Source organism: Rhinopithecus roxellana, chromosome 8 (genome assembly GCF_007565055.1).
Source record: "Rhinopithecus roxellana isolate Shanxi Qingling chromosome 8, ASM756505v1, whole genome shotgun sequence".
NCBI classification, from domain to species: Eukaryota; Metazoa; Chordata; class Mammalia; order Primates; family Cercopithecidae; genus Rhinopithecus; species Rhinopithecus roxellana.
Genome location: NC_044556.1, coordinates 90,193,648 through 90,265,339, shown reverse-complemented (window position 1 = coordinate 90,265,339; position 71,692 = coordinate 90,193,648). Strand labels below are relative to the sequence as shown.

The 71,692-nt window shown below is 46.2% G+C and overlaps 1 protein-coding gene across 5 annotated transcripts; it reads right to left on the bottom strand.

The window, feature by feature from the left end:
* Positions 1 to 17,150: 17,150 nt before the first annotated feature.
* Positions 17,151 to 44,426, bottom strand: PSEN2 (presenilin 2). Of its 5 annotated transcripts, XM_030936727.1 has the most exons (14): positions 44,294 to 44,425; positions 43,509 to 43,651; positions 43,155 to 43,348; positions 39,387 to 39,575; positions 32,017 to 32,177; positions 30,141 to 30,355; positions 28,368 to 28,509; positions 25,877 to 25,944; positions 24,996 to 25,216; positions 23,893 to 23,991; positions 22,600 to 22,683; positions 22,118 to 22,219; positions 19,110 to 19,228; positions 17,151 to 17,846 (listed from the first exon to the last, which is right to left on the bottom strand). In XM_030936727.1, the coding sequence occupies exons 5-14, from the start codon at positions 32,155 to 32,157 to the stop codon at positions 17,691 to 17,693; spliced, it is 1,347 nt and encodes a 448-aa protein (XP_030792587.1). In that variant the 5' UTR covers positions 32,158 to 32,177; positions 39,387 to 39,575; positions 43,155 to 43,348; positions 43,509 to 43,651; positions 44,294 to 44,425; the 3' UTR covers positions 17,151 to 17,690. The 5 variants fall into 5 exon arrangements, with proteins under 5 accessions (XP_030792587.1, XP_010380231.1, XP_010380221.1 ...); XM_010381929.2 differs by lacking the exon at positions 43,155 to 43,348 and having other exon boundaries at positions 22,118 to 22,216; positions 44,294 to 44,426; XM_010381919.2 differs by lacking the exon at positions 43,155 to 43,348.
* Positions 44,427 to 71,692: the final 27,266 nt, after the last annotated feature.

Below are 71,692 nucleotides of genomic sequence, written 5' to 3'. Positions count from 1 at the left end.
CAGAATTTCAAGACCAGCCTGGCCAACATGGCAAAACCCCATCTCTACTAAAAATACAAAAAATTGCCAGGCATGGTGGCGGGCACCTGTAATCCCAGCTACTTGGGAGGCTGAGGCAGTGAGAATTGCTGAAAACCCAGGAGGCGAGGTTGGGCGCGGTGGCTCACGTCTGTAATCCCACCACTTTGGGAGGCCGAGGCTGGCAAATCACCTGAGGTCAGGAATTCGAGACCAGCCTGACCAACATGGTGAAACCCCATCTCTACTAAAAATACACAATTATCCAGGCGTGGTGGCACATGCCTGTAATTCCAGCTACTCTGGAGGCTAAGGCAGGAGAATCACTTGAACACAGAGGCAGAGGTTGCAGTGAACTGAGATCATGCCACTGCACTCCAGCCTGGGCAACAGAGCAAAACTCCATCTCAAAAAAAAAAAAAAAAAAAAAAAAAGAGAAGACAGCTGGATTCTCATATCTGCTTTTGTAGTCAATCCCTTGTGATATCACATATCATATCATGCAGCTTCTGGACAACTCCTGTGTATACTTGTAATAGAAGGAGAATGGTAAGGTAATGTTGTAGTTTTATTACAAAACAGTTTTGACCTCATGGGCCCCCGGGACCACACTTTGAGAAGCACGGCTGCAGAGTTTAAGCTAAGAACTAACTCTGGCTCAGGGTCCTCCATCAGCTCATCTGATCCTTGGGCAGTGACAAGCCCAAGGCAGGGGGCCCCAGGCAGGGAGGCTGTACCAGACCACCAAGAGGTCAATGCCCACCTGCAACCTGGTGAAGGAAGAGTCTCTGTATTCCTGCCCTCCCACCCATCCTCACCATGTTCAGGCTGAGTGGCACTGCCGGTGGCCTTTGCTCCAGACTTGCCAGCAGAAATGGTAAAACCAAGTTTTTCTTTTTTCTTTTTTTTTTTGAGACAGAGTCTCTGTCTGTTACCCAGGCTGGAGTGCAGTGGCGTGATCTCGGCTCACTGCAACCTCCGCCCCCCAGGTTCAAGCAATTCTCCAGCCTCAGTCTCCCGAGTAGCTGGGATTACAGGCATGTACCACCACACCTGGCTAATTTTTGTATTTTTAGTAGGGACGGCGTTTCACCATGTTGGCCAGGCTGGTCTCAAACTCCTGACCTCAGGTGATCCACCTACCTTGGCCTCCTAAAGTGCTGGCTGTGAGCCACTGCATCTGGCCCAAGTTTTTCCTTTTATTTAATACATTTAAAAATTAGGCAAGAATACTGGCTGAGCCAGGGTCTCCTTGCCAGGGACAAGATGTTTAAAACTCTCTCCAGGATGGGGGAGGCATAAGTGCAAGAGGAGATCAACAGAATGAAGTGCTGGTAATGGATCTCTGGGAACAGTCCAGGGGTCTATAGTCTCCCTCTAAGGGGGTGGTAGAATCCAAGATAATAGAAGGGATTGTGCCCCCTCCTGCCTGGGACCCTGGCTGTCAGGGGTCCTTGACCTACCATGACACAGGTGCTCAAGAGTGAAGATGGCCAGGCGTGGTGGCATACGCCTGTAATCCCAGCTACTCGAGAGGCTGAGGCTGGAGAGTTGCTGGAACCCAGGAGGTGGAGGCTGCAGTGAACCAAGATTGCGCCACTGCACTCCAGCCTGGGCATCAGAGCGAGACTGTCTTTAAAAATAAAATAAAATAAAACATACAGTGTAGTACTGCCATAAAGACAGACATTGTAGATCAATGAAACAGAAGACAGACCCCAGCAACAAGTCTTGCATACATAGTCAAATGATCTTCAACAAGGGTAAGGGAATAAGAAAAGGACAGTCTCTTCAACAAACAGTGCTGGGAAAACAGGATATCCAACTGCAAAAGAATGCAATGGGACCCTAGCTTTACACTATATGCAAAAATTACCTCAAGCTGGATTAAAGACCTAAACCTAAGACCCAAAACTCTAAAACTCCTGGAAAACCTAGGAGAAAAGCTTCATGACACTGGATTTGACAATGATTTATTGGATGTGATACCAACAACACAGGCAACAGCAACAAAAATAGACAAATGGGAGTTCATTAAACTTAAAAACTTCCGTGCATCACAGGAAACAATCTACAGAGTGAAAAGGCAACCTATGGGATGGGAGAAAGTATTTGCAAATCATAGATCTGATATATGATAATATCTGATAGACGTTAATATCCAGAATATATAACAAATGCTTACAACTCAATGATAACAAGAAAATAACCCAGTTTAAAAATGGGCAAAGGACTTGAATAGACATTTCTCCAAGGAAGATATATGAATGGTCTTAAAGCATATGAAAAGATGTTCAAATTATACCTCATGAAACCACAAGGAGATACCACCTCACACCTATCAGGATTGCCACTATCAAAAAAAAAACAGAAAATAACAAATGTTGGCAAGGATGCAGGGAAACTGGAACCCTTGTGCACTGTTGGGGAGAATGTAAGATGACATAGCCACCGTAAAGAAACAGCATGGTGGTTTCTCAAAAAATTCAATTTTTTTTTTTTTTTTTTGAGACGGAGTCTCACTGTGTCGCCCAGGCTGGAGTGCAGTGGCCGGATCTCAGCTCACTGCAAGCTCCGCCTCCCAGGTTTATACCATTCTCCCGCCTCAGCCTCCCTAGTAGCTGGGACTACAGGCGCCCGCCACCTCGCCCGGCTAGTTTTTTGTATTTTTTAGTAGAGACGGGGTTTCACCGTGTTAGCCAGGATGGTCTCGATCTCCTGACCTCGTGATCTGCCCGTCTCAGCCTCCCAAAGTGCTGGGATTACAGGCTTGAGCCACCACGCCCGGCCTCAAAAAATTAAATCTTATGACCCAGCAATCCCACCTCTGGGTATGTATCTAAATTGAAAGCAGGATCTCAAAGATATTAGCTCACCCATGTTCAGAACAGCATTATCCACAATAGCCAAGAGGTACAAGCAACCCATATGTCCACTGATGGAGGATTAGATGAACAAAATATGGTATAAACATACAACGGAATATTATTTCACCTTAAAAAGGAAGGAAATCCTGTCACATGCTACAACATGCACGAAGCTTGAAGACATTATGCATTATGCTAAGTGAAATAGGGCCAGTCACAAACAGACAAACACTGTATGATTCCACTTACATGAGGTATCTAGAGTAGTCAAACTAATAGAAAGAGAAAATAGAATTGTGGTTGCCAGGGGCTTGAGGGGGTTGTGGGGGAGAATGGGAAGTTGTTCAATGGGTGTAGGATTTCATATTACAAGATGAATAAGTTCTGGAGATCTGTTTCACAACAATATGAATATACTTAACATTATTATCTGTACACTTAAAAATGGTTACAATGGTAAATTTTATGTTATGTGTTTACCACAATCAACAATTTGTAAGGGTGGGCATGGTGGCTCACACCTGTAGTCCCAGAAATTTGGGAGGCCAAGGTGGGAGGATTACTTCAGGCCAGGAGTTCAAGACTAGCCTGGGAAATACAGCAAGACCTCATCTCTACAAAAAATAAAAAATTAGCCTGGCATGGTGGTGTGCACCTGTAGTCCTAGCTACTCAGGAGGCTAAGATGGGAGGATTGCTTGAGCCTGGGAGGCCAAGGCTGCAGTGGGTCGAGATCACGCCACTGCACTCCGGCCTGGGTGAGAGAATGAGACTTCATCTGTAAAATAAAAGTTTTATTTTAAAGAAAAGAAACCACAATAGAAAGGTGGCAATCAAGGGACCACATGTGGCCCTCGCCCCCCACAACCCTACCCTCTATGTCCTGACATTACAGAGGTCACAGGCTCCCTCACCCTGGGTACCACTCCAGGGAGAAGAGGACAGTGTATACAACAGAATCTAGCAGGTATTAATTAAGATTCTATATTCCAGCAGTAGACAAAATGGACCTTAAGTTACAGAAACGTAAGAAAGTTATTGTATCAAACACTGTTAGTTGTTTGTCTGGAGCCTTCCCTGCTCCTCTCCCATTCCTTTCTTTCTAATGGAAAGTGGATGGAACTCTTCATTCTGGCATCCACCCTCCCCCTTGAGACTCAGGATTACATTCTGATGGGTCTAGGCTGGCCACAACTATCCCACACCCGTTGCCAGTGATTGGCTTAGGCATGGGGATGTGACACAATTCTGGCCAATGAGATTCAGGGAGAAATCTGCCCAGGGGCTTCTAAGAATGGTTTTCATTGACCTTAAAGAAATGACACAGGAAGATTCTCTCTCCTCTCTCTCCCACTGTACTTGGCTTTGTGCAAGTGAGAATGCCAGAGAGGAAAATGGAAAGAATGGAAAAAAAAAAATCAAAGATGGAATTGAACTGCTGGATAAATCAAACCCAGAGCCACCCTACTCCACTTTGTGTCAGTGAGAAAATAAACTCCTGACTGTTGAAGTCAGGTGGAGCTCCCATTAAGACAAAGCCTACCCTCAGTTTAACCAATATCACCCCCTAAGGCTTCAAGTCCTTGCAGCCAGAAGCGTCCTGGTTGTTTTGTGTGTTTTTGCAGCTGACACCTGTCTGCAGGCATGTCCCACTCCATCCTGCAGTGTCGCCATCTGGAGTCAGGTGCTGTCTCGGAGTTGCCACGCACGGATACCTCTGGCCAGCTCCACTCTGCCATTTGTTTTGCCAACACAGTCGTCTTGGGTCTGTCTTGTGGTTCTGGAAGCTAAAAATTATTTCAGTGAATCAGACTTCAAGCCCCTTGAGACCTGAGTCTTTTCATTTCTATATCTCCACGTTGCCTGGAATATACCAAAGTGGGTCATACATTCCCTGGCATGAAGAAGTGAATTTCCTCCTGAGCTCAGAGCATATCCCTGGAAGATTACATCTGTGGTGACTGCTGACTGAGCCCCCCAAGCCCCTCTGTCCTACCCTCAAGGCACACGGTGCTGAGCCTGGGACAGTTGGCTGAAGGTCCTACAGCTGGGGCTGAGCAGGGAGCTCAGCAGGTGCTCCAGGGCCCACCTTCCACATGCCGAGAGTTCTGTGTTCTTCGCCCACACTATGCTTCGTTCTGCTTCACTCCATTCCCTGCAGTAATCAGCCAATAGCTTGAGTGGCCTTGTCATAGCTCTTAAAAACCATTAAAAGACTATTTGGATCATCTTTACTACTCTCCAAATCCCTAGTTTGGGAATCATGAATTTGTTTTAAACTCTTCACTTTATAAATATGAGAAACAGGCCCACAGAAGTGAACTGACCAGATTGTTATGGCTATTGATAGCAGAATATAACTTAGCTTTCTAGATACCAAATTCCCATTCTATTGTATTTCTCTTTTGTTTTGCTAGGAAACTGTCACTGTAAGGGACTATCGCGCACACGCGCGTGCGCGCACACACACACACATATATACTTTAGAAAGATACATTTTCTTTTTTTTGAGACACAGTCTCAGGTTGTGTCCCGGGCCAGAGTGCGGTGGCGCCATGTCTGCTCACTGCAACCTCCACTCCCTGGGTTCAAGTGATTTTCCTGCCTCAGCTTCCCAAGTAGCTGGGATTACAAGTGCCCATCACCATGCCTAATTTTTTTTTTTTTTTTTGAGATGGAGTCTCGCTCTGTTGCTAGGAGTGCAGTGGTGTGATCTCGGCTCACTGCAACCTCTGCCTCCCAGGTTCCAGCGATTCTCCTGCCTCAGCCTCCTGAGTAGCTGGGACTACAGGTGCACGCCACCACACCTGGCTAATTTTTCTATTTTTAGTAGAGATGGGGTTTCACCATGTTGGCCGGGATGGTTCCAATCTCCTGACCTCGTGATCCACTGCCTTGGCTTCCCAAAGTGTTGGGATTACCGGCATGAGCCACCATGCCCAGCTATAGCTAATTTTTGTATTTTCAGTAGAGATGGGGTTTCACCATGTTGGCCAAGCTGGTCTCGAACTCCTGATCTCAGGTGATCCACCCGCCCCGGCCTCCCAAAGTGCTGGGATTACAGGCGTGAGCCACTGCGCCTGGCTGGAAGATACATTTTCTCAGATAAATGAGATGGTAATTAGTAAAGGGTGACATTGGCTAAACTAGAGCAGGTCCTGTTTCAATTTAGTCCCCAGCAGCAGAGGTGAACAGGAACTGAGTGCAGGCAGTTCCCGTGCACCACAGAGAACACCCCAGAGGGGCAAGAGGACATGGCCTGGGATCAGGCTTCCCTCATGCGGCCAGCAGGTGAGGGAATGAATATTTACTGGATGATACTCTAACCCACCGCCAGACTGACATCTGCCAAGGAAAGTCACTACCAACACCTGATCTAGTTCTTCATTTATAAATGTGAACAGTCAAGCAAGGATCACCAACCATTTTTGTAGAGTTATAAAACAAATGAAAGGACTTAAGATGAACAGATAAACAAAAAGGCTAAAGAAAACTGAGACAATTAAACAGAAAACCTTTCAAGAACTATTTACTCATTTCTCAGTACGAGCTGAGAAGATATTGCCTCCATCAAAAATAACAACTATGAGAGAGGAGCAAGCAAAGATCATGAATATTTGAAAATAAAAAAAAAAAAAGATTGTCAAAAAATAAAATCTCAAAAGGCTAGAAGAAAAATTCTAGCATACAGAGGGGGAAAAAGACAAAGGGATGCAGAGTAGGAGACAACACTGAAGAGAGACTAAAAAACAATTTCCGAGATCTGACACCAGTCTTGAGGGAATCCCAAAAAGAGAAAACAGAGAAAATAGATAAGGGGAGAAAATTTCCAAGATCTGAATACTCAAATACTCAGATTGCAAGGACCCAGGGAATGGTGAGCAGGATGGGTGAATGAGAATAAAATCCACATCCCTGACTCTGTGGGTTATCTGTGAATAGTCACTATTTCAGGGTTGGACTGACTTGATCAAAGGTTTTGGGAGCTCTTGGGGCAGAGGTTACTTACATCATAATGTGTGGCCACCTGCCTCCTATTGGCTTCTTTTCCTTCTACATCAAGTGGAGGCCAAATCCCTCTCCAAGTATTATTATACAGAGATATTCAGCTCCCCTTGCTTAACCAGACCCTGTACTCAGTAGAAGAAAAGTCACTAAACAGGACCCTTTTAAAAAGCAAGGGTAATAAATAGAAAAATATATATAACAGGTGTGTAGTAATCTTGTGTTTCCCTAAGGCAGTCTAAGTGGCTGTCTGTTCCTTCTAATCCAATGAAGGCAGGCAGTATTTGGTACCAGCAGTGGGGATGCACAGAACATACCCTCAGAAGGAACCTGTAAGTGACTATGGCACCATGTCCTTTTGTGGGAGGGGGCTGAGCGAGCAGCGCCCCATGCAAGGGTGAGTTGATGGTTTGTGATGATGCAGTGTCTGAGTAAACCACCTGTGACTCTGGGGGATGGAGAGGCTATTCCCACCGAGGATGAAGCTTTGGAGAACTCTGCTGACATTTCTTAAGAACCATCCCAAGATAATGAGGAATGCAGTGAGGAAGGAATGGCTGCATTGCTACAAGAGAAAAGGGATGAATTCTGCTCCCAGCCTATTTACCTGGAAACAGATGTGAAAATATTACAATATCCAGCTACAAGAAACACTTTCTTCTCCTTACATCCCCTAGCCTCAAGATCCTGTTCCAATACAATTTTCTGATACACGCCTTTAGGGCTTCACCTTTGACTTGATGCTTCTCATCAAGATGTTTTCTTAAATAAATACACCTCCTTTTTTCTTTTTTTGAGACTGAGTTTCATTCTTGTCGCCTAGGCTGGAGTGCAATGGTATGATACTGGCTCACTGCAACCTCTCCCTCCCAGGTTCAAGCGATTCTCCTGCCTCAGCTTCCCGAGTTGCTGAGATTACAGGCACCTGCCACCATGCCCGGCTAATTTTTGTATTTTTAGTAGAGACAGGATTTCACCATCTTGGCCAAGCTGGTCTTGAACTCCTGGCCTCAGGTGATCCATCCACCTCGACCTCCCAAAGTGCTGGGATTACAGGAGTGAGCCACCGTGCCCAGCATACAGCTTCCTTTCTAAGAAGAATTCTGGAGAAACTACTTAGACAAGCTTTTTTGGGGTGTTAAACACTGGAGGAGCAGATTTGGGGTATTGGTGGGAGAGAAGAACAGTGTTTTGAGAACACCTAAGTGGAAGAGATACCAAGTGAGCAGAGATGTCTGACTGAAAGGTAGGTCAGGCTTGCATAAGGCTGCATGTACTAGAAACCCAATTATAATAGTTTAACCAGATAGGGGTTTCTATTAATAACATAAAAGAAGCCCAGGCCAGGCACGGTGGCTCATGCCTGTAATCCCAGCACTTTCAGGAGGCCTAGGTGGGCGAATCACTTGAGGTCAGGAGTTCCAGACCAGCCTGGAACTGGTGAAACCCCATCTCTCTAAAAATACAAAAATTAGCAGGGCATGATGGTGTGCGCCTGTAGTCCCAGCTACTCGGAAGGCTGAGGCAGGATAATTGCTTGAACCCAGGAGGCAGAGGTTGCAGTGAGCCAAGATGGCACCACTATACTCCAGCCTGGGTGACAGAGTGAGACTCCATTTCAAAACAAACAAACAAACAAACAAATAGAAAAGAAGTCCAGGGGTGGCTTCCAGGGCAGCTACTTAAGGAAGTCATCAAGTCTCCAGCCTCTTTGTGGTTTTCTTCTCTATCATACATGCTTTGCCTGTGACTTTCATCCTGGTGGTCGCTAAGCAGCTGTGACATCTCAAAGCATCACATCTGTGTCCCATGCAAGGAAAAATGGCAGATGACGACTGAAGCGCCCCTCCCCGCCTTTAAAACCAGGGAAACAGCTTTTCTGGAAGACCCAAGCACTAGACTTTGGCAGAGCTGAGCCACATGGCCACTCGTAAGTGCCCAAGACCCTGGGAGATGAGCAATGCTAAATGTGCATGAGGACACTGTGAGCACAGCAGGCTCTGCTAGGAGGGAGAGATACTGGGGAAGGCAACCCACATGTGAAAGCCACGTGAATGGATAGGATCACACTGGGAAGAGAGGAGGAGCAAGCAGAGAAGAGGAATCAGAACTGAGTCCTGAAAATCTCCTGCATCTAGGGTAAAAGTAGAGAAGCAGGTGGAAAATGGCCAAGGAATGAGCAGGAGGAGGGAAGAAGAGTAGGAAGAAATTGCCAAACAAAATAAAATTGGAGCTAGGTGCGGTGGTTCATGCCTGAATCCCAGTGCTTTGGGAAGTTGAGGCTGGACGATCACTTGAGGCCAGGAGTTCCAGACCAGCCTGGGCTGTAACATAGCAAGACCCCGTCTTGACAAAAATTAAAAAAAAAAAAATTAGCAAGGCATGGTGGTGCATGCACGTAGCCTCAGTTGAGGCAGGAGGATTGCTTGAGCCCAGCAATTCGAGGTTGCAGTCAACTATGATCATGCTACTGCACTCCAGCCTGGGTGACAAAGCGAGACACTATCTCTAAAAAAATTAATATTTAGGAACTGGATTTAGTAAGGAGAGACTTTATTCAAAAGGATTATTGCAAGGATGGGAAGGGGCAGGAAAGGGGACCACTGCAATAGGGGCAACCCCTGACTGTTAAGATCTTCCAGAGTCTCAAGATCTAGGCAAACACGTTTTTTGGTTTTGTTTAATAGGGGAGTAAACACGACCAGAAAGAACAGATGTGGAGCAGCGGAATGGAAGGGCGGTAGGATCAGACAGATCAGAGGATGTTTGACTCTGGGGCCAACCTCTTCTCCAGAGGGGATGTCTGCTGGCTCAGGAAAGTTAGGGACCTGGGGAAAGGAAGGAAGTTTGGTTAATGAGCATTTGTTCCCATTAATCAGTGGGGAAAAGCACCTCAGCTAATCATTTAGAAAACTAAGAATGGGAATTTGGAGGGTGTGTGTGTGTGTTCTTGTCATAATTAAACAAGGGAGGCATCTAAGAGGCCTAAGTGCTCTGGGAAGATGGCTCTTTGCAGGAAGCTGTCTGCTAGAACACAAAGCATTGGGGGTTTTCTTAACCTTGGCTGTTTCCAGGAGCAAGCGCTGAGACAAAATCCAACATTTTCAGAACCAGCAGAGAGAGGGTCTCATGCAAGCCCTGGAGAAGAAAGTATTTCAAAATCGAGACCACCCATTGTTAGCGTAAGTCACGCTGGAGTAAAAAAGAAAAATCAAAAAATGAAAGAAAAAAACTCAGTGTTTTAATATGAAAACAATACAACTTAAAAAAATTATTTTGATAATTTCAAGCCTATAGAAAGGTTGCAGGAATAGTACAAATAATTCTTCCCGATTCCCCAAATATTTTACTGTATTTGTTTCCCCGTGTGTGTGTGTTCAGCCTCTCAGGTTTCTGTTCCCCTCCAAGTAGGCTCTGGAATACTGGAGGGTGGGGTAGGCAGAGGAAGGTGGCTCTGGGTGGCCAATTGGGGTCTCCTAGCTGTCCATCTCTGCTGGCACCTGTAGGCCCTGCTGGCAGACATTGGAGCCTGATTTCTTGGTTTGGTTAGAGGTGCTTGCAAGCCAGCCCAGCCTCCCCAGCTCTGACAGACCCTTGGCTCAGCGGACACCTCAAACCACTCCATTGCAGTCCAGAGAGGGACTGCTGGCTCTCCACTTGGGGACCTACCACCTGCCCCCTCAGGAATGGTGGGAAACTTCTGTCTTGTGCCGTGGCTAAGAGAAGATAACCCCTGCCTACCTTCCAACCCCACTGACTTCCCTTTGGAAGATCGTGCAGGATCAGGTGCTGTTGAGCCTGAGACCTGACTTTCTCCCCGAATCCCAAATGGGGAGCAAGGGGAGGTCTTCCCTACCTCCTCTCTTCTCTCCATCCTTCCTATTCCCAGAACACCCCAGGGCCCAGGGTAAGCCATGCTTTTACTTCCTCTAAAGCAGGGGTCCCCAACCCCCAGGCCATGGACCAGTACCAGTCTGTAGCCTATTAGGAACCAGGCTGCACCGCAGGTGGTAAGTGGTGGAGATGAGCATCACCACCTGAGCATCACCACCTGAGCTCTGCCTCCTGTCAAATCAGTGGCATTAGATTCTCACAGGAGCTCGAACCCCATTGTGAACTGCACATGCCAGGGATCTAGATGGCACACTCCACATGAGAATCTAATGCCTGATGACCTGAGGTGGAGCAGTTTCAGCCCCAAATCATCCCCCCAACCCCTATCTGTGGAAAAATTGTCTACCATGACACCAGTCCCTGGTCCCTAAAGATTGGTGACCGCTGCCGTAAGTCACATCCTCCTCTCTCCAAGGATGGGGCCCCTTCCCTGCCTCCTGGGAGAACCTCTAAGGAGTCTTCCAGGTTTGAGTGTTCAAACCTACCACTCTTATGAAATAACCCAAGTCCCTATGTCTCCTGCCCTGAGGTGACAAGGCTCTTCCTGGGCCTTCTTTAGAGGAAAATTAAAATGCATGGGTCATTTGCAAAGTAGTAGCTTGCTACAACTGTATTTTTCTTAGAGGCCTTCTCTCCAAGAATTAATGTTATCTTCCCCCTTTTTGGTCATTTTAAAAGTCATTCTCATGGGGAAATCTTTGACTTTAAAGTTTAAAACTTAATAAAATGTAACAAAAGAAAGATATCTGACCAGTCAGCACATGAACAGGTGCCCAACATCATTAGTCAGCATTAGGGAAATGCAAATCAAAGCCACAAAGAGACACCACTTCACACACACATGAATAGCTAAAATTAGACTATGTTTTTTAGTTTTAGCCGAGATGGGGTCTTGCCATGTTGCCTAGATTGGTCTGAAACTCCTGGGCTTAAGTCATTCTCAGGACTCAGCCTCCCAAAGTGCTGGGATTATAAGATTATACTATTTTTTTTTTTTTTTTTTTGAGACAGAGTTTCACTTTTGTCACACGGGCTGGAGTGCAATGGTGTGATCCTGTCTCACTGTAACCTCTGCTTCCCTGGTTCAAGTGATTCTTCTGTCTCAGCCTCCTGAGTAGCTGGGATTACAGGCACCTGCCACCACACCCAGCTAATTTTTGTACTGTTAGTAGAGACAGGGTTTCACTATATTGGTTAGGCTGGTCTTGAACTCCTGACCTCAGATGATCCGCCCACCTCGGCCTCCCAAAGTGCTGGGATTACAGGTGTGAGCCACCATGCCTAGCCTCTGTTGGGTGTTTTGAGTGGCCTTGACAGAAGGATGGCAGCCCATGCTTGCTATCCATTACACACTGCACAGAGGACCTATTTCTACTAGTCAAGAGCACCTATTCTACAAACCACATACCATGGGTTAGTATACCAACTACTCCCTGCTTGATTTTGGGCAAGCCAGTGATCTCTGTGCCTTAGTTTCCTCATCTGTAAAATGGAAATTAGAATAGTAGTTACCTCCTATTGTTACAAGAATTGAAGGTAAACTCATTTAGTGCAAGCCTAGCACAAGGTTGGCCCTGGGTAAGGGTTTGCTACTGTCACTGTTACTCTCTAGAGAGTCCACAACCACTGTCTCAAGGTCCTTCCTAAGGTGTCCAATGTTGCACACAGCAACACAGCACTTCTGCTTATATCCAACTGGCCATTAGTCAGATGTACTGACAAGTATCTCGTGGCTGCCTCCAGGGAGCTCTTGTCCAGTGTCCTCAAAGCTTCCCCACAACTTTCTGGCCATTCACTCAGACTGGACCCTTCCTCCCTACCACCATTCAAAGCTGTCCCAAAATCCACTGTCCCTCACACCACCTTTCCCAAGTAGCTGAAAGAAAGGTGGTGATTACAGGGCCCTACCTTATCAATGGGTGACCCCAGGTCCCTGCCTCCCCATTCAATTCACATAAGCATAAAACACATCACCGAATCACAAACCACAGGCATGCTTCTACTTTGGATAGTTTGATTGACTTGCAATCCACATACACTGTGCTGTCAGGCAGAAAAATGTCCACAGAGGGGGCAGGGAGGTGCACATGGATCTGCACCTCATCCTTGGCCACTCTAAGCCACTCACAGGTGTTCTGTACAGAGCTGATGGTGGCAGCCGTGGGGGGCCACAGGGTCTCCTTAACCACTGACTGCTCTGAGTGCTGGTCCAGCTCCATCACCCTCCCCTCATTTTAACCCCAGGATGGAGGTCTACCTTAATCCCCACTGCTCTCATCTGCTGCCTCTCAGGGCCCATTTCCGCCGTCTTTGAAGACATCAGCTTATGGTTCACATGATCCCTCACGACCCCATTTTCTCGTTTTTTGGATAACTTCATCATCTATGTTGTGAACCAAAAGACACGCCATAACCACGTATCCCTTATCTTGTTTAGGTGGATATATGGTCACTTGAAATAAAGACATTTCCCCAGTCTCTCAGTCTCAGACAGGTATGGCCATGGGACTAATGGCCAACTGAATATAGGCAAAAGTGCTGTGTGCAACTTTGAGACGTGTTTTTAAGAATAGGAAATGCATCATTTTCTAACCTCCTTTCATGCTAGATGGAGTGTGACTTGACGGCCAGTGTGCAGCAGTCAGCCTAGGTCATGAGGTGAAAGCCACTTACTGACCTTGAAAGAAAAAGAGGCGTCTGGCCCCTGATACCATGCACTATTGCACCCTCTCCAAGCTGCCTGTGCCTGTGAGAGGATTCTAGCCCATCTTGTTTAAACCACAGCAGTGACCTAACCCTTATTGACTCCCACCACCATTCCACACTATTATACTTCTGTAGCTTTATACTATTTTAGGAGATCTGGTGTAGCTTCAGATTTACATACCCTCTGCCTCTAGAATCTCAGGAACAGATTTATTTAGGAGAGGCACCATCTTCTCTTTTCACCACCTAAGTTTCTCTGCTTCAATCACCTGGTGAGGCATTGGCCTGCGAGAGAGCAAGCTCTATTAACAGTAGAGAGCTTAGGAACCCATCCACCCACTTATGGAAACTTGGTATATGTTAGGAGAGTTCTACAGACCAGCGAGAAAGGAGAGATGTTGAGTAAACAGTGCTGGGACAACTGGTTACAAACACAGAAAAACAGAATTAGGTCCCTACTACATACAATCATAAAAATACATTCCAGATGAACTTACGAAAAATCTTATTATGAGACTAAAAATTCAGAAAACTTTGAGGGTAGGGAAGGATCTCTTAAAACAAGATTCAATGGCATAAGCCATATAGGCAAAACACTGATAGATTTAACAACATTAACATTTAAAAATTACTTGGGTCCAGCAAAACACTCTTAAAGGCAGGGAGGAGAGACAAGCCACAATGTACCAGATATTTGCAATGCATATAATTAATCAAAGATTAGCATCTCTCCAGAATATGTATTTTAAGAGGCTTAAATACCCATAAGCCAAAAAATTCCAAGTGAAAAATGGGCAGAGGATATGAACTAACTAACAGAAGGAACCTTGGGCTGGGTGTGGTGGCTCACGCCTGTAATCCCAGCACCTTGGGAGGCCAAGGTGGGCGGATCATGAGGTCAGGAGATCGAGACCCTCCTGGCTAACACGGTGAAACCCTGTCTCTACTAAAAATACAAAAAAACTAGCCGAGCGTGGTGGCGGGCACCTGTAGTCCCAGCTAAACTACTCGGGAGGCTGAGGCAGGAGAATGGCGTGAACCCGGGAAGTGGAGCTTGCAGTGAGCCAAGATCGCACCACTGCACTCCAGCCTGGGCGATAGAGTAAGACTCTGTCTCAAAAAAATAATAATAAAATAAAAAACAGTGAAGGAAACTTGTACAGTCAATACACATATGAAAAGATACTTATAAAACCTAAAGGAAATGACACCCATTCAATCAGATAAGATGAAAAGTCTGATGACGCCAAGTATTGCAGAGTTAGGGAACTCTCAGGTTGCTGATGGGAGGATAAACAGACACATGCTTAGAGGGCAATTGGGAATGTCCAATTAGGGGAATTCCAATACCTCCTCAAATCTACACAATGTGATGGGATGCTCACTGCAGCACAGCTATAATACACAAACACTGTAAAACCCCTACAGGTCCATCAATAGCATATAAACAGTAGAACTCATACAATGGAACACTACACAATAGTTAAAATAACTGGGCTGGGCACAGTGGCTCACGCCTGTAATCCCAGCACTTTGGGAGGCCGAGGTGGGTGGATCATCTGCGGTCAGGAGTTTGAGACCAGCATGGCTAACATGGTGAAACCCCGTCTCTAATAAAAATACAAAATTAGCCAGGCATGGTGGCGGGCACCTCTAATCCCAGCTACTCAGGAGACTGAGACACGAGAATAATGTGAACCCAGGAGGTGGAGATTGCAGTGAGCCGAGATCATGCCATTGCACTCCAGCCTGGATGACAAGAGCAAAACTCCATCTCAAAAAAAAAATAAATAAATAAATAAAAATAACTGAACTGGAGCTATATTTATACATGCCTCCGGAATGCAATATTTAAAAAAATTATCAAATATGTACAATATAACATTTCTGTAAAGTTAAGAAAACATGCCAACATACAAAACAAAACTAAAACCAACCATAGATGGGAAGGACAGAAATCGACTTCAGGACAGGAGGCACAGGCAACAGGACTGGTGCCACATATGAACAGGACTTCAGAACGTGCATTTTATTTCTAAAGACAAATCTGGAGCAAATATGGAAAGATACTAGTTGACTGGTTACATGGGGGAGATACAGGTGTTTGAACACCAGTGCCCTGCTCGTTTGGCATGTTCAAATGCTCTCTCTTACAAATTATCTCATTTTTCTTCTTTGTTGCTTGTGTTCTGGGTTCCCTCGTCTCCCAGCTCTCTGGGGACCGCCAAGTAGCATCTCCTCTAGTGTCTTTGCTCTCTCCAATGCTCTTCCCTCGTCTTCTCACATGTCCTTGTTTTCTCAGTCTTAACACTTCACCCTAACCATCACTGGGCCCCTTCATTTCTTCCTCCCTCGCTGTCTACTTAAGGGCCCCCCACTTCTGCCTTTACCTCTCAATGTGGTCTCCACCCAGCACCCTCTGGCCAGGCCTTTGAAAGACCTCATCAAGCTTAATGATTCAAAACAACATCCAATCCCATCTTTGGAAACCCCACCCCAAAACTGCTCTTCTGAAGATAAACACTGCCATAATTGCCAAATTGAATGGGCTTTTCAGTTTTTCTTTCCCCATAACCTCTTGGGAGCTGTCACCATCAGGGACCATCCCTGTCTGCTTTACCTGCTCCCTGCTGTGGCTTCCGTGATGGCAATGCCCCCCGTCCCGGGTCTCTGACCTGCACTACTAATCGGTGGGATTCCACCTGCCAGTGTTCGGCCTCCTCCGTCCTCCCTTCTTAGGACACCACATTTTCCTCTGCCCTTCCTCAAACAGCCTGGGGGAAAGCAAGCTCCTGTCAAATGTCAAGATATACAATTCTCATTCCTCTCATAATAAAGACACATTGCCCTGGCACTCATGCTATTCCTGGAACAGGGAGACGGGGCTACCAGTTTGAACCCGAGGGCACACTTGTGTCTTCTCAGCTGTCTGATATATATAACACCTGCTTGATCTCAGCTCACTGCAGCCTCAGCCTCCTGGGCTTAAGTGATCCTCCCACCTTAGCCTCCAGAGTAGCTGAGACTATAAGCGCACACCACTATGATTGGCTGATTTTTAAATTTTGTTTCGTACAAAGTCTTGATATGTTGCCCAGGCTGGTCTCAAACTCCTGGGCTCAAGTGATCCTTCCGCCTCGACCTCCTGAAGTATTGGGATTACAGGTGTGAGCCACTGTGCTCAGGAAGAGGCACTTCTGAGATTCTCTTTACAACCCATGATTGATGCACGGAGAAGGCAAAGCCCACCTGTCCACTCTCCTGCCACAGCGCCCAGGGCCACAGCCAGAGAAGGAAAGGAGAGTGGTTTCTGAGCTCAGGCCCTCACAGGCTTCTACAGAGGGTGAACACTTGCTGAAGGAACCACTGGATGTTTTGGCAACCACCTGGCAGTGTTCGTGCTGTTGTGCACAACTGAGTCCAGGGACTCAGCTGCAGCCTTACAGCCCAGGGCTGGCAGATATCAGGCCTCCCCGCTCTCCTAACACCTCTGCTTAGGAAACTTTCTAGTTAAAGAAATGTGTGCAGAGAGGTGAGATCATTAAAAGCTCCTTTGAACGGGGCAAACTGCCTCCCTCCTGAGCTCACAGCACAGGTTATCCCAGGGGAGCCCAAGATGCAGGGAGAGGGGTCAATATTTACAATGGACCAAACTCCAAGATTCCAACAGGACTCATCTATTTATTGATATTACTATTAAGCCACTTCCCAGCAGTGTGACTGCCGTAACAAGAACAGGACTCGGTTTCTAAAGGCAATAAAATAACAAGGACATCACGGACAAAGCATTGGAACACTCCTCGTAGGGAACTGGCTTTTCCTCTCCAGCCAGAGGACCCAGGTGCCAGGGGCCACTCCCAAGCACGCAGTCCTGGTCCCAAACAGAGGCACATCTTTATGTATCTCGGCCCTCATGCCAGATGCTTTCCCCCCTGATCTGATCTTCTCAGTTCATCTGGATAAACCTGCTGTGCTTCCTGTCCATGAAGTGAGGCGCTCCCCAAAGAGGGAACCAAAGTCTGGTGATGAAACAGCTGGCCCCAAAGAGCTGGTTCTGCTTCCTCCTCACCAAGTAAGTACGCACTTTATTTTTTTTAAGGAAAGAAAAGTCTTAAAAATATATGGCACTAGAGTGTAAAACTATACAACCGCATCCAATGAAAATTCCAGGCAGATTGCGGCCTGTGGCGCACCACGTCCCTCAGATGTAGAGCTGATGGGAGGCCAGGGTGTCCATGAATGGTCGCACCAGGTTGTCCGTGGAGAAGTAAAAGATGAGCCCAAACGTGATGGAGATGGGGAGGGCGGGCAACGCCTTCTTGAAGACAGCAAGCAGCAGAAGGGTCAGACACAAGCCCTGCAGGATACAGAGGGGAGGGTAAGCGTGGTGATCCCTGGCGTGGACGGGAGCTGTGAGTCATGGTCTAGTCCCTAGGCGCAGGAGCTTGTTCGAGGACCAGTCGGACAACGGCGCTAGACACCCCATTATCCTTCCTGGTCCTCCAACAGCTCTTGAGGTGTTGAGGGCAGAAGTTCTCACCCCCAGTGGATCACCCCACCCGTTAGTGAGTGAACCAGAAGGCAGGCCTTCCGACTCCTGGAGCAGTGCTGTGCCCCCAGGTCGTGCTGCCTCCCCTGTCTGGCTGGAGTGGTCACATGGGATGGTAAGATGCCCTCAGGGAACATGTATTTCAACTGAAATGGCAGTAAGGTTCTCAGCAGCTGGCACCAAGGGAATCAGAGCTGCCAGCCAACCTGCCTCTGGGAAGCAGGTGTGGGGGCTGCCCATCCTCCCCTGACCCGGCTGATGCAGGCAGTGGTCCAGGTGAGTACAGGGAACCAGGGTGCCTTCTCTATCCTTGAGGGCAGCAGGGCTCCGGTCAGGCAGTCTGGTGGTGGAGCAGCCTAGGTCGATCATCCTATCCCTGATGTACTTGTGGGCAAAAACAAAATCTTCTGGACACTAGAGCATCAACTTTAACCATGCCATGCCCAGGGTTTTCACCAAGGGACAGACACCAAGTGCACAACTCAGACACTGCACCTCCTCTAACGTGACAGGGAAATCTCTGAGATGAAGTCACAGCAGGACATCTCCCCATTATGTGTATCTGGCCAGGTTAACTGACTATGGGGCCTGCACATTTCATTGCTGCAGTTCACAGTAACAGGGCCAGCCTTAGTGCCCCAGATTCAGACCCTGTAGTGTCTCAGTGGCATGGAGGAGGGGAAAACACGGTCCTCACTAGCTTTGTGCCCATAGGCAAGACCCTTAAGCAATTTTCTTTTCCGCAAACCTGATGTCATCACAACCACCTCAAGGGTATCATCACTGCACAAAGCTGTCAGCTGGGTCCCCGGCCTGGAGGCTGTGTGCTCAGGCACGCTGGGGCCAGCGCTCTCCTCACCCTCCCCTGCACTGTCCTCCGCAGGCTGGAGCACACCTCCTGTGAGCCTCGGTCTCAAGCCGACCCTTCCAGCCCCACTCCCTGGTCTCGTCCCTCAGAGGGAAGAGAAGAAATGAAAAATCCCCAGGGATCCTGGGACCCGCCCCCACCACAATGAGGACTCTGGGGGCCCCACCACCAGGGGGCAGTCAGACACAGCCCCAGCCACTCACAATGAGGATGGCGACGAAGCAGGCCAGCGTGGTATTCCAGTCCCCGCTGCCCGTGGCCGCCGCCTTGCCCACCAGCACACTGTAGAAGATGAAGTCCCCGAGGCCAAGCTTCACACCCCCTGTGTGAGGACAGACAGTGAACCCATGCTGAGGAGGTGTGCACGGAATGGAAAAAGAAGAGAAACCCTGGTCCAGAAGGCCCAGCCAGTCTGCCCAGCCCAGCCCACCTGGCCTCTAGAAGCTGCCATGTGGACTGGGGACAAGGACAGCTGCCTCCCCAAATCAGTGGCCAGTGGGAAAGCAGGGGACACTTGTGAACTGGGTGACTTACAACCTGGGCAGAGAAAAGTGGGCAGTTCTGAAACTCAGGTAAAACCGGTGTTGGGCACTCAGTGAGTAAAGAAGAAATAGGAATGCATGGCCTGGGGCTGGGCACTGCTGTACAATGTAGTATGAAGTCTGAATTACAGATTTTTAGGGAATTTAATTTCAGTGCATTCAAAAGCACATATAACACCAAGACAGAGGTCCTCTGAAGACCCTTTCACCTTACAATAGGTAAACATAACTGGGAATTAGTCTACCCATTACTGATCAGGAAATTAGAGCTTCCAAAATGCTCTCAGGTTAGTTTTCTTCAGTGCAATGGTCCCTGACACTTATTTATAGGATAACTTTGCTCACTGTAGACAATAAAAATGGTTATGCAATAAACACAAACCATGGAGGCCCACGTCCCCTGCCCTTCCAGCCCTGCAGGTGTCCCTCCTGCTCCTGGCCCGTGTCCATCCTTCCCTCACCAGGTCCAATCCATCAGCATCACTTCCTCTTGGATCCCAACTCCTCCCCTTTAGCTGGCTCCTTCTCAGAGCCTGACAAACAGGTTCCAGTCTTGCCCATCCTAGAAAGACAGCTCTTCCTGTCCTGGGCCCTTGCTCCTGCTGTCATGTGCTGGCTCCCCTTTCTTATCACTCCTTCTTCCATCAGGACTCTGAAAAAAAAACCCTGCACTCATCTCCCAGTCACCTTGGAAACCTAGAGGCACCAGGTCTCATGTCCAGACCAATGCTCTCTGGTCCCCAGGGGACACCTGCAGTCCTCACACCACCTGCGGCACCCATCTGCCTCTGGCTACTCCTCAGGGTCCTCCAATGCACCTTCCCTTCCTCTGTAAGGGCTGCACCCTGACCCTGCACCCTCCCTGGCTACTCTTCTCAGGCCTCATTTTGACAACATGTACATGCTGATGGCTCCAACGTGTCAAACCCTGAGCTCTTCCCCGGCTCTGCTGCCTGCTGGTATGTCCCTCCAGATGTCCGGCAGCCCCCACCCCTCTCCCACATGGATGCTCTCCTGAATAAGTGTGGTAAGCCACACCACCTTCCCGGTGGGCCCCTCCACATCGTCCTTGGCCTAGTCCTGACAGTCATCCCCATCTCAGCCCATGGTGCTGCCTTGTTTCTCTCCCCTCGGACAACAAGAGGGGGTAACGTGTCCTGCCCCTGAAGAGAGGACACAGGAAACACGTGCTGGGGGCCCTTTCACGTGCTCTGTGTTTCTTCATTTGGCTGGTCCTGAGTTGCATCTCTTATAATAAAACTAATTTTGGCTGAGTGCTGTGGCTCAGACCTATAATGCCAGTACTCTGGGAGGCCAAGGCAGATGGATGGCTTGAGCCCAGGAGTTCGAGACCAGCCTGGGCAACAAGTCAAAACCTTGTCTCTATTAAAAATATAAAAATGAACCAGGTGTGGTAGCATGTGCCTGTAATCCCAGCTACTCAGGAGGCTGAGGTAGGAGGATCACTTGAGCCCAGAAAGTAAAAGTTGCAGTGAGCCACGATCGTGCTACTGCACTCCAGCCTGGGCGACAGAGCGAGAACTTGTCTCCAAAACAAAACGACAACAACGACAAAAAAAAAACAAAAAACAAACAAACAAAAAAAACACTGCAATTTTAAGTGTAGTGCTTTCCTGAGTTCTGTGAGTCATTCTAGCAAGTTATTGAACCTAAGGGGATCATGCAGCCCTAAATTTGCAGCCAGTCAGAAGCACACGTGGCATCTAGACCCTCCAGAGCTTGTGGCTGGTGTCTGGAGGGAGGCCAGTCCTGTGGGCCCCGTGGCCCACAGTGCTAACTCCTGGTCGGCAACACACCACTTGGCCTTGGAATAAACACCTCCCACAAGCCTGCCTGGAGGGTGTGCACCTGCTCCTCCTTCCAGACCCACCGCAGAGTGATCTTAGCTTGCCCCTCCTGTGTCACTGGAGTCCTGTATGCCAGGCCACTGTTACCAGGTTGCTCCCATAAGGCACCTCTCAAGGCAGGGGCTGTTAAGACACTGTAGCATCTCCCTGCTCCAGGGTGCCGCCTGGCACGCTGCAGTGGGCGGGCACTGAGTATTGGGCAGGCACCGTGTACTGACACCAGGATAAACCCCTCTCAGTGTGTCTCCAGGCCTGTCTGCAAGGCCCTCCCACACTTCTGCTCTCTGCATCCCGCTCCAGCTTCCTCTGACTCCTAAGTCTGCCTGTCAGGAAACGCTCCCCACCCTGTGCTCCTCTCCTCTAGTGACTGCTGTGACTCAACCTTCAGAGCTCAGCTCAGCAGTTATTTCCTCAGGTGACTTTCTCTAATCCCTGCCAACCAGGTCAAGAAGCCCCGTGGCATGCTCTCCTGCCCCCATGGCCTGCTTCACAGTCCCTGGCTTCTGCAGTCTGCATGATTACTGCCCGCGTCTCCTTAGTCTGCGGGTCCCACTACGGCTGGGCCTCACCCAGCACAGCACGGGCACATGGTCCACACTCAATACACGCCAGACAACCACATGGGGTCTGCTGAGAAGACCCCAGTGCTGCAGGCATCTCCTACTTCCACAGAAATGCCTCTGATGGGAAAAGGGGCCCCTCCCCTCACGCCCTCCTCCACCCAGGCTGCAGGGAGCCTCCACCCTCCATCTCCACTCCTGCCCCAGGCTGAAGCAGGCCATGTGAACATGGGCACCTTACTTTCCTCCTCTTCCTCCAGTTCCTCCGCTGGGTAGCCAGTCAGGGGAGGCTCAAAGACTTCGGGGTATGAAGGCTCCCCAAAACTGTCATAGGAGTCTTCTTCTGGGTGTCCAGGAAAAGAAGATGACCATCATTGCCATGAGGAGGGGATGACAAGGGAGACAGACAAGAGCTGGTCAGAGTGTTCCCTGGGAACAAAGCTCCAGGAAGGGGTCCCCCGAGCACCAGTGCCTGATGCCAGGGCTTCCCCTCCCCCGCCCCACCCATGCCCAGCAGAACGATGCAACAGAGGCTGGCAGAGGACCAAGGGTCCAACACTCGCTGAATCTTCAAGCCACATGTGTCCGGCTTGTTTTCAAAGGACCTTTCCCTCTGCTCCTCCTGAACTCAAGCCTCTCAGAGAGGCCAGGCCAGCAGAGCTGGGTGCAGGTAGGGAGCTGCCCCCTAGTGATGAGAGGCTGTTAGCTCCCCTGGATACTCACCCATCTCCGGGTCATAGGGGAGCTGGAGGGCACCCTGAGAGGAGGGGTCCAGCTTCGCCATGCCGACCGTCCACACCATGGCGGCTGGGGGAGGGGAAAAGGTTCACGCCTCAGGTGGTGCTAACAGTGGCTGCCTGCAGGGCCTGGGGGAGGTGACCAGTCTGCATCCCAGAAAGCCTGCACAGGACCCTCCATCCCGCCATCCTGCAGGTATCTGTTCATGCTCCATTGTTAGGAGGCCGTTGTGGAAGGGGTCCGGAGTCACTCCCTCTTGACTCCTGCATTTGTCTATTCTGTTACTGTTTGTCTCCCCTCCTAGAGCGTAAGAAGAACCAGATCTATCAGAGCCAGGACCTCACTGTTCACGGGTGAATCCCCAGAGCCCTGGGACACTCACAACAGTCCTAGCACAGACTTTCCATACATGGTCTTTGCTCATCCTTGGAATGTGCCTGGAATGTGCTTTCCCATGGGGCCACGCTGTGGGCGATTCTCCTCTACGGCTCAATTCCTCAGCTGCCTGGAGATACCTAGCACTCTGTAGCTGTTCCATAAACTCTTTCCCAGGCCACCCTGCAGACACCACAGCTCCAGAAATTCAGGCTCTATTTAAGCTCTGCCATTAACAGACCGAGGGCATCACAATCCCAGGGCTGTGAGCTCCATGAGGCCTGGGACCCTGTGGTCTTCTTTCCTGCTGGGTCCCTCAGTGCCTAGCACAGTGCCTGTCACAAAGTGAGGACTTGATGTGCTTTTGCTGACTGCATGTGTAAGTCCAAATCTCTACATACTGACCCCGAGGCCAGGGGCCATCCTGTGTGCCTTCCCTTCAGTTAGGATTAATGCCAATCAGCCACGCTGCTGTCAAGGAAGCCCAGGAGCTCCTTGCTCCCTGACCTCCTGCCCTGAAGAATCCCTCTCCAAAGTCCCTTCTCAAGAGCCTGGGGAGCTGAGGTGTGGCTGCGGGTTCACAGGAATGCAACCTGCACCACAGCAAGCCACTGGAGGATGAACGGGATGAAGTCAGGGGCTGCGCCACATCCTAGCAGATGCCTGTTTCCTGTCCTACCTTTCTAAGCTTCTTACTGTGTTAATAGCAAGATACTCCCCTCCCTGGTTTCTGAAAGTGGAGATCCTCCACGGATCACCAAGGCCAGCTCCTCCTCTTTGCCCAGGGAAAGGGTGAGCATCTCCTAGTCAACTCTGAAAGCCATGGCCAGGAAGCAGGCCCTTGTCCCCCCATAGGCTGCCTGCTGACCCTGAGTCAGGTAGAGGCACTGGGGGACCACTCACATGAGTATATCAGGGCAGGGAATATGGGCTCGTTTCTCTCCTGGGCAGTTTCTACCAGCATTCTCAGAGGCCCTTTGGGACACAGCACAGCCACGAGATCTGGGAAAACAGAGACATTCTTGTCAAGTTATCCCCAAACAGCCCCCTGAAGAAGAGCCAGCCCTGTAGCACAGGACCCCTGGGTGGAGCTCTCAGAGCATGCCTTGCCTCTGGGCTGACATCCCAAACTCTCAATCTCCAGTCACAACTTAGAGCAGGCCCTGGTGTGAGCCAGAGTAGGGCCTCACAGGCAACTGCAAGCATGGAGGAGCTGTGCACCCGAGACGTGGTGGCCAGGCTGGGGAGTCCCACTTCTCTTGAGCCTCAAATTCTTTAACCTTAAAATGGAAGTAACAATACTGGCAATGATGATCATGGTAGCATCAAATAGCAGCTAACATTTGGGGTTATGTATAGGCACTGTGCCCAAAGGACTGTCTTGATAAACCACTTACAGTGTGTCCAGTGCTTAACAGTGCACTTGCTCAATCAGCATATTGATAATAATGGAAAATGAGGGCCGGGCGCGGTAGCTCACGCCTGTAATCCCAGCACTTTGGGAGGCCGAGGCGGGACGATCACAACGTCAGGAGTTCGAGATCTGCCTGGCCAACATGATGAAACCCCATCTCTACTAAAAATACAAAAATTAGCCCAGTGTGGTGGCACACGCCTGTAATCCTATCTACTTGGGAGGCTGAGGCAGGAGAATCGCTTGAACACGGGAGGCAGAGGTTGCAGTCAGCCGAGATGGCACCACTGCACTCTAGCCTGGGCGACAGAGAGAACAAGACTCCATCTAAAAAAAAAAAAAAAAAAAGAAAGAAAAAAAGGGCAAATGAGGAGCTCAGTGACTACCGTGTTTTATCTAGATCACCAGGAGCGTTCCAGAAATAGTGGATCCCCCTATGTTTTACACAGGTGACTCTCAGGAGGGAGCCCACCCAGGCCTCTGCAGGAAGGGAAGCAAGTCCTTCAGCACCTGCCCTCCTTGTGCAGCACTGGGGACGATCTGGCACTGGACATTGCCCCCGCTGCCCCCACCAGCTTTGCTGCCCGCCTACCGTACACAGAGATGGCGCCCAGGATGACCCACGCAGACCACTCTGGGAGGTACTTGATGAACACCAAGGCCATGAGTGCACTGATCATGATGAGGTAGGCCTGCTGCAGCACCAGGGGGCCCTTCCAGTGGATACACACCATGCCCACCGCCCCGAAGTTCCAGACAGTCAGCAAGAGGGTGGGGTAGTCCATGGCCACATTGTAGGTCTTGAGCACTTCCCTGCAGGATCAAGGAGCCTGTGAGTGGGACTCAGTGGAGACATTACAGTCTAGCAGTTTACCACCATTCAGTCCCAACCTGGCCCTCCTTACTAACATTTCCTTCCCCGACCTTCACTGTCCTTACAATTTACCATTTGCGACATTTTCTAGAACAAGGTGGGGATGTTTAGAACAGGTCACAGAAAAGTGTATGGGCATGACCTGGAAGATCCTGTGCACATGAAAAGGTCCTTGGGAAGGTGTTTTCTCTTGTCCCTCCAGTCCCTTTGGGCCCCTGGGTCAGGATGATATCCCAAATCAAAGGGCAATAGAACAGATAATTTTTCCCACAAACCAGGAAGTACCTAGGCCTAGCCTAAAAATTAGAATGTAAATTTTGTGGAATTTCTATCCCCCTGGGGTTCACAGAGCGTCTTCTCCATGAAGGGTTCGTTCTAAATAAGGAACGAGACAGAAATGTGGGGTCCACCATGCAGCCCCACTTCTACTCCCCTGTGTCAAGGCCATGAGAGAGGGCCATGAAGGCCTGGATTCCAGAACGGCTGGCACTGGGGAGCACTGGAGCTTGATGGTCACCTTTCCCTGCCCAGGTCCTCATGCCCATGTCCACTTGTGCTGCATGGAGAGGGGCTCCCAGTGCTGTTCGTCTGCCACTTACCCAAGGTAGATATAGGTGAAGAGGAACAGCAGCATCAGCGAAGACATGATCAACCAGCCATGGATGAACTAGACAATAGAAATGGCACGATCACAAGGTATCCCCAAGTGCCACAAATCCTAAGGCCCCCAGGATCCTGGGACTGATACCCAAGCCTGAATGCTCTTTGTTAGGCTACTTCATGCCTACGTTGGAAGGGATCAGGTGGCCACCTTACAGATACAGAGAGCACAGAAATCCAAGGAGTTCCCCTCAGGTCACCTTGCAGTGTATGCAGACAAGACTCCCTCAGGTCTCTTGGCATAGCCTTGCAGTCTCCCCCAACTCTACTCGTTCAGTTAGAAAGGTAATGCTGGGTGTCTTCTACTTGCCAGGCACTGTTCTAGGCTCTGAAGCCAAGGCTACCAAAGTCTCTGCCCATGGGCACTATGTTCCAGTGTAAGGGGAGTTAGATGACATATAGACAAATTTACAGTATATTAGCAAGTAACGATGAGGGCCATGGAGAAAAAAATGTTAGCAGGATACAGTGACAGGAGACTCACCGGAGTGCTGTTTTAGATAGGGTGGCCTCAACAGAGAACCCGGGAAGTCCCCTCCCACCCTTGGGACCTACAAACAGGTCCTCAGAAAGACCTGTTCCTGTCTCCTGGCCAAGCATAGGAGAGTGAAGGACAAGAGGGGGCTGATCCTAATCCAGTCCCTTAGCTGGCCATCAGCGGGACAATGACATCACTTCCCATCAGCCTCACCCCTGAGACCAACTCATCAGTCACCAGCTCAACCCACTGGGACCTCAGGTTGGCCCTGGTCTACCTGGAGTGAAAGCAGCCTCCACGACCATGCTGTATGCACAGCCAAAAGGGGAAAGGGCCGCCTCTGGGACGTGTCGACCCTCTTCCTCCCAGCCACCACCTGGCTGCCCGGGCCACCATCATCTGCCTGTGTTGCGGAACCTCCAAGGAAGCCCTACTGGACAGATGGCTGAGCCCCTCTTCACAGCCTCTGGGACTGGCCACCAGACACCTACTGCCCGCAGTGGTGCCAGTACTTCACACCTGCCATGCAATTTCTAGCTTGACCCCATGCAATCTGTATCCTCTGTTCCAAACCAGTAGCCCTCCACCCTGCTTCCCACCATCTGCCAACCTCCCAGTGGCAATGTTCAAACCCTGCCTCGTCACAGTTACACAGGTAATTGTTACTTATTTTATTATTATTTTGTTTTAGAGACAGGGTCTTACTACATCGCCCAGGCTAGACTTGAACTCCTGGGGTCAGGCGATCCTCCCGCCTCAGTCTCCCGAGTAGTTGGGACCACAGGCATGCACCACCATGCCCAGCTGGTACTCATTACTTATTGATAAGCTTCAGCTCAGGACATGTCCTGCAGCCCCTCCCATGGCTTTCCCCCCTGCTGCCCCCACTGGAATAGGGCTCAGCTCCCTCCCTGCACTGTCCCTGTCCCATCCCTCTAGTCTGGGCACTCCGTACCACTATCTACCTGCTCCATGGATGGCAGCCGCCTGAACAAAAAATGTTGTGAGGCACCTGTGTGTAAACAGTTTTAAAATACGTAATGCCCAGCTTAATCACCTTTCCATCTTTAGTGGTTCAACCCCTTCCCTGGGAGAAAAGCTTGAAGCCACTGTCTAAAAGCTTATGGCATCTTTGGAGACAGGCAGTGCCCATGATTCTGGCCAGATGGGATCTGCCCTTCCACTACTCCCTGGGGCTACTTAGCAGCTATAGGCAGCTACAACCCAAAAGTCTCCCAGGGCTGGAAGACCTCAGCATGGCATCTGCACATCCTTGCACAAAAAGGAAAAGGAAAACTAAAAATAAATCTTCAGGGGAAGTATTAGGGTGAGAGGAGCCTAAAATAGAACCTCAGAAAGAGAAGTTAAACAAAATTAACTTCAAAATATGAGAAATGATGCTTGGAACACTGCAATGAGGAACTCAAGTGGGATAATGTGCAAATTTAAAAGACAACAGGCTGGGTGCAATGACTCACACATGTAATCCCAGAACTTTGGGAGGCCAAGGTGGGAGGATCACTTGAGTCCAGGAATTTGAGACCAGCCTGGGCAACACTGTGAGATCTAGCCTTCACAAAAAAAATTTAAAAATTAGCCAAGTATGGTGGTGCACACCTGTAGCCCTAGCTATTTGAGAGGCTGGGCGGGAGAACTTCTTGAGCCCAGGAGGTTGAGGCTGCAGTGAGTCATGATCGAACCACTGCACTCCAGCCTGGGCAATGGAGTAAGACCATGTTTCAAGAAAAAGAAAATAAATAAAAATAAAAGACAACAGTATTAGGTCATCCATGGTGGGAGACAGGAATGGGTGGGAAGGAGTACAAAAACTCTGGGTCTATTTTCCTCTGATTTGTGTTTTTTAAAGGTGGCTGTTTCATAGGCTCTGCCACCATGGTGTGGGGCAGACAGGGAGAGAGACAGGTGGGTGGAGGGCAGGGCCAGGGGCTCACCTTGTAGCAGCGGTACTTGTAGAGCACCACCAAGAAGATGGTCATAACCACGATGACGCTGATCATGATGAGGGTGTTGAGAACAGAGTTGAGGAGGCGCTGGCCCACCGAGGGCGTGTCCTCAGTGAATGGCGTGTAGATGCTGAGGGAGAAGGCAAAGGGCTGACGCTCCCAGCCCTGCCTGCTCCTCGAGGCTCCCCACCTTGAGTGATTCTGGACCTGCTAGGGGAGGTGCCTGGGATGCCCACACCGCCCATGTGCTGCCCTGACGGAGTGCAGGCACCACCCCCGTGAGCAGTTCCTGTCCTCCAGCTCATTTCCTGGCACCCTGACCACAGACCTTTAGCTCTCAGCCTGCCAACTGGGCCCAGTGCCGCAGTGAGGACGAGGACTAGATGACCTCCCCACTGCCCTCCCCACCCCCACAGGGATTAAAGGCTCCCTAGGTGCTTCTCTCACCCATCCAATTCTCATTCTCTCACCCACACCTCTCCACCAGCTCCACCCAGCCCAGCACTCCTCCACCTGCTACTACCCGACCCCCACCCGCTGGAGCAACTGCTGTCCTTGTAGCTCATAAGCTCAGGAAGCAGAGACAGGAAGCAATTCACCCAAACCTCATTCTTTCCAGCCTGTACTGCTGCAAACAAACTGCTGGCTGCATTCTCTCCATGCTTCCACCTGTGCTGCGCTGAATCCCCCACACACTATAAGCTTCCTGAGGATGGGACTCTACTTCTTTTTTAATTTTTTTTTTTTAAATTTGAGACAGGGTCTCACTCTGTTGCTGAGGCTGGAGTACAGTGGCGCAATCATGGCTCACTGCAGCCTTGACTTCTGGGCTCCGGTGTTCTTCCACCTCAGCCTCCCAAGTAGCTGAGACTACAGATGTGCCTCACCACACCTGGCTAATTTTTGTATTTTCTGTAGAGACAGGGTCTCGCCACATTTCCCAGGCTGGTCTCAAACTCCTGGGCTCAAATAATCCTCTCGCCTCAGTCTCCTGAAGTGCTGGGATTACAGGCATGAGACACCACACCTGGCCTTATTCCTTTCTTTAAAAGAAACAAAAAAACAAACCAACACACACAAAATGAAACAAAAATTCCGGAAATTAAAAAAAACAATGTTTACAGAAGGTGCTTAGCAGTGAGCACCACAGAAAGGAGAGGGGGAAGAAGTGGAGGAAGCTTCTCATTTTTCTACGCTGCTGCCTCTGCATGTATTTCACTAAAATAAATGAAAGGCTTTATAAGTCTTCCTCACAAGACTGGAAGTGAGCTGAGAAATATCTGGTCCAACCACCTTGTTTCACATTCAAGGAAGCAGAGACCCAGAGAGGAAGTGATTTGTTTGTGGTCACACAGGAATGGGTGGCACAGCCATGCGCAGGATCTAGGACTAGGAACAGGGAGCCCAGTGCTTTGCAGCAAGAGCTTGATTTCTGCGGCAGGATCCAGCTTGCTTGAGCACTCACCTTGAGCAGACACTCTTCGAAGCCTTTCACTCGTATTAACTCACTTAATTCTCCCAGTAACTGTGTTATTAACCCATTATACAGACAACCAAACTGAGGCATAGGGACATTAACAGCATGCCCAAGTAGGTCACAATCCAGGAGGCAGTGAGCCAGGCCATGAACCTGGGCGGTTCTTCATCCCTGCTCTTTACCACTGCTGGTGTGGAGCTGTAGGTGCAGTGACCAACACAGGCTGCTGCCCCCCAACAACTCAGCCCTCACCCCACCCTGTGCCCCCCAAGCCCCCAACTCACAGCTGTCCATTCTTCTCCGTGTAGAAGCGCACAGACTTGATGGTGGCTACCACCACGATCATGCACAGAGTGACCGGCACAAACAGCATGATCACGTGCTTCGCCCCGTACTTGAGGGTCAGCTCTTCCTCCAGGCCTGGCGGCCGCCCGGAAACCCCACTATAGACGTAGCGGTCAGGGTCCTCCTCACCGTCCTCCTCGTTCTCCTGGCTTCTCTGTGGGAAACCACATCGTGAGGGCCGCAGAATGTCCCCTACGGCAGCCTATCTGTGTAATGCATGGATTTTGGGAACCAGAAATGAGAAGTTTGAAAGTTGCTTTCCAGATATAAGGAGCAGCCTATGAGCTGCTAGGGCATACGAAAAGTTTATGAGGACAAGAGTAGAGAAGATTTGGAGCTGGATGAGGCACCACAAATGAAGGCAGGCAGGCTGCTATGGTCTGCAGGCCCAAGACTTAATGGTTAATGAATTTGGAACACATCAAAAGATCTTTCCCCTTCCTAATACAGGGGCTCAGGAGGTCACTCAATTCTGTTCATGTGGCCATGCTGACATGGGAGGAGACAGGCCAGGAGATAGAAGGAAAACAGAGACTAAACATTTTTGGTTGACAAATCACTAGCTAGAGGAGTCAGTGCACAGGGACACTCTCTTTGAGTGTGACGAAGACACTGGGAATTTGCAGAGGAAGAAATTGCTTTGAATTTTCTGCCCCACAGAATCAAGCATGGAAATTTGCAGCTCTGAACTAGAGAGGCTAAACGGGCATTAAGCATCTGAGAAGACACAGGCTCTGGTAAGGTGGGCAGGCACAAATGAGGAGGTAGCGAGGGAGGGCAGGACACCTGCCAGACACTGGCACAAACCGACCTGTGAGAACTGTGGCAAGTCAGGGTCATGGGCTGCCTTGCTAATGAGGTGAACAGCTAAAGAAAAAGCCAAATGAAACAAAAACCAAAAATGATAGTTGCTTCAGTACCGGTTCTCTGCAGAGAGAGTCCCAATCTAGACATTCAGCCAAGAAAGGAAAGGAAGACTATTCATGAACAGAAACTGAAACGACTAAAATGTACAAAACTTCCCAGAGACAACAAACTAACAAGAAAAGGCTGAGGAGTGGCCGAGCAGTGGCCCTGAGCTGGTGTGATTTCACTCAGAGCTTAGGGACGATGGTTCTGTTCTCAAGGAGAACATGGAGAAGTGAGCTCAAGTTTCAGCAAGAGGGATTAAGACTGGCTGCAAGAAAATAGCCCACACAGAGACATTTTTTAATTCTACACTGGGCAAAACAGAGAACAGGATTCAGGCAAATTCAGATGTTTTGCCCTGATCGGGAGAGAAAGGGCAAAACTAAGTGGCTCTCCCAAGGACATCCTACTCTTTCTAACGTTGTAATCTCCTCCCCTGGGGGCCGGATGATCACAGTGCAGCCCAAATATCCCCAGCTGAAAAGTCAACTGTGCATCAGGCAGACTCCTCTCACAGTTACCATGTCTGGCCATCTGCCAAAAAATGCTTTCCCCGCTACCATCCTAAGCTTCTGCATTACCTGTCCTAGCACCCAGGCATCCAAATAAACTCTCCTACTACAGTGGAAACAGTGACCTGCATGAGAAAGGTAAACCTAAGGGGGCAGAGTGGACAGCATCCTTCAGCCCACTGCCAAGTCCATCTCTGGCTGTGAATGCGCAGAGTCCTATGAAGCCCTGCAGACGGGAAGGTCTACCATGGCCAGCCACCCACCCTTTTGGCCAATCCTCAACATTACTTCCCTTCTCCCTCCTGCATCAGGGAATGAATGTCTGGTTTTCATCTGTAAGGTACAGGAGCCCCAGGGACCTGTTTCAAGGCCCCCAGCTGCTGGTGGGACCTACCCACTGGGCAGTGTTCTCTCCGTCCTCTGGGCCCTGCCTGCCCTCCTGGCAGGAGCGTGGTGTGGGGCTCTCGGCCGACATTAGGGATGTCCGCTCATCACATACTTCTTCCTCGCTGTCAGAGGCCATGAATGTGAGCATAGCCCTGCCTCCGGAAGTACCTGGAAAAAGGAGCACAAGGACCTTGTTCCACTTTCCTGTGAGACAAAGGCAGTAGAGGGCTCCGGGGGTGGCTGGAGGTGACCTGGAGACCTGGACACAAGTCCTGCCCCACAAGCTTCCAAGAGATGCCTGTCAAACAAACGACTGCCATAGAACAAAAGGCCTTGAAAGCTGCCATGGAAGCAGCAGTGGCCTTGCCTGGGGCTGGCCTGAGTTTACTCACATCCCAGGGGGCAAAACCCACAGCCATGAAAGTCAGGGCAGCTCCAAACTGTCAGTGTGCTCATTCGTTCAATCAGCAAACATCTGTGGTGCATCTGTTATGCACCAAAGATCACGCTGGGCTCTGAGGATATAAAGATGAGTAAGAAATACCCTTGTCCTAAAACAAAACAAAACAAAAAAATCATCTAACGTGACAAATGATACGATCCAGGTGTGTGATGGTAGGTGCAGAAGCACAAAAGTGGAACCAAATCTCAGAGATCAGGAATGTTTTCTAGATAAGAGCCTATCTGATGGAGACTGGTTTTCCCAGGAGGAAGGAAGGGCAGAAGGCACAGAGAATGTTCCAGTGAGGGTCTCACACTGTGGGGCGGGCAGTGGAGATGAGCAAGGTCTCAGGCACCATGTTAAGGAGACACACATCACCCTGAGGACAATCGTGACAGACAAGATCTGAACTGGGTTCATAAAAGTCAGTGTGGCCACTGGCCAGGGAGGGAAAGTGATCCCCAAAGATGACTGTGGCAGGTGAGGAGGACCAAGGACAGCAGCAGGATGGATGCAAGTGAGGGCAGAGTCCAGAAGGGGTCAGGAGGTCAAGGGCAGGACCTGACGCAGGAGAGAAAACAGAGTCTAGAATGGCAGCCAGGTGGGGACTAAGACAGGGAAGACCGGAGAAAAGAGTCTTGGGAAAGACTGTGAATTTTACCCTTTGAGTGTCTATTGGATAAAATGGGGAAGCTGTCTGGGAGGCGTCTGAGGACCAGGTCTCCTGAGGTTAGAAGTGGAGACCTAAACCACAGGAGCAGGCATGTGGGGTGGGGAAGTGCCACTGAGGGTGTGACCCAGGGGAAGGCCAAGGCCAAGGGGACCACAAGAGGGAAGCCTGCCCCCGCAAAACAGTGTTGACTGGGGTTTCTACACAGTAGTACCAAGTGGGGGACCCAGTGTAACAAAACCTACACATGCAGGATTCCGGGCTGGGAAGAGCTCCAAACAACACCTGGCAAATCTGACTATTCCTGCCAACATCCCAGACGGGGACAGAGGCTGAGTTATCGCTGTCTAGAGACCCTCAGGGTTGAGCTTCACACCCTGGGCAAGGATAGCAGGTGTGCTCTCTGCTCAAAGTTCGTTTCCAAGTAAGTCGCCCCACAACATGTGTGATTTTTATTTTTATTTTTATTTTTATTTTTAGAGACAGGGTCTCATTGGTCACTTAGACTGGAGTGCAGTGGTGCAATCATAGCTCACTGCAGCCTTGAACTCCTGGGCTCAAGCAACTCTCCCGCCTCAGCCTTCTCAGTAGCTAGGGCTGCAGATGCACGCCACCACACTAGGCCAATTTTTAAAATATTTTGTAGAAATGGGTCTCACTTTGTTGCCCAGGCTAGTCTCAAACCCCTGGCCTCAAGTGATCCTCCTGCCTCAGCCTCCCAAAGCACTGGGATTACAGTGTGTGAACAACTACACCCAGTTATATGTGGTTTTTAAACAAAGCAGGCAAGTTCCTTCCACCAAGTCAGCCAATTTCAATCCCCTTAACGAGACCTGTGGCTGCCCTTCCTTCTGAAGACAGCGACCCTGGCTGTCGCCTGGATTATTCCCACAGGGACTTTAACTTCATCCCCAAACAAGAGGCACAGGCAAAACCTGCCTCTGCTCACCTCCATCACAGGGATTTCAACATGAACAAACTCCCCAGCCTGAAGCACCTTCTGTTTGGGATAGATAAGTACAGGAGTAACAACAGCAGGAAGCAAAGCCAGCTAAAAGCCAGGAGGGAGGTGACAAGGACAATGCACCCGAGAGTCAGAAGGGGACAGAGTCTACCAGTTGTCAGGAATAGATGCCTCAGGTCACAAGAAATTAGAGGGACGTGAAGCTGCAAAGGTTAGGAATATTTCACCAGGCAGAGTTTGGAGGAGGGGGCTCATTCTGGAAAGAGGTAACCACTTAAGTAAACATATGAGTTAGGAACATAACATGGCCTATCCTGATAATATCAAGCAATTGGATGTGGCTGAAGTGTGGGGACCTGGTAGGATGGGCCATCCAGGGAGGAGTTTGGTGCCTGATGGAGGTGTAAGAGCTTAATGCAGCAGAGGAGAGCCCCCAAAGGTTTCTGACCAGGAGGAAGATGTGAACTGAAGTGAACTTTACAAAAGCAGCCTTTACAAAAGAGGTGTGGGCCCTCCTCCCTCTTCACTCAGAATCGCCTCAGACTAGGCCCCGGGGCCGCAGGGAAGTTCTGGGAATCAGCAAAACCCATACAAATGGAGCACAGCCTCACATCCCCAAAGAGTTGCAAGACGTTGGAAAGTTCTTGGCTTTAGTTCCTTCGTCATCTATGGAAATGAGAGAAATTATCAGGCAGAAATGCAGGAGAAGGGCCGGGTATGGTGGCTAGGCTCACGCCTGTAATACCAATGGTTTGGGAGGCGGAGGCAGACGGATCGCTTGAGCCCAGGAGTTCAAGACCAGCCTGAGTAACATGGCAAAACCCCATCTCTACAGAAATAAATAAATAAATAAATAAATAAATAAATAAATAAAATTGAAGAGAAGAAACTTTAAGGTCCTCCTTTGGCTCAGCCTCACTAGATAAACCCTAAACAGACTCCTGCCTGGACCCAGGGTTTCCCTCACTATCCACTCTGGCAATGGGGAACTCACTCTGACTCAAAAAGCGGCACCAAAACAAAGAGCTGCTGCATTTTCTCAAGCTAAATCATAACATTCCGTCTGGAGCAGTGTGCTGGATGGGCTACGAGACTGTACAGGTGGCTCTCTTAATACCTCCTTTTCTAGCATGACAGTTTTGTTTTGGGTGTGAACGAACAGGGAAGCTACGATCTCCTCCCTCTGTTCTTCCTATGCCTCTCAAGCGCCTGTGACTTATCTCTGCTATGACTGGAGGAGCAGTTCTGGGAGTCCCTGTACCTAAAAAACCACAGGCTGCAGCCCCTAAGGACAGAGGGCAGGCTCACCCTTCAGACCCACAACAGCTGTAGCATTCACAAGATAGGCTCCCAAATAGCAACGCACAACAAAAATGGATAAGCAGAGAGCAAAGGTACCTGTTTAAAGGAGAAAGGGAGCTGACGGGTGGGTGAAGACGGAGAAGCAGGGGACCCAGGAAAAAGTAGAATCAGGTCCTTCCAATTCCCACTTCTCCATTCAGTTGCCAACCACTAATAAGACACTCCCTGGGGCTGGGTGCGGTGCTCACGTCTGTAATCCCAGCACTTTGGGAGGCTGAGGTGGGCAGATCACCCAAGGTTAGGAGTTCAAGACCAGCCTAGCCAAGATGGGGAAACCCCGTCTCTAATAAAAATACAAAAATTAGCCAGGCATGGTGGCAGGTACCTATAATCCCAGCTACTCAGAAGGCAAGAGAATCGCTTGAACCCAGGAGGCAGAGGCTGCAGTGATCTGAGATCGTACCACTGCACTCCAGCCTGGGCAACAAAGTTGAGACTCTGTCTCAAAAAAAAAAAAAAAAAAAAAAAGGCCATCCCTGGAAAGCAGTTCTGTGAGCAGAAGTTCCCTGACATGTGTGATAGTCATGCCGGGGAGGGTGGGGTTAAAGGACCGTAGCCTTTCCACGTGACACTGTGCTAGAAAGGAAAGAGGCACCTGGTGACCACTGCCATCGTCATCCACACTCGCCGACTGCCTGCCCTGTGCCCAGGCCTGGTCTCATCAAGACCTGACAGCTCTTCAGAAAGAAACAAGGGAAAACTACAAAATCTGCTTTCTCACCCACAAATATCATTCATACATGCAGCCTCCTCACCAGAAAACAAGTGCTCCCTGAGCAGGCTGCTTCCCTCATTCCACTTTCAAACATTCCTCCAAGGCCTCCTCTCAACCTGTGCCCACAATAATGGGGACCAATACTTCAAGAAAGTAGGGAAGGAGGGAGCTGTCATTAAGGAATAATCAGGGAAGAGCTAGTCTCAGCTGTCACAGCAAGGGCACCCTCTAATCACAACCCTCCTAGCCTGGTGAGGTGGGGGTGACAGGTGGGAGGCACCAACTTAGGAAAGGCTGAATCCCCTAGGATCACTGTTTCTCAAAGGTGGCCCAGGCCACTGGGAGCTGGTGGAGATGGACCAGCACCTCCTGAGCCCTTACCCGGCACTAAACATCACGACCCTGGAGCAAGGCGCTACTATTCTTCCCCATGGTACCGATGAGGAAACAGAGGCTCAAAAAGTAATTAGCTCAAGGTTACCCTTGGATCTAGATAGTCTGTGTCTGGGCTCTTTACCACTCTGCTAGGCTGCTTATTAAAAATGCAGATCGCCAAGCTCCATCCTCACCCAGTGTCAGGGATCTGCATTCGGGATGGTCGGCCCCCAGGTGATTCTCAGCCAGTGTCTGACTTTTCCTGGCACCGCATCTGCTTTATAATCACACGACCAGGCTGGGGGCCTTGCTCAGCAAGGTGAGTGTACCTCACCCACCCACCTTCGCCCCCCAAATGGTTGGCACTACTTGATTGCCGAATGGGACAGTGAGACAATGAACACTTTCTCCTGGATATCTAGAGTCTGGTCAGAGACCAGCTAGGGAGGAAGAGGAGTGGAAAAATCGCAGACCAGCAGAGCAGCAAGGGGAGAAGAGAACTCTTGGGCTGAAAAAGGCCTAAAACAATGCCTGCTGCGGAAGAGAGTATAGAAAAACTGGGTCTCAGTCACTACCTGGACAAACTGCACTGGCCTTACTGAAAGGAGTAAGAATCAACACTTTAAACACAGCACACCTTTTGATCCTGAAATGCTATTTCTCAGAATTTGTCCTAAGAAAATATAAAGTATTTATACAAACATATGTGTTAACTGTAAAAAAAAAAAAAAAAAAGTGAAACTGACCAAAATGTCTCTCTACTATGATATATTTACCTGATGGAGACTGTTACAGGACCACCAAAAATCTTATTTCAAATATTTAATAACCTGAACAATGACAAGATCTTAAATTTAACAGAACATAAAACTTTACAAACCTAATCATCTGAATGTCCTTATAAAATGTATGTATATAAAGGACTGGAAATATTACAAAACATTAAAAGTGATTATGTTTGCATGGTGGAACCGAGAGTGGTTATTTTCTTTATATTTTTCTGCATTTCTCTAAGTCTCTATAATTAACACAGACTGTATCTGTAGGGTTTTTTTTTAGGCCATTAATTCTTTAAAGGAAAATAACGAGCATCAACATTTAGAGATTTTCCTCTACGTCTGCCCCTCCCAGATCCCCTCTCATTGGCCAGGAGGAGCAGATGGGAGCCAAAGCTGTGACGTTTTTTCATTTGTCCCTCAGGCCCTCTGATTTACCTAGCTCCTAAAGGAAAACAGAGCATCTGGGATGGATTTCTGCTTCCCTCTGAATTCCTAAGGGCCTGCTTTGTAAGCCACCTAAGTCTGCTCTGAAGCCTGCTGGTGCTCTGAAATCCTTGGAGGGAAAAATTACCACCCAAATGTGTGCAGATAAACAACCTGCTAGATGTTTGTCCACATAAGGGTGCCGGTGACACAAAGAACCCTCCCCAGAGGCTGACTCATGGGCAGGTGGGGGTGGAGCTGGGTGACGTCAAATCCCATCAACCACACAGCAACCAGCTTTCCCTATCTCCCACCCCCTGTACCCCGTTCTCTAGAGAAGTGGCAGGAAAATGCAGAGGGGCAGAAGAAAGTGTCCAGCATACAGACTACGTTCTGGAAAGCCTTCTGACAAGGAAGTGCTAAGGCTGATAGCTGCTTTGGATTAGGATGCAAATCAAACATCCAAAGAAGCCACTGCACATTCCCATTAATCAGCTGAATGGGATCAAACTGCTGAATTAGCCAAACCAAGGGAGTCTGACCTACAGAATCTCCCCAGCCATGCTTGTGTCAGCAGTTCCTGCAATTATTATGGAAACCCAATGACCCAATTTCCTTGACCTTCTTTTCATTACAGAGAAATGTAAATGCTTTGGCCTTAACATTTAAGGCCAATGAAACTAGGTAAGAAACAGATTTCAGTCCTGAGTTCTAGTTTGATTGCACTGTGGTCTGAGAGACAGTTTGTTATAATTTCTGTTCTTTTACATTTGCTAAGGAGTGCTTTACTTCCAATTATGTGGTCAATTTTGGAGTAAGTGCGATGTGGTGCTGAGAAGAATGTATATTCTGTTGATTTGGGGTGGAGAGTTCTATAGATATCTATTAGGTCTGCTTGGTGCAGAGATGAGTTCAATTCCTGGATATCCTTGTTAACTTTCTGTCTCGTTGACCTGTCTAATATTGACAGTGGAGTGTTGAAGTTTCCCATTATTATTGTATGGAAGTCTAAGTCTCTTTGTAAGTCTCTAAGGACTTGCTTTATGAATTTGGGTGCTCCTGTATTGCAGCACTATTCACAATAGCAAAGACTTGGAATCAACCCAAATGTCCATCTGTGACAGACTGGATTAAGAAAATGTGGCACATATACACAATGGAATATTATGCAGCCATAAAAAAGGATGAGTTTGCGTCCTTTGTAGGGACATGGATGCAGCTGGAAACCATCATTCTTAGCAAACTATCACAAGAACAGAAAACCAAACACCGCATGTTCTCACTCATAGGTGGGAACTGAACAATGACATCACTTGGACTTGGGAAGGGAACATCACACATCAGGGCCTATCATGGGGAGAGGGGAGGGGGGAGGGATTGCATTGGGAGTTATACCTGATATAAATGACAAATTGATGGGTGCTGACGAGTTGATGGGTACAGCACACCAACATGGCACAAGTATACATATGTAACAAATCTGCACGTCATGCACATGTACCCTAGAACTTAAAGTATAATGGAAAAAAAAAAAAAAGAAACAGATTTCAAAACGCTACAGCAAACTCCCATGGAAATCTGCCTCCATGGAGAAAATCCTAATGGAAAAAGCGGGTTCAAAAGCGGATTGGGAGTCACTGCACTTACCACAAACACTTGGGGCCGCAGAAAGGTTTGGATCCCGGACAACTGGTTCTTCTTCCCAGCAGGTTAGATGAACGATAATGATCCCTGGCTTTCAAAGAGGGAGGCACTGGTTTTTAACATATCACTTTCTATGGTCACACAGCTCCGTCACATCACTCTTTTGATGTCTGAGAAGTCCCACAGTCGTCCCTTAAAATAAGGAAGAGATTTTTAAGGCCAGGTGATACCCGGACAAATTCCCATGGCTGCCCTGCTCACCTTTCTCCCCCTGGCCCTGGGTACCCGACTATGTATTTGGTCCAACTGACCATCCATCTGTCCATCCATCTCAGCCCATATAGTAACACATACCAGTTGGGGATGGTTCTCCCTGGCCTAAGCCAGAGCTGGGGCCTGGGTCTCAAAGGGAAGTGAGGTACTGCCCTACCACCCTCCCAGACCACAGGCCCCAGAGACCCTCTGATGGGGCCTCCTGAACTCTGGGCCAGGCTCTAGACTTACCTCTAACAGCCCTGTCCCACTCAGAAGTGCCTGGGGCCCAGGCAGAGTTCTCTCATTTCCTGAAGCAGCCAGGGAAAAGGGTGGTTTGTGGAGAAGTGGGAGAGGGAGCCCCTAGCATGACCCTCTGGAGTAGGCTCCAGAAACGCATTTATTTTTAAACAAGCAGCAGCAAGTCGTGGTCAAAAGCAGAGGCTTGGAGACTGACAGGGTTCGGATCGCCTGCCTGTGTGATTTGAACCACATATTCCCTGGCTGAGAGGCCTCAGACAGTCTAATCTGACACAGCTCATTTCCTCTGCTGTAAAAAGCAGAACAGGCATACCTTGCAAGATTACTGTAAAACCTAGAGATAACCTGTAAAGTGTCCAGCACACAGTAGGCATTCAGTAAGTGGTAGTTATAAAGAAGATGAAATGGAGGAGGGACACAGTGAGAGAGGACACAGAAGAATGTTGATGTGCCTCTTGGAAAGTGAAGGATCTGCTGAACCACCAGACACATGAACTGGCTTCAAAGGCCAGGCCCCAGAGATCAAGTTTCCATTCCCGGCCCCGCCCCAGGCCCTATGGCCATGTAAACATATTATCAAATGAAAGGGCATATCCATAGGACAATGTCAGAGCTGGCAAGGACCTTAAAGGCCATCAATGCCACCTAGTCAGCTCCCTATATTATAATTAAGGAAAACTGAAGCCTAGAGGGGCAAAAGTAATCAGTTAATATCCCATGGCCAAAAGCCACAGTTACAACTCAAGTCTCCAAACTGCCCATCAAGGAGCTCTTCCCAGTCCACTCAGCACTTGTGAGGGTCACGTACCCAGGGGCCAGGGTTTGGTCATACAGGCAGCCCCACCACACATCACGTAGGCTTTCTGAGAGCACACTCACAAGGCACATGCCTTCACCATGGGCAGGTATGTGTCAAGAAATGCTCCCTAATCACCAGCTCACCTGCCACCTCCAAACTCTCAAGTCTCTCTCCTGCCATGACCCCAACTCCTGCCCCCAGGGCTCACTCTGCTCTCTCTCTGCTACTTGCCCAGGTAGGTTTGGCTCCATGGGAGGGAGTGCCCACATATGGGCATGGGGAGGACACAGGGCACTGCTTCTCTGGGCCAAAACGGAGGGTGGGAAAGCATCCTGCTGTGGGACTGGTAGGATAAATAATTCAAATGCTCTACACACCCACCAAATCTGCTTTTCCACGAGTACTCAATAAAAGGAAAATTCTGAAGGCATAACAGAAAAAACAGGATACAAAAACTTCACCTACGGTTCCCTCCCTCTATTGTTTTAATAGATAAATATGCATATGTGAACAGTGTGGAAGGAAATGCATGTTAAGAGTGGTTATCTCAACCAGGAGGAATGGCTCATGCTTCCAGCACTTTGGGAGGCCGAAGTGGGCGGATCACCCGAGGTCAGGAGTTTGAGACCAGCCTGGCCAACATGGTGAAACTCCGTCTCTAATAAAAACACAGAAATTAGCTGGGAGTGGTGGCATGTGCCTGTAATCCCAGCTACCCAGGAGGCTGAGGCAGGAGCATCGCTGGAACCCGGGAAGCAGAGGCTGCAGTGAGCCAAGATCACACCACTTGCACTCCAGCCTGGGCAACAAGAGCAAAACTCCATCTCAAGAAAAAAAAAAAAAAACCAAATTCCTGAGTTTTCTAGAATAAACATGTATTACTTTTATTTAAAAAAGAGTCCAATAAGTTTCTGGTTAAGGTATAGCAGAACAGTAGGCACCCTTTGAATTGTTCTTCCCCTGTTCTAGAATTTTCACAAAGATGAACAAGCAGCCCATTCTCCCAGTCAATGAAGAGGCTCTCAAGAAATGATCTCACTGACATGTGGTCTTTCCTGAGGACTGATGTGAAAACATTCTTTTTTTTTTTTTTTTTGAGACGGAGTCTCACTCTTGTTGCCCAGGTTGGGGTGCAATGGCGCGATCTTGGCCCACTGCAGCCTCCACCTCCCAAGTTCAAGTGATTCTCCTGCCTCAGCCTCCTGAGTAGCTGGGCATGCACCACCATGCCCAGCTAATTTTGTATTTTTAGTAGAGATGGGGTTTCTCCATGTTGGTCAGGCTGGTCTCGAACTCCCGACCTCAGGTGATCTACCCGCCTCAGCCTCCCAAAGTGCTGGGATTACAGGCGTGAGCCACAGCACCCAGCCTGAAATCATTCTTTTCTCCAGACATTAACATGATGCTCATCCTATCTCCAGGCTTGGAGCCCAGTGCAAAATGTTCGTCTGGGGCCTCTCAGCCTCACCCCCGCTTTTCTACAGCTGTGGCAGCTGGTAATAGAACAGGTGGGAATACTTGCAGAAACATTTGCTGTCTTATCAGTCCCCAACTAAACAGTGTCCAAAAGTCAAAGCAACAGCTGAAAGCCTGCCAGAGATGTTTTCATTAGACACACTGCATATGACCTACACACACTGCTTTGGTTTCTGTAAAAAAATTTTGTTTGTCAGGAAGTTGCTCATGGGAACTCCACGAAACTTTCCCAGCAGTAGTGGAGAGACATGGGTAGGAGTTGAATGCAGGAACCTCCTGTGCAAAAACTCAAAAGATAAAGACGGTGTAGCCAGCTATGTTCAAATCCTGGTGCTTAAAGCACTGAAGCCACATAACTGGACTAGGTGCTTAACTCCCTGAACTTGTTTCCTCTTCTGTAAAAAGATAAACTATTTCAGTGTCATTGAAATTCTTAAGATCTTAAATTCTAAGATTCTGTACAAGATGACTTTTTATTGTATATGACCAACTCGTAAGTGAGATATGTGCCATTATTAACATCGATAACAGAGAAAGGCCAAAGTAGACAAGAGGCAGACCCCTGTGGGGGGGGACGGTGAGCAGCCAGGGAGGGGAGACAGGTGTGACACTAGGCACCACACCTCCAGGCACCCTAGCAGCAGCCCCTAGCCCTCGCTCCTCCTCCTCCTTGCTGCTCTTTCAAATAGGAACAAGCCACTCACTTCCCACAAGTGAACAGGCTGGACTCAAGACTTGGCACATGGGCACTTCAACACCGAAGGGTACAGTTTTCCCCAAAAACCTGATACAACATCCATCCTACTTCAAAGCAACATCCCCTCAAGCCCTCACTCCAGCCTCTGCCCTGGAACCCAAGGCTCAACCTAGGCGTCCTGGGGACGCAGCACTGAGCTGGGGCCAGGAACCAGGCCTCTTCTGCACCTGCACCAGTCACCGCCTGTCCACAACCACATTCAGCAGAGAACCTGGGGCTCACACACCTGAAGCAGCTTATCCCGAGCGTCTAATTACCGCCAAAAGTCTTGGCTGAAGGCCTTGGAGGCTCAGGTGTCTGCAGAATTGGCTACAGAGGCATCAGGGGCCTCCTTACTGGAAGATGGGATCGGTCCTAATCAAGTTACTCCATAGAGTTTAGTCTGCAATCGTCTCTTTGGGATGCTCTCAGGTTCTCCATCTGTAAATAGGGATGCAGTTACTTCACTCAACACCGTTCATACCTGTCTAAGGGAATACTTATTAAGCCAATAAACACGGGTGAGGTCTGCTCGGAGGGATGTACAGCAGATCTAGAAGCCACGACACTGGGGTCGAAGCCTGGCTCTGCTATATCCTACCTGGGCGACCTTGGGAAAAGTCACTTTAGCTCTGTGGCCTCAGCTTCTTCATCAGTAAAATTCGGAGTGGGGACTAGCTTCTGTCTCAGGTTCCTTCAGTTCCAAAAGCTTGCTTCTGGCTGCCTCCTCACAGCTGCAAATGCCTGATAAAACAGCCAAACACCGCTGCTAAGAGAAACCGGCTCTAGGCTTGCGCCTGCGGCCCTGCGGCCCTGTGGCCCTGCCTCTCACGTGCGGGCAGAGCCCCCGCGCGCCTCCTTTCTGGGGAAAGCATGCCCAGGGCCGGGTGCTGGAGGCCGGATGGACTCTGCGCAACGGAGGTCTCAGGAGAGAGAGAGGAAGAACAAAACGCCCCCGCCCTGCTACACGCCTCAGAGACCCACGTGCACGGCTCCTTTAAACGCACCGGCCCTTTAACAGCTCGCGCCGCGCCCACCCCCAGCTGGGGCTCGGGTGCAGGCGGACGCGGGGAACTGGAGACGCAGTGAGGCGTGAGGCCAGAGGCCAGAGGCCTGAAGGCCGCTTCCCGCGATCCTTCCACGACCCAGTTCCGGGCTGGCCCAGCAGCCGCCTGCCGGGCACTCTCCTCTCTCCGCCCCCTCGCTGGCCGCAGAAGCCAGGAGCACTGCGCACGCAGGGGCCGCAGCCCGACAGCCGGGGAAGGGACCGCAGCTAGGGGCGTGTGGAGGGCAGGGCCGGGCCCTCAGGGCGCAGCCCCACCCCGGGCCCTCAACGCCGCGGGCGACAGGGCCCTGGCCTGGGCACCCCCGACACCCGCTGCTCACCTGCTCCACCGCCGCGCTCCAGTGGAGTTTACGCAGCTGGCGGAGCGCCCAGCTGGACCCGGCGCCGGCCCAGGCCCCGCCCCGCGCCCGCCCAGGCCCCGCCCGGTGGGCGACGCCACGTTCTCTCCTTCAGTGGCGCCCCACCTGCAGCCCCGGGCGCGCGGGGAGGGTGCCCTTCAAGCCGCGCGGATGACGGGATCATCCCGACGTCGAAACTGGGCAATGACCTCAGAAGGAGTGGAGGCCGGGCCTGTCATCTTCCTGTGGGCCTGGCAGCAGCGTGGGGCCGTAGGACATATGCTTCGAGGACAATCTTCCTTGCAGTTTTAGGTGCACATCCTCTCCTCCTCCCGGTTGTTCTCACATTGAAGGAGCACTAGTGGCTCGATGTGAGCTAACACCATGAGAATTTTCCTGGTCTGTTCCCTAGAGCGCTTCAGAGCCACCAGGAGCTCTGGATAAAATTGAACAGGGATGAAATTGCTGCCTGACCTGAGAATTGGCCTACGGGGTTGTGATTCCAGGATTTGGGGTCTGTGGGATAAGTTGAAATTGTCAATAATTTGGCGTTGTCTGAGTAGTTTTACTTTTTTTTTTTAACTGAAGGTGAAATTCACACAACATAAAATTTACCATAAAGTGCTCATTTCGGTGGCATTTAGTGAATTCCCAGTGCTGTGCAACCACCACCTCTGACTAGTTCCAAAACATTTTCCTCATTCCAAAAGAAAAACCCCATACCCACTGAGAAGTTTCTTCCCATTGCCCTCTTCCCCCAGCCCCTGGCAATCACCAGTCTACTTCTGTCTCTATAGTTACTTATTTTAGATACTTCATATAAACGGAATCACAGTGTGTGGACTTTTGTGTCTGTCTTTCACTTAGCATGTTTTCAAGGTTCATCCTCAGGTAGCATGTAACAGACTTTATTTCTTTTTATGACTGCATAGTATTCGATTGTGTGTGTATGTGTGTATGCGTGTGTGTGTGTGTGTCGTGTATGCCATAGTTTATTCATCTATCTATGGACATTTGGGCTGTTTGCATCTTTTGGCTTTATGAATACTACTACTATGAACATGCATGTACATGCATTTGAGAACCCATTTTTATTTTGGGAGGGTACGTACACAGGAGTTGAATTGTTGGATCACATGGTAATTCAATTTTTTTTTTTTTTTTTTGAGATGGTGTCTTGCTCTGTCGCCCAGGCTGGAGTGCAGTGGCGTGATCTTGGCTCACTGCAAGCTCCGCCTCTGGGGTTCACACCATTCTCCTGCCTCAGCCTCCTGAATAGCTGGGACTACAGGCTCCCGCCGCCATGTCCGGCTATTTTTTTTTTTTTTTTTTTGTATTTTTTTAAATAGAAACGGGGTTTCAATGTGTTAGCCAGGATGGTCTTGATTTCCTGACCTTGTGATCCACCTGCCTCAGCCTCCCAAATTGCTGGGATTACAGGTGTTAGCCACCGTGCCTGGCCTTTTTTTTTTTTTTTTTTTTTTTTTGAGACAGAGCTTTGCTCTGTTGCCCAGCCTGGAGTGCAGTGGCGGCAATCTTGGCTCACTGCAACCTCTGCCTCCCAGGTTCAAGCAATTCTCTTCCCTTGGTCTCCCGAGTAGCTAGAGTTACAGGTGTGTGCCACCACGTCTGGCTAATTTCTGTGTTTTTAGTAGAGATGGGGTTTCACCATGTTGGTCAGACTGGTCTTGAACTCTTGACCTCAAGTTATCTGCCTACCTTGGCCTTCCAGAGTGCTGGGATTACAGGCATGAGCCACCGCGCCCAGCCTTCAGTGTTTAACTATTTGAGGAACTCCAAATGGTTTCCATGATGGCTGAACCATTTTATATTCCTACCAGCAGTGTACAGGGTTCCAGTTTCTCCACATCCTCACCAATGCTTGTTATTTTCCATTTTTTTGTTATCCCAGTAGGTATGCAGGGATACCTCATTCTGATTTTGGTTTACATTTTCCTAATAACTAATGCTGTTAAGCATTCTCCTTTTCATGTGCTTGTTGGCCATCTGTATATCTTCTTTGGAGACGTGTCTATTCAAGTCCTTTTCCCCATTTTCAAATTGGGTTGTCTTTTTGTTGTTGAGTTGTAAGAGTTCTTTATATATTATGGATACTAGACCCTTATCAGATATATGCTTCACAAATATTTCTCTCCCATTCTGTAATTGTCGTTTTCACTTTCGTTTTGATGAAGTTCAGCTTAACTGTTTTTTCTTTTGTTGTTTGTGCATTTGGTGTCCTGTGTAAGATATCATTGTCAAATCCAAGGTTGTGAAGATTTACTCCTATGTTTTCTTCTAAGAGTTTTATAGTTTTAGCTCCTATATTTAGGTTGTTGATCCATTTTAAGATAATTTTTGTATGTGGTGTGATGTCAGAGTCCAAGTGCATTGTTTTGCATGTAGACTTCTAGTTGTCCCAGCACTATTCGTTGAAGAGATTGTCCTTTTCCTATTAAATTGTCTTGGCTTCCTGTCAAAAACCAATTGGCCATAGATGTATGGGGAAAACCAAATAGTTTTAAAGAGCTGTTTAAATGAAGATTAACCCCAGATGGAACTGGGGCAGGCCAGCATTTTGGCTAAGAAAATAATGGTCGAGCCCGGGCGCCGTGGCTCATGCCTGTAATCCCAGCACTTTGGGAGGCCGAGGCGGGCGGGTCATGAGGTCAGGAGATCAAGACCATCCTGGCTAACGCGGTGAAACCTTGTCTCTACTAAAAATACAAAAAAAAAAAAAAAAAAAATGCTAGGTGTGGTGGTGTGTGCCTGTAGTTCCAGTTACTCAGGAGGCTGAGGCAGGAGAATGGCATGAACCCGGGAGGTGGAGCTTGCAGTGAGCAGAGATAGTGCCACTGCACTCCAGCCTGGGCGACAGAACGAGACTCTGTCTCAAAAAAAAAAAAAGAAAGAAAAAAGAAAATAATCATCTTTGATAAATTTGAGAAATTAATTACACTTAACATAAAGAATTATAAAAAATAATCGATTCTTAGACAAGGAAGGACACCTGAGGGTCACAAACTCCAACTCTCTAACTGATGCATATATCCCCTTACTACAGAATTGCTGGGAAATGACTCTCCAGCCTGGTTTGTTCTTGTTGTTTTGAAACAAGGTCTTGCTTTTTCACCCAGGCTGGAGTGCAATGGCACGATCTCAGCTCACTGTAGCCTCTGCCTCCCAAGTTCAAGTAATTCTCCTGCCTCAGCCTCCCAAGTAGCTGGAATTACAGGTATGCACCACCCCACTGGCTAATTTTTCTAATTTTAGTAGAGATGGAGTTTCACCATGTTGACCAGGGTGGTCTCAAACTCCTGACCTCAAATGACCCTCCCATTTCAGCCTCCCAAAGTGCTAAGATTAGATTACAGGTGTGAGCCACTGCGCCCATCCCTGATTGGTTGTTGTTGTGTTGTTGTTGTTGTTGTTGTTGTTATTTAGCTTTCAGTGTTGTACTTGATAGGCTGAATTTCCCCTAATGTGAAGAGGCTTCATTTGCCCTAATGTGAAGCATAATGACTCAATAAATGAGTTAGGAAGTTGTGATATAATAAAAATAAACATTTGGTCTTTATCCCTGTTCCTGGCACAAGCTCCTAAAACCTTCAGAATCTCAGGTGTGATAAGTGTTGTTGGTATGCTAATGAGATGACTGGTGGCTGGGGATCCCTGAATAGCTTCAGGATGGGGGCTGGTGGCCAGAAAGACTAAGGCATGATCTAAACAAACAGAATACTGCAGCCCTTAATAAGCATTAACAGGATCTGATTTCCAGAGTTACCACATTATAATATTCAAAATGCCCAGTTTTTGCTTTTTTCTTTCTATCAGCTTTTTCAGGTTGAAGTGCCCAGTTTTGGGTTGTTATTATTATTATTATTATTATTATTATTAAGATGCAGACTGGCACTGTCGCCGGGGCTGTAGTGCAGTGGCACGATCTCTGCTCACAGCAACCTCTGTCTCCCAAGTTCAAGCAATTCTCCTGCCTCAGCCTCCTGAGTTGCTGGGATTACAGGCGCCCACCACCACACCCAGCTAATTTTTGTGTTTTTAGTAGAGACAGGGTTTCATTATGTTGGCCAGGCTGGTCTCAAACACCTGACCTCGTGATCCACCCGCCTCGGCCTCCCAAAATGCTGGGATTACAGGCATGAGCCACCATGCCAGGCCCGAAGTGCCCAGTTTTTAACCAAAAATAAATAAATAAATAAAATAGCATACCAAGAAAAAAGAAAAGTACAACCCATTCACAGGAAAAAGAAATTGACAGAAACCATCCCTAGGGAAGCCTAGACATCGAACTTGCTAGACAAAGACTTTTATTTAAATGTTTAAAAGTTTACTTAAATGTTTATTTAAATGGTCTTAAATATGCTTAACTAAAGGAAACCATGGACAAAGAACTAAAGGAAGGCAGGTAAACAATAAATGTATAAACAGAATATCAACAAAGAGACAAATTATGAAAAATAAACCAAATCAAAGTTCTGGAGCTGAAAAGTACAATAGCTGAAATGACAATTTTGAAAAGATGAACAGCACTGACAAATCTTTAGCTAGACTGAGAAAGAGTGAAGATGCAAATAACTAAAATCAGAAATGAAAGCAGGGACATCATTATGGACCTTACAGGAAAAAAGAAAAAAAGCATTGTAAGACAATACTGTGAACAACTGTATACCAACAAATTAGGTAACCTAGATGAAATGAGCAAATTCCTGGAAAAACACAAATGACCAAAACTGACTCAGGAAGAAATAAACCTGAACAAACCTAGAAAAAGTAAAGAGATTGAATCCAGTATGAGGTTGAATCAGTAAGGCCAGGCACAGCGGCTTACGCTGTAATCCCAGCACTTTGGGAGGCTGAGATGGGTGGATCACGAGGTCAGGAGATTGAGACCATCCTGGCTAACACGGTGAAACCCCGTCTCTACTAAAAATTTAAAAAATTTTAAAAATTAAAAAAAAAAAAGCCGGGCATGGTGGCGGGTGCCTGTAGTCCCAGCTACTCGGGAGGCTGAGGTGGGAGAATGGCGTGAACGCAGGAGGCAGAGCTTGCAGTGAGCCGAGATTGCGCCACTGCACTCCAGCCTGGGCAACAGAGGGAGACTCTGTCTCAAAAAAAAAAAATAAGGTTGAATCAGTAATCAAAAACCTCCCCTGAAGCAGGACCAGATGGCTTCAGCTTGGTGAATTCTACCAAACCTTTAAAGAGGAATTAACACCAATCCTCAAACTCTACTAAGGAATAGAAGAGGAGGGAATACTTCGCTGAACTATTTTTTCTCACAGCACTTCTGACACCAAATGTGTAGGTTTTTTATTCCACACAAAAAACAACTCTTCAGACACCAAGAGTGTGTCCTACAATTCAATTCAATTCTGATATTACGTACCTGAAGTTAGCAGAAGCTCCTCAGACGTAGTCATTTGGGGGTATTTTGGGAAGTTTTATTACGTAGACATCATGGGTTAACATCATTGACCATAAAATCATTGACCCAGAAGGTCAAGGAGTAGGGCTGAACGGTCCAGCCCTCTTTGCCTAGCAAGTTCAATGTCTAGGCTTCCTCACAGATGGCTTCTGTCAATTTCTTTTTCCTGTGAATGGGTTGTACTTTTCTTTTTTTCTTGGTGTGCCTTCACATTTTTTTTGCTAAAAACTGGACACTTCAACCTGAGGAAGCTGACTGAAAGAAAAAAACTGGGCATTTTGAATATTATAATATGATAACTCTGGAAATCAGATTCTTTGCCCTTTGCAAGGTTTGCTGTTATTGCTTATTAAGGGTTGCAGTCTTGTTGTTTAGTGACATTTTCATATGATTTTTGCAGACTGCATTCCTTCTATGTAGACACTGAAGTCTCTGCTCTGTCACCTCAGTGGTCAGCCACAGAGAGTTGACACAGATTTCCTTAAACACCTGGACTAAAAACACCTGGACCAAACACGAAAGAAAAATCTTCTGATCTTTGCAGATTGGCTCTGAGCTGAGGCATTCCTTAGACACTTAACCAAGCCACTCTTTCCATTTTCTGTAGACTTTAACTCCTACTTGCATGGAATGCAAAGATCAGCCACAGGTGCAAGCCTAGGGTCCTCTTAGATCTTTTCTGAGCATGTGTCCAGCCCTGGACATGTGCATTGCAGCCTGGGTTCCCTGGTACATGCAGTAGCCCTTCAATGACCTTCTTTTCTCAAGCATCTTCTTCCTCAACCTCCTCCTTCCCAGACTTTTTGGTCTATGTGCTGCATGACCCATCTGCTGTCCCTTGCTCCAGACATCTATGGGGAGTTTATGTCTTTAAATGTTTTCAACAGGCTGGGTGCGGTGGCTCACACCTGTAATCCCAGCACTTTGGAAGGCCAAGGCGGGTGGATCACCTGAGATCAGGAGTTCAAGACCAGCCTGGCCAAAATGGTGAAACCCCATCTCTATTAAAAATGCAAAAATTAGGCAGGCATGGTGGTGGGTGCCTGTAATCCCAGCTACTTGGGAGGCTAAGGCTCGAGAATCGCCTGAACTTAGGAGGCGGAGGTTGCAGTGAGCCGAGATCGTGCCATTGCACCCCAACCTGGGCGACAAGAGCGAATCAAGAACAAAACCAAAAAATGCTTTCAACAGATGCCACCTGGGGAGGTGCACCAGCCTGAGGGATTGAAGCAAAGACAAGCCTCTGCACCAGTCCCCAAGGGAACTGCTAGGCATGTCAAAATGCACAATCACAATTACTTGAGAAGAAAGTCCATATTGCTCACTCCAGCACCAGCAAGCTACATGAGGAATGTTTAGTCCTCTCCCTAAATCCTGGATACACGGACAACTGCCCATAAACCGCTGCACTCAGAAATCCCTGAGACTATTTTAGGTGAAGCCCTGTAACTAAGTTCCAGGTAATCGGATGGAAGGAGAAGAGGCATGTCTTTTTTGTCATTCTGCTTCCTTTCGAGAATATGGAGATGATAGCCAAAGCTCAGGTAGCCATCCTGGGCCATGAAGACCATGAGGACGGTGAAGCCAGAAAATGGAAGCAGTTGTGTCCTCAATTGTGGAGCCACTAGCTTGGCATTGCCTAATTCCTTACTTGGTTTCACGGGGGAAAACCACTTTTATCTTGTTTAAGCTATTGTAATTTTGTGATTCCCTCACATACAGTTAAATCAAAGCTTGCTTGACACACACGCCCTTTCCAGCTACATTCCTCCTACACTGTATGCCCCACTAGCTATGCTCAATGCCATGCACCTCTCTCTGCTTCCATTTCTTTGCACAGCATTTACAGCAAGTTATCAGGACGGTCTTCTTCACTTGTCTCTCTCACTACCCATGAGTGTCTTGTCTCCGTCTTGGATTCCTTATTTTAATTCTTGGAGGAACTTGGGGAGAGGAGGGCATTATTGCTTTTTTACACATGGGAAAATGGAGGTTTACAAAGACAAAACTGCTTCCCAATTGTGCCTGGATAATAAGTAGCAGAACCAGATGCGGAACTCAAGTCCCTCTGGCCCAACGCAGTGGCTGGCCCTCTCTGCTCCACCTCGAAGGTCTCATGGCAGCGGGTGCACTGGGCTGTGGCTGAGGGATCTTTGATTAATTCATTCCCTTTGCAGTTTTCCTTTGAGGTCGTCAGCTGCTTTTCACATGCTGACTTGTGAGGGATGAGTAAGCTGCTTCCTGGGCCTGGCCTCAGTTCAGGAGGGATGGCCTCTACTTCGGGTTTTGGTGTTCAGAGCATGGTGTTTTCTTTTAACACACTCTAGGGGCCCAACACTGCTTAGCAGACAGCGTGGGGGAACAGAACCCGTGTGAATGTTAGAACCAGATGGACCCAGGTCTGAAATCTGTCTCTTCCACTTATTTGTTGCATGACCCAGGGTGATTTCTTAACCTTGCTGGGCCTCAGTTTTCCCACCTGTGAGAGGATAGAATGATCTCTCTCAGAGGTTTATAGAGAGAATTAAAGAGAAACCAGTCAAAATGACAGGAGTATGGCAGGCAATCAACAAATGTCTTTCTTCTACTTCTCTCCTCATTTGAGGTAGGAGCTTTGTCTGGTTTTGTTTGACATTGAAATGATAGACTATATTATTGTTCACAAATTTGGAAGCCTTGCTTCACATGAAAAAAAAAAAAAAAAAAAACAGAAGAGTAGATGGAGCCAAGTGTGGTGACTCATGCCTGTAAGTCCCAGCTACTTGGGAGTCTGAGATGGGAGGATCACTTGAGCTTAGGAGTTTGAGTCCAGCCTGGGCAGCATAGTGAGACCTCAGTCTCTAAAAAAAGAAGAGTAGATAAGTGCCAGCAATATCTGACATAAGATTGCCATGGAGTGAGTCTGGAGTAGTTTCTTTTTGAGTCATGCAGAACCACATTCCATGTCACAATAGTCTCATCAGTAGGGTTCCAGGGCAGGGCCAGTCTGACATGCATGAAACCCAGCCATAGGATAGGCACTAGGGACACATCCCCCATGTGTGACACTGGGGACAGAAGGGATGCTTAAAGGACAACTTAAAGCAGCTCTTTCTTTGCTAGAACTTTTGCCAGTGTGTCTGGGAGTTGGCACCAGTCATCTGAAAGATTCTGGTCAACTCACCTAATGACACCACCACATTTTTCCAGCATTTTCTCTGTATAATGGGATGATTTCATCTTTCTATGGAGGGTGTTTGTGTGATTTTGAAACACTCTTAGGATGGGTCTGCTCTTACCATTTCAAAAATTTAAGCCAGCAATCCTCAACCTTCTTGGCTTCATAACCTCTTTACTCTGTTAAAACTAATTCAGAACTCCAAAAGCTTTTGTTTATGAGGTTTATATTTATCAATACTTAACCATATGCTATGGTTTGGATGTGGTTTGTCCCTGTGAAAACTCACCTTGAATTGCCAGTGTAGTGGAGTTGGGAGGTGGGGCGTATCAGAGGTGAATAGCTCATTAAGATGGACTTCTTGTGAGACTGGGCTAGTTCTTGCAGGACTGGACCCATGATATAACCCATGATAGTGGGTTATAATGCAAGGCTACTCCTTGTTTTTGGTCCCTTTTTCGCACATGCCTGATTCTCCTTCTGCTTGTCTACTGTGTTATGGTGCAGCAGGAAGCCCTCACCAGAGGCCAGGCAGATGCGAGCGCCATGCTTCTTGGACTTCCCAGCTCCAGAATCATAAGCCAAAAAAACCTCTTTTCTTTATAAATTACCCAGTTTCAGGTATTCTGTTATAGCAACATTAAGTGGACCAAGATACGGTGTTAGAAAGCAAAACTGAGAAATTGTAAAAAATATTCACTCACTTAGAATAGTGACAAACTCATTGTGTTAACATATGACATTCTAATGAAAAATATATTTTGCAAACAAATTTAGTGGGAAGAATGGTACTGTTTCACATTCATGGTGAGCAGTTATGGCCCTCAATTGTGTCCACACCTTAATACTCTGAGCCTATAAGCATGTTACTTTACATGGCAAAAGGGATATTACAGATATGATTAGGGTTAATGATTTTGAGATGGGAGACGAGCTTTCATTATCCAGGTGGACCCAATCTAATCATCAACTCCTGAAAAATGGAAAACCTTTTCCACCTGGTCACAGGAAGACATGACACTGAAGAAGGCTCAGAGGGAGATGCACTGTTGCTGACCTTGAAGATTGAGGACGGAGTCAAGAGCTTAGGAATGAACAGCACCTCCAAAAGCTCGAAAAGGTAAGAAAACAGATTCTTCATTAGAGCCTCCAAAAGGGAACCCAGCTCTGTGATACCTTGATGTTAGCTCAGTGAGAACTCATGTCACACTGCCGACCTACAGAGCTGTATGAGAATACATTTGTGTTGTTAAGCCACTATGGTTTATGGTAATTTTTTTTTTTTTGGAGACGGAGTCTGGCTCTGTCGCCCAGGCTGGAGTGCAGTGGCACAATCTCATCTCACTGCAAACTCTGCCTCCCGGGTTCATGCCATTCTCCTGCCTCAGCCTCCAGAGTAGCTGGGACTACAGGTGCCCGCCATCATGCCTGGCTAATTTTTTATATTTTTTAGTAGAGACAGGGTTTCACCATGTTAGCCAGGATGGGTTTGTGGTAATTTTTAATGGCAGCAATAGAAAAACTAATACAAGGCCAGGCGCAGTGACTCACACCTATAATCCTAGCACTTTGGGAGGCCTAGATGGGTGGATTGCTTGTGGTCAGGAGTTCAAGACCAGCCTGACCAACATGGTGAAACCTCGTCTCTACTAAAAATACAAAAATTAGCTGGGTGTGGTGGCACATGCCTGCAATCCCAGTACTCAGGAGGCTGAGGCAGGACAATCACTTCAACCTGGGAGTCAGAGGTTACAGTGAGCTGAGATCACACCATTGCACTCCAGCCTGGGTGACAGACAGAGACTCCATCTCAAAAAAAAAAAAAAAGGAAAAAATAATCCAACAGTTTTACAAATCTCTTCAGTGGCTAAACCAAAGACTGTTGGATTCTTGCACCTGCTTCTGCATTCAATCTGTTGTAATATGATGCTTTGGTTGAAGTATATGAAGAAAATTTGGCCTTATATAGATTTATAGTTGAAAACCTTAGGAGTATTTTAATAGCCTTTTCAGATCATTATGGATTATTCTTTGATATGATGCCAAATTTAACAATTGTAATTTCTTAAAGTTTAGTTGCAATATAGAGCATGAAAGCATATCAACAAACTTTTCATATCTGTTACATTAATATCCATTGGCCTGTCTTCCAATTTGAATGGATCTTTTACTCATGCATTATTTTATAACATGATGTACTGGTCATTTGGAAAACACTGATTCACTAAGTTATGCAGATCTTCCAACTGTTGACATATTTCATTATACAAGATAAAAAAGATCACATTCATTAATGCCAATCTTATCCAAAGATATAGAGAAGCTATTAAACTCATAATGGCAGATACAAGTTTTCCAGAATTCTCATTTTCATTTGAAAGCTCAAATTTTATCATTGGCAACAAATAGCATCAGTTGTTTCCCTTGAAGTGACAGGCTCACTTTGTTCATTTTTCAGAAAATGTCTTCCAGATACACAAGTCTGAATCACTTCAGGTTGTCCGTCATATTTTCAAGATGGTGGTCTCTGCAAAAAGCAGTTAGTACAGCCTACGACTCACAAAATGACATAAGTACTTTTCTTGGAAACCAAGATACTTCAAATTGTAGCACAAATGCTTTATGCCTACGTCCCATGGCATCACACACAATATTAAAAACAGTGCAGGATCGAGGGCAGAGATTAGATGGAATTAATAATTTTTACTGCTTTTTTTAGTACTTTCTCAACGAAGACTGCCATTTTAAAAAATCATCAATTTCACAGCAGTGAAGAATGCAGCATCGACTACTGTTTGGCATCACAGAGTTTGTTCATACTAAGGCATTAGCAGTTTTACTCAACACTGATTTTGTTCCATCAGTGCACATATCAACGTAGTAAAAATGAGTAATAACAAAGTCTTAATATTATTATGAAAACCATTTTGCCCACACAGACCCTGGGGGTCTGCAGACCACACTTTGAGAATTGTTTATTTATGCCATTTTATCTAAGGACATCTCCACCTTCATTCCATATTTCTATGACATGTAGTGCATGGGCTTAGCATTTTGGTGTCTGTTTCTGTAAACTATTACAAAGATGTGCACACCCACTTTATTGTCATATTCTAACGAGATTTATGAAATTCACAGCACATACTTTGTGGACAATTTGGCAAACGTTTTTCTTTAAAAATTGTTTGGCTTTCTCTGCATTTTCTTAGGTTCTGTGTACTAGTGTACTCATGTTGATTTATGAAGGGAAGTAGTAGCTATCAGATGGTTATTCCCACTTAGCCAGAAATTACTTTGTTGCTTTGTTGACAGTGAAGAGAAAAGAAGTAATGCATACATCTGGGCAATACTTTTAGTTTCATTACATTTTGTTTGCTTCCACATCTAAATTATAATATTGTATTATGAATGCTAATTAGCATTCATCATTTTTTCTGGCTTTACAGATTTTGTTTCTATGGTAAAGTGATACGCATTCATTAAAGAAAACTTAGATATTCTAAGCCGGGTGCAGTGGCTCACACCTATAATCCAGCACTTTGGGAGGCCAAGGTGGGCGGATCACAATGTCAGTAGTTCAAGACCAGCCTGGCCAACATGGTGAAACCTCGTCTCTGCTAAGAATACACAATTACCCGGGCGTTCTGCTGCATGCCTGTAGTCCCAGCCACTCGGGAGGCTGAGGCAGGAGAATGGCGTGAACCTGGGAGGTGGAGCTTGCAGTGAGCTGAGATCCCGCCACTGCACTCCAGCCTGGGCGACAAAGCGAGACTCCATCTCAAAAAAAAAACAAACAAACAAAAAACAAAAATTATTTAAAATACAAAAATTAGCCGGGTATGGTGGCACATGCCAGTAATCCCAGCTACTCAGGAGGCTGAGGCAGGAGAACTGCTTGAACCCGGGAGGCGGAGGTCATAGTGAGTCAAGATCGTGCCACTGCACTCCAGCCTGGGCAACAGAGTGAGACTTCATCTCAAAAAAAAAAAAAAAAGCAATAACAACAACTACAAAAAACTTAGATATTCTGAGCAGTATAAAGAAGAAGACAATGATAGTTTCATCTTCCAAAGATGACCAATGATAACATTTTGGTGCATTTCTTTCTAATCTTTATAAAAAATACAGTATGTAGAGCATTTTATAGCCTGCCTTTCCCCCTTGATATTGCATTTTATGCGTGTATTATTGTGTAGTCTTCATAAACATTATTTGAAATAGTGGAAGAGGGCTGGGCGCAGTGGCTCTCACCTGTAATCCTAGCAGTTTGGGAGGCCGAGGCGGGCAGATCACGAGGTCAAGGAGATTAAGACCATGCTGGCTAACATGGTGAAACCCTGTCTCTACTAAAAATACAAAAAATTAGCTGGGTGTGGCGGCGTGTACCTGTCGTCCCAGCTACTCAGGAGTCTGAGGCAGGAGAATTGCTTGAACCCAGGAGGCGGAGGTTGCAATGAACCGAGATCGTGCAATAGCATTTCAGCCTGGGTGACAGTGAGACTCCATCTCAAAAAAAGAAAAAAAAGGAAATAGTGGAAGACTATTCCAAAGAAAAGATACACCACAGTATAACCATGTACTCACTGTTGTGCTTATTAAAGATTATTTCCAATTAAAAAAATTTTAGGCCATAAATTTCTTTTCTGTATTTAGATTTCTTTTGTATAAATCTGCCAAAGTAAAATTACTGGGGTCTAGGAAAAACACTGTTTTTCTACTCAAAACACTTCTGACACCAATTGTATAGGGATTTTCCCCACACTTAAGCATTTCTTCAACTCTCGGTACACCAGTTGGGTGTCCTGACATTCAGTTCAACTCTGACACTACCTACCTGGAGTTAGTGCAGACCTCACAGGCCCCACAGACTGCCCCTACTTCAGAGCCAAGCATAAGACACAGGCTTCTGAAGCTTCTGACCAACTTGACTACAAATTTGGGGTTCCCACAGCCTCCTCCTCAGGTTTGAGAGTTTGCTGTAACAGCTCACAGAAGTCAGAGGAAACATTACTTATGTCTCCGGGTTTCGTGGAAAGGATTCAGATGTACAGCCAGATGAAGAGGTGCCTAGGGCGAGGTGGGAAGGGTTCTGAGCACAGGAGCTTCTGTCCCCATGGAGTTGGGGTATACCGCCCTCCTGGCACATGGATGTGTTGAGCATCCTGGAAGCTCTCGGAACTCTGTAGATTAGGGATTTTGGTGTAGGCTTCAGTTCATAGGCATGATCCATTGTGCATTCAGTCTCCAGCCTCACTCTCCTCTCTGGAGGATGGGGGAATAGGGCTGAAAGTTCCAAGCTCCTAATTGTGGCTTGGTCTTTCTGGTGCCAGGTGCCCACCCAGAAGCCCACAAAGAGTCACCTCATTAGAACAAAAGATCCTTCTATCACCCAGGAAATTCTAAGAGTATTAGATATGTATTAGGAATTGGGGCCAGAGATCAATATATTTTTTCTTATGTCGCATGGGGCTTTTGAAGTATATTCTCAAACTGCTTTTCAAAATACTTGAATTAAGGTTTACTCCCCTACAGGAGGATATGAGAGTGTCTCTATCCTGGCCATTATTAAATGTTTCAATTTTTGATAAAACTGCGCATTTGAAAGATTCACAAAAATCTCAGTGTTGTTTTAATTTCCATTGAATACTAGGAAATATGAATTTTTCCTATGTTTGTTTACCAGTTTCATGTTCTCCTTTGTGAAAGGCCCATCATGGCCCTCACCTGTGTATATTTTATTTTCTTGATGCTTTTCTTAACAATTTATGTTAACTTTTTTATAATAAAGATGTTGGCCCCATTTCAGTATTTACTATAAATATTTTCTGAGCTAACACAAAGGATCAGATTAAACCAGATTTACACAAAACAGAGATTGTTCCAGTATTTATACATTTTAGGGAGACATGAGACATCAATCAATATATGTAAGAAGTACATTGGTTCGGTCTGGAAAGGCAGGACAACTTGAAGGAAAGGCAGGAAGACTCAAAGTGGGGAAGGAGCTTCCAGGTCACAGATAGGGTGAAACACAAACGGTTGCATTCTTTTGAGTTTCTAATAAGTCTTTCCAAAGGAGGTAATCAGAATATGCATCTATCTCTGTATTCCGGTATTCAATTTTATGAATACTAATACCCGAGAGGCACAGGCAGCATAGCAGGAGGCCCATCCTTCCTGCATCAGACACAGGCCATCTGGCTCAGAGCAGTATACGAGGTCTCTAATGAGGTTTGCAAGTCCCCTCACACAGTGAGGAGCGTTTAGGTTGTGAAACATCTCCATTTGATATCTCAAATGGTTGTATAACTCATGTGATCTTCTCCAGTCATAAATCCATAGATTCTAGGTTTCTTTGCCATCAGCAATTCTAAACTGAGACATCGTGAAAGAATTCCACTGATAAACACTCTCCTCCTAGCAGATATCCAGTGAGCAGCATATTTACTGCAGGCTGAGATAGGCCTCCCCCTTCTTTCTTTCCCACAATCCCCCATGGTAAACAGGGGAGAAGTGTGTCATGGGCCCCGCTGCTTTCATTCTGCCTTCTCCACTTTCCAAGGCAGCTGTTTGCATTTTAATTTTTTTGAACTCTAGATGTTTTAAAACTTTCATTATAATTAAGGGGATTTCTGTTTCCAGTAAAGGCAAAGTAGCTTATATCAGTCTGATCCTCTCACAGACAACAATGACAAAGTATGTTTAAAACATTATTTTAAGTCATTGAAAAGCAACCAGAAACCAGGCAGCAATCAGAGAGTATTTGAGGAAGGCATCTGCACTTTGTGCAATCTTCATTTTGTATGGCTTTCTCCTGACTAACCAGTCTGTGATAGCTTGGGGGCTGGCTAAAAGTCAAGTACAAAGCCAAAGTTACATTGGCTTTAGGTGCTGGAGGATGGAGTTTGAGGCCAGCAGAATAGCTAGAAATTGAGGCAGGCAATTCTGGAAAGGAGGAAAAGGAAGAAGCCCAGGAGAGCGAGCCCCTCGAATGTGCATATAAATTCCCCCAAATCCATGCCTGATCCTTGAACTGTGCTAGAGGTAAAGAAGGACATTGTATAGTGATAAAAGACAATTCACTGGGAAGACACAACTATTCTAAATGTTTATGTACCTAATAAGAGCTTTCAAGCACAATAAACAAAAACTAAAAACTAAGGAGGGGAAGTTGAAAAATCGACAGCAGCGTTTAGAGAGCTTTACAGTCCTCTCTCAGGAATTGATAAAACAAGACTAAATATACACATACATACATACAACACAGTAAATGAGGATAGAGATTTGAACACCACCACATTAGTCTCCCATAGCTGCTATAACAACTCACCCCAAATGTGATGACTTGACCCAACACAGATCTACCCTGGAGGCTGCTGGGATGAAATCAAGGTGTCAGCAGGACAGTGCACCCTCCGGAGGCTCTAGGAGAGCTTCTTCTAGCTTTTAGAGCTACATTTTTTGACTTGGAGTCCCTTCCTCTATCTTCAACATGAGAAATGTAGAATGTTGCTTTAGTCCTCATATTGCTGCCTTCTCTGTAGTCAAGTTTCCCCTTGCCTTCCTCTTATAAAGACACTTGTGATTATATTTAGGGCCCAACTCAATAACCCATGACAATCTCATGTCAAGATCATTAATCACACACACAAAGATCCTTTTGCCATATAAGGTGATACCCACAGGTTCCAGTGATTAAGATCTGAATATCTTTGGGGGTCATTATTCAACCTACCACAGTCCATTTGGCCCTCAAACTTTCACATCTGCAAACCCAGAAAATATGAGACAGGTCTCAGTTAATTCAGAAAGCTTATTTTGCCAAGGTCGAGGATGTGCCCATGACACAGCCTCAGAAAGTCCTGACAACATGTGCCCAGGGTGGTCAGGGCACAGCCTGGTTTGATACATTTTAGGGAGACATGAGACATCAATCAATATATGTAAGAAGTATATTGGTTCGATCTGGAAAGACAGGACAACTTGAAGCAAAGGCAGGCAGGCTCAAAGTGGGGAAGGAGCTTTCAGGTCACAGATACGGTGAAACACAAATGGTTGCGTTCTTTTGAGTTTCTGATGGTCTTTCCAAAGGAGGTAATCAGAATATGCATCTATCTCTCTGAGCAGAGGGATGACTTTGAAGAGAATGGGAGGCAGATTTGCCCTGAGTGGTTCCCAACTTGAAGGAGCCCAAGATACTTTCCTTTCACATTTCCCCCCTTTTCTAAAATCTTTTGGAGAAAGCATTTTGCAAGGAAATGAGTCTCTGGTCTCAGGTTTCATCTGATCTCTCATGGCTGGGATGGTTTATTCCTAGGCGAGCAGGTGCTGAAAGCTCATTTTTAGCAGGTTGTGAAGTCTGGTGTCCTGTGAAGAGAAAATCAGAGGAGGAAGGGAGAAAAACAACAAACAAAAGAACAATCCTGTAAAATTGATACAGGCCACATTCCTCTGAAGTCTATATATCAGTGTGCAGGTATGAAAGTGGCTTATGTATGTAAATAGGTTGCCGTTATTTTCTTCCGAAGTTTAAGTTTTCTAGTTTCAGTTCACAGGGCTTTAAGAAAGCACAGCTTAGTTTTCAGTGATTCCCAATTAGGAAAAACGGGATAAGAGAAGGAAAAAAAGAAAAAATAATTGAAAACATTATTTTGAAGACTTGTAGCCAAGAAAAAATTTAGAACTCAACCCAAACTGTAGAAATAATAAAAATTGAAAAACATTAGGCAGCACTAGAATCTAACAACAGGTGTACTATAGTTTTTGAAACATAATTTTTCTCTCTCCAGTTTCCCTTGCTGAAGACAAATCATGGTAGGACTGGTTTGCCTTATTATACTCGGCCTAATTATTTGTATACAGTGCAGCAAGAATAATTATTTTTTAATAGTTTTTTAATTGGCTTTGATGGAACTTTGTGCCACAGAAGGAATCTCAGATAAGACTTTTTAAAAGCCAAGCCCAGCCATGGATTTGTGCATCAAATATCTATGAGCTGGGTGAATTTCCTCTCCTCTTGAGGTTCCATGATAAACCTGGGGCTTCTGGACTTGTTAGAAAGTGACATTCTTTACTTACCACAGGTCAGAAACCCTGTACAGGTACTGTGTACACAAAATATGAGGCCAGTTTTGCCAAAGGTTTATTGCCTCCATAGCCAAGTTTGATTCCTTAAAGGAAAGTACACTATTCCAGTCAAAGCCTTGGTAAAATAACAAGTTTCTCCAATTAAGTCCTGTTACAAATGAAAACAGATTCTTATTGCACCTATGCAAATAACTGTATTGCCATAAGTTACGAATACTCAGTTTCCAAATTCTGTAGATATCAGGTAGAGAGAAACAAGTGTGCTCCAAATTTTGTTCATGGGAATATACTAAATTGATAAAAGCTGTTGATAGCTCCAAAGAAAAGTTTTAGACTCAGAAAAACAAAGGATCAGCAAACTTTTTTTTTATAGTTTAAGTTCTAGGGTACATGTGTACAGCGTGCAGTTTTGTTACATAGGTGTACGTGTGCCTTGTTGGTTTGCTGCACCCATCAACTCGTCATTTACATTAGGTATTTCTCCTAATACTATCCCTTCCCCAGTCCCCCAACCCCAACAGGCCCCAGTGTGTGATGTTCCCCACCCTGTGTCCAAGTGTTCTCATTGTTCAATTCCCACCTATGAGTGAGAACATACAGTATTTGGTTTTCTGTCCTTGTGACAGTTTGCTGGGAATGATGGTTTCCAGCTGCATCCATGTCCATTCAGAGGACATGAACTCATCCTTTTTTATGGTGGCATAGTATTCCATGGTGTATATGTGCCACATTTTCTTAATCCAGTCTATCATCAATGGACATTTGGGATGGTTCCAACTCTTTGCTATTGTGAATAGTGCTGCAATAAACATACGTGTGCATGTGTCTTTATTGTAGCATAATTTATAATCCTTTGGGTATATACCCAGTAATGGGATCGCTGGGTCAAATGGTATTTCTAGTTCTAGATCCTTGAGGAATCGCCACACTGTCTTCCACAATGGTTAGACTAATTTATACTCTCAGCAACAGTGTAAAAGCATGCCTATTTCTCCATATCCTCTCCAGCATCTGTCATTTCCTGACTTTTTAATGATCGCTATTCTAACTGGCATGAAATAGTTTATCATTGTGGTTTTGATTTGCATTTCTCTGATGACCAGTGATGATGAGCGTTTTTTCATATGTCTATTGGCTACATAAATGTCTTCTTTTGAGAAGTGTCTGTTCATATCCTTTGCCCACTTTTTGATGGGGTTGTTTTTTCTTGTAAATTTGTTTAGTTGTAGATTCTGGATATCAGCCCTTTGTCAAATGTGTAGATTGCAAAAATTTTTTCCCGTTCTGTAGGTTGCCTGTTCACTCTGATGGTAGTTTCTTTTGCCGTGCAGAAGCTCTTTCATTTAATTAGATCCCATTTGTCTATTTTAGCTTTTGTTGCCATTGCTTTTGGTGTTTTAATCATGAAGTCCTTGCCCATGCCTATGTCCTGAGTGGTATTGCCTAGGTTATCTTTTAGGATGTTTATGGTTTTAGGTCTAACATTTAAGTCTTTAATCCATCTTGAATTAATTTTTGTGTAAGGTGTAAATAAGGGATCCAGTTTCAGCTTTCTACATATGGCTAGCCAGTTTTCCCAGCACCGTTTATTAAATAGGGAATCCTTTCCCCATTTCTTGTTTTTGTCAGGTTTGTCAAAGATCAGATGGTTACAGATTTGTGGTGTTATTTCTGAGGCCTCTGTTCTGTTCCATTGGTCTATATATCTGTTTTGGTACCAGTACCATACTGTTTTGGTTACTGTAGCCTTGTAGTATAGTTTGAAGTTAGGTAGCATGATGCCTCCAGCTTTGTTCTTTTTGCTTAGAATTGTCTTGGCAATGTGGGCTCTTTTTTGGTTCCATATGAACTTTAAAGTAGTTTTTTTCCAATTCTGTAAACAAAGTCATTGGTATCTTGATGGGGATGACATTGAATCTATAAATTACCTTGGGCAGTATGGCCATTTTCAAGATATTGATTCTTCCTATCCATGAGCATGGAATGTTCTTCCATTTGTTGGTGTCCTCATTTATTTCATTGAGCAGTGGTTTGTATTTCTTTCCTAGGTATTTTATTCTCTTTGTAGCAATTGTGAATGGGAGTTCACTCATGATTTGGCTCTCTGTTTATCTGTTATTGGTGTATAGGAATGCTTGTGATTTTAGGATCAGCAAACATTTTAAGCAAAAAGTCAAAAAGATTAGTTCAGACCATGCAGTTAATTCCTGTTCTGCTTGATACTCATCAACATTTTAGCTCTCCATGAGTCCTGAAAGTTTTTCCTCTATTCTGATGTCACAATCCCCAAAGTTATCAGAAACTTGCATTCAAGAGCACTTGTTAGAGCTGTATAGCTGATTATAAAACCACCTTCTAAAGAGGACCGAAACAGGACAATAATTGTCCATGGATGACAAAAGTTTTAGGGTAGTCATAATCAAAGACACAACTGATGAGGAAATTTGTTACCTCTGTGGCACACAATAATTTTAACATAACAATTATGATTATTACTGATAATGTATACTGTTATATCAGAATTACAGGAGTTTCCCATAATTTTAGAACATATACCAATAACATATTTATACAAATACAGCCCAAAGAAAACTCAACACAATTTCACATTTGATAATGCTTCTTGTATAATTTTTGTACCAAATAAGCCAAATTTTGGACTTTTATTTTCTGGACTTTAGGAAGCCTAATATCTTAAAAGATTAATTAGGTCAGAAAAATATATAATTTATAATTTGATTTTGGAAAATTTGTCAAATATCAAAGGTTTTAAACATTTGATGTCACAAAATAGGATCACAGGTCATTGTAAAGTAAGTCATTTATTTAACCAAAGTGATAACTCAAGGATTTTTTAAAAAAAGGCAAAAACCTTTATTCTTTGAAAGAGGAGACTTATTTTCCAAATAATAAGCCCTAATAAAAACAGCATGAAGTCAATTAAATTTGTTTATCAAAATTTTATAAACAATCTATAAAATTTTAATCTTGACCATATGATACAGCTTCTATAAGCCTTTTATAACCTTTACAACCTTTATTAAGGAGTTGGTTAACGCTTCAAGAAAACCTTGTTAGGGCAGGTCTGGTGGCTCATGTCTGTAATCCCATCTCTTTGGGAGGCCAAGGTGGGCAGATCACCTTAGGTCAGGAGTTCGAGACTAGCCTGGCCAACATGGTGAAACCCCATCTCTACTAAAAATACAAAAATTAGCTGGGTGTGGTGACATGTGCCTGTAATCCCAGCTACTCAGGAGGCTGAGACAGGAGAACCGCTTGAATGCAGGAGGCAGAGATTGCAGTGAGTTGAGATGATGCCATTGCCATCCAACCTGGGTGACAGAGCAAGACTCCATCTCATAAAAAAAAAAAAAGGAAACCCTTGTTAATCTGACTCAGGGGACCATATGCTGGTCTTGCATCTGCGTGCCTTTAACATTAATGATTAATTTATAGAAAACCTGAACTTATTTTATCTTTCAAAATCAGCCCTCACAATCATACATGCCCACCTCTTCCACGATAGTCCCTGGGCCTTGAGGAGTTGAATAGCTTTAATTTCTTGCCCTGTATCTCAAGAATGCAGTTTATTTTGATTGGCATCTTCTACAGGGCCTGAAGATGAGACTTTAATTGGCTGTCAGTGTTTAAGATTTAGCAGGACTTGGTGTCCTTTTTAGACCCAGGAGTTGAATCCCTGTTACTCAGTGTCACAAGGACTTTAAAAGCACATACAAGGAGGTACATGGATATAATAACCTTAATTAAAAACATTTTTTTGGCCTGGCACAGTGGCTCATACCTTCAATCCCAGCACTTTGGGAGGCGGAGGTGGGCGGATCACAAGGTCAGGAGATGGAGACCACTGTGAAACCCCGTCTCTACTAAAAACACAAAAAATTAGCCGGGTGAGGTGGCAGGCACCTGTAGTCCCAGCTACTTGGTGGCTGAGGCAGGAGAATGGCATGAACCTGGGAGGCGGAGCTTGCAGTGAGCCGAGATTGCACCACTGCACTCCAGCCTGGGCAGCAGAGTGAGACTCCATCTCAAAAAAAAAAAATTTTTTTTTCTCAGTTTTTTTTCCTAAGCAAACCAAAACTTGATAATAATATGACAACTGAATCCATATTAACCTTTTTTTAAAAAAATAAATCCTTGTGATTTGCACTGACTGTTCATGACATACTTGTGTTACAGGAAAGGGGTCCCAATCCAGACCTCAAGAGAAAGTTCTTGAATCTCCTGCAAGAAAGAATTCAGGGTGAATCCATAGAGTAAAGTGAAAACAAGTTTATTAAGAAAGTAAAGGAACAAAAGAATGGTTACTCCATAGACTTAGCAGCCCCAAGGGGTGCTCGTTGCCCATTCTTATGGTTATTTCTTGATGATATGCTAAACAAGGGTGGATTATTCATGCCTCCCATTTTTAGACCATATAGGGTAACTTCCTGATGTTGCCATGGCATTTGTAAACTGTCATGGCGCTGGTAGGAGTGTAGCAAGATAGCATGGCCATCTTGTTTTTGGTGGGTTTTGGCCGGCTTCTTTACTGCAACCTGTTTTATCAGCAAGGTCCTTATGTCCTGTATCTTGTGCTGACCTCCTGTCCCATCCTGTGACATAGAATGCCTTAACTGTCTGGGAATGCAGCCCAGTAGGTTTCAGCCTCATTTTATCCAGCTCCTATTCAAGATGGAGTTGCTCTGGTTCACATGCCTCTGACACTTATACTTCCTGGTTTGTCCTGAATATCCCTCCTTCTAAAACAACCAGTCATTTTATTTTAGGACTAAATTTACCATACAAGATTCTTTCTCATATAAAATTGTTTTTCTTTAAGATTTCTTACTACAAAAAATACCTCGTTATTTTTATAACTTTCTTTACATCTTTATTTCCTGGTTCCTTTTACCTTGTTTTATACATAACCTTTAAATAAACTGAATTAGATAAAACTTGTTCACCTCTTTTTTTTTTTTAAAGGACACACTTGGTTTTCCTACAATATATATTTATTAGAAAATACCCAAATAGGCCGGGCCCGGTGGCTCACGCCTGTAATCCCAGCACTTTGGGAGGCCGAGGCAGGCGGATCATAAGGTCAGGAGATCAAGACCATCCTGGATAACACAGTGAAACCCCGTCTCTACTAAAAATACAAAAAATTAGCTGGGTGTGGTGGCAGGGGCCTGTAGTCCCAGCTACTCGCAAGACTGAGGCAGGAGAATGACGTGAATCCGGGAGGCGGAGCTTGCAGTGAGCAGATTATGCCACTGCACTCCAGCCTGGAGGACAGAGTGAGACTCCGTCTCAAAAAAAAAAAAAAAAAAGAAAGAAAGAGAAAATACCCAAATAATAAAATATCTATAACTTTATATTCTAAATTATGACAAGTTTGCCTGCAAGTATTTATTCCATTACATTTACTTATTTTACTTTAATTGTTTACCTGGATTATTTATGAAAACTGTGATAGTCATGAAACCACCACTGCAAAAATATAACTGAGGCAATGGAAAAGATATGACCTGACTCCATCTTGCTTCTAATCTCCAAGCTGTCCCTGTTCATTCCTGGACTTTGGGAGGAACTTAGTTTATAGTTTAGTTTTGAAACAAAGACAATAACAGCCTTTTCCCAAAACTAACCTCCTTGCTGCCTGTGGACTAGACTACCTAAAAGCCACAGGATTAGAAGTTATGGTAATCTTAGTAAATTTAAGATGCAGCTATTTTCATTAAACCAATATCAATGTCTTATTTATTAAAAACTGCACAAGCAAAGATCATTCATTTTGGGTTGGGTTTATAGTTTTATAACCCCATGCCAAATTTTAACACCTTTATAGTATTTTGCAGAAATAAGTATGAAATTGCCTGATTGCAATGAAAAATTGCAAACAAAAAATGTATGGTGGCAAATCTTAAGAAATTTCTAATATTACTTTACCAATAATTTTAAAGCTAGCTTATTAAAGATTTTACTTAAGTTACATAAAGTTGAAAAAGCATTTGACTAGTCTTTTCTTTTTTAGTATCTGATTTAAGTGCTTTTATTTTTCTTTTAACCAATTAATTAAAGCTCTTTTATATATTTTTAGTAGTGAAACATGTACACAACACATAAATACAATACATACACATATTAGACATGCTGATGGAAGTACATTTTATAGATTTATAAAACAGCCCCTCCTTCATTTTCCCTCTATTTTAGACTTTCAGATCCTTGATAACCTGTTTTACAACCCTCAGCAGTTGTCAGCTAAATAGCCTTAAATTTGTACATTAAAGGAAACAACTCAGGTGAAAATCAAATAGCAAAATGTACATCATAAGGTACAGAGAGAAAAAGTCTGGTGGTGCTAGAGGGAGATGCTTTTATTTTTTTTTGAACCAAATTAAACATAAAATTAAACTACACTCTTCCTTAAAAACCCAAGACTAGCCTCTGTTGCAATAACTATTTTATTCAAAAATTCAGGTGAAAACAGAATTCAGTCAACTGAGACAAAAAAGAAGGGGAAAAAAAAGCTTTTGCTCCAAAAAAAGATAAGGTCTTAGGATAGAAAAACAAATGTTTAAACCAAAAACATGAAGGCATTTCAAATACAAACATGCACACACACACACATCTTGGATGTTAGCCTTTTAATTAAGCTGACTTTTTTTTTTTCTGAGACTGAGTTTCACTCTTGTTGCCCAGGCTGGAGTGCAATGCCACTATCTCTGCTCACCGCAACCTCTGCCTCCCAGGTTCACATGATTCTCCTGCCTCAGCCTCCTGAGTAGCTGGAATTACAGGCATGCGTCACTATGCCTGGCTAATTTTGTATTTTTAGTAGAGACGGGGTTTCTCCATGTTGGTTAGGCTGGTCTCAAACTCCCGATCTCAGGTGATCCGACTGCCTTGGCCTCCCAAAGTGCTGGGATTACAGGCATGAGCCACTATGACCGACCTAATTAAGCTGACTTTTAACCACTGAGCTCCTTAAAAAAGTGTTTTTAAAATCTTATTACCATATTTCAACTAGGACAAAATACTGTTATTTCAGAAGTACAACCATTACTCTTTCAGTTTGGTCTGGCTCGCAAAAAGGTGGCCTTGTTATGTAAATACAGGCCATTTAGTAGTCAAAATAAAAAAATCTTTCCTCTTTTTTTTTTTTTTTTTTTTTGCTGCCTACTTTTTCTCCCACTTTAAAGGTCTTATTCCCCATAATTTAGAGTTCCCCTTTCAGATTTGACCGAGACAGAAACAAACAACAAAACCATGAAGTAAATCTAAAAATGATCACACAGATAATATGATTTCTGAGTACTGTAAGTGCAAGCAGAAATGAACACCGGCTGGTTGTTAATACTGACTTTAATTATGTTAAAAAGAATTTGCAAGGCAGAATCCCAGACCAGTTTCTTACCTAGTGATGGGTCTAAGGCTGTAGACTGCTCTCTACCATCCTAGAAGCAGGAAAACAAAACAAAACAAAAAAAGCCTTATGTTCACTGTTGGAAGCAAAATCAAACTCCATAAAGGAGTTACCTGCCTTCCATCACAGATAGATGGGATACAAATGGTTCATTCTTTTGAGTTTCTGATAAGTTTTTCCATATGAGGTAATCAGAATATGCATCTATCTCTGTGAGCAGAAGGATGACTTTGAATAGAATGGGAGGCAGATTTGCCTTGAGTGGTTCCCAACTTGAAGGGGCCCAAGATACTTTCATTTTGCACATCCATCCCACATGAAAAAAACATTCACCCTATCCAAACATCCCCAAAGTCTCAACCCATTAACAGCATCAACTCAAGTCCAGAATCTTACCTAAGTATCATCAGCTCAGAAGTTCTAAATTTCATTGCCCATATAATCTAAATCAGGTGTGGAGGAGACTTTGGGCATGGTCCATCCTGGGCAAAATCTCTCTCCATCTGTGGAATTGTAAAACTGGAAAACAAATGGTTTGCTTCCAACACATAATTGCGTGACAGGCACAGGATAACAGTTGTAGATATTCTCATTCCCAAAGGGAGAAAATGGAAGGAAGAAAGGCATCACTAGCCCCAAACAATTTTGAATTCCAACTGAGCAAACTCCATTTTTTTTTTTTTTTTTTTTTTTTTTTTTTTTTTTTTTTTGAGACGGAGTCTCGCTCTGTCGCCCAAGCTGGAGTGCAGTGGCTGGATCTCAGCTCACTACAATCTCCGCCTCCCGGGTTCACGCCATTCTCCTGCCTCAGCTTCCCAAGTAGCTGGGACTACAGGCGCCCGCCACCTCGCCCGGCTAGTTTTTTGTACTTTTTAGTAGAGACGGGGTTTCACCGTGTTAGCCAGGAGGGTCTCGATCTCCTGACCTTGTGATCCGCCCGCCTCGGCCTCCCAAAGCGCTGGGATTACAGGCATGAGCCACCACACCTCGCCTCTTCCCTCATTTTATCTCTTACCTGTCAAAGTTTATTATAAGGAACAAGAAGAACCCAGCCTATACTTTCAACCCTTTGCTTGAAAATCTTAGCTAAATACCCAAGTTCATTGCTTACAAGTTCTATTTTCCTAAAACTTCAGGACACAATTCAGCTAAGGTTTCTGCTGCTGCATAACAAGGACCCTCTTCCTTCTAAATTCCAATAACATGTTCCTCATTTCCTTCTGAACCTTCACCAGCAGCACTTTAATGTTCACATGTTTACTAACAGTCTGTTTATGCCAATATAGATATTCTCTGAGGTGATACAAACTTTCTCTACTGTGTTTCTCACTTCCTCCTGGCCCTCACTGGCAGAATCTTTCAAATCAATATTTCCAATAGCAGTCTGTTTAAAGCAATCTAGGCTTTTTCTATCGTGCTTCTCAAAATTCTTCCAGCCCTATTACCGTATTCCAAAACTATTTCCATTTTTTTTTTTTTAAAGATAGGGGTCTTGCTATCCAGGCTGGACTCAAACTCCTGAGCTCAAGTGAGCCTCCCACCTCAGCCTCCCAAGTACTTGGGACTACAGGTACACTTTTTGAGGTATTTTTACAGCAGCACCCCACTTCCAGATTTTTAGGTATTTGTTGCAGCAACACCCCACTTCCAGATGCCAAAACATATATTAGTTTCCTATGATTGCTGTAACAAATGTCCATAAACGGAGTGGCTCAAAATAATACACACATATTCCTTTACAGATCTGGAGGTCAGGGGTCTGAAGTCAGTTTCACTGGGCCAAACCAGGGCTGTGCTCATGTTGGAGGCTCTAGGGAAAAAAATCTACATCCTTGCCATTTCCATTTTCTAGAGGGGTTTCTTTCCTTTCTTTTCTTTTCTTTCCTTTCTTTTCCTTTCTTTTCCTTCCTTCCTTCCCTCCTTCCCTCCTTTCTTTCCTCCTTCCTTCCTTCCCTCCTTCCCTCCTTCCTTCCCTTCCTTCCCTTCTTTCCCTTCCTTCCCTCCCTTCCTTCCTACCTTCCTTCCTACCTTCCTTCCTTCCTTCCTTCCTTCCTTCCTTCCTTCCTTCCTTCCTTCCTTCCTACCTTCCTTCCTTCCTTCCTTCTTTTCAAGATGGAGTTTTGCTCTTGTTGCCCAGGCTGGAGAGCAGTGGCGCGATCTCGGCTCACTGCAACCTCCGCCTCCCGGGTTCAGGCAATTCTCCTGCCTCAGCCTCCCTAGTAGCTGGGATTACAGGCATGTGCCACCACGCCCAGCTAATTTTTG

What these genes read in the sequence shown, in the direction of transcription:
- PSEN2 (XM_030936727.1), bottom strand. Translation starts at nt 32,157, where the DNA reads ATGCTCACATTCATGGCCTCTGACAGCGAGGAAGAAGTATGTGATGAG. An exon ending in CCCTGCCCTGATATACTCAT is followed by an intron (nt 22,684 to 23,892) that starts GTGAGTGGTCCC and finishes CCCCTCCCCCAG; the next exon opens with CCGCCATGGTGTGGACGGTC. An exon ending in GCTTCGTCGCCATCCTCATT is followed by an intron (nt 17,847 to 19,109) that starts GTGAGTGGCTGG and finishes TGTATCCTGCAG; the next exon opens with GGCTTGTGTCTGACCCTTCT.